Here is a 66451-nt window from a genome sequence, read left to right on the forward strand (position 1 = left end):
ATAGAGGGCCATCAGACACATGAAAAGATGCTCAACATCACTCATCATCAGGGAAATACAAATCAAAACTACAATGAGATATCACCTAACCCCTGTCAGAATGGCTAAAAACAACACAGGAAACAACAGATGTTAGTGAGGATACAGAGAAAGGTGAACCCTCCCACACTTGTTGGGAACACAAACTGGTTCAGCCAGTGTGAAGAATAGCATGGGTGAATACTAAATATAGACAATTAATGACATTTGATATAGCCTTTCTTATTTTTTTTAATTTTTTATTTAAATTCCAGTTAGTTAATATACAGTGTAATATTAGTTTCAAGTGTACCATACAGTGATTCAACACCTCTACACATCTGGTGACTTCACAAGTGCATTCCTTAATCTCCCTCACATATTTAACTCATCCCCCCACCCAACTCCCCTCTGGTAACCATTAGTTTGTTCTCTATAGTTAAGAGTCTAAAAAAAAAGAGAGAGAGAGAGAGAGTCTGTTTCTTGGTTTGCCTCTCACTTTTTTTCCCTTTGCTCATTTGTTTTGTTTCTTAAATTCCACATATGAGGGAAATAATACGGTATTTGTCTTTCTCTGACTGGCTTATTTCACATAGCATAATACTCTCTAGCTCCATCATATACTTGCAAATGGCAAGATTTCATTTTTTATGGCTGAATAATATTCCAATGAATATATATACCACATCTTTCTCATCCATTCATCGATCAATAGACACTTGGGCGGTTTCCATAAATTTTTTTGTTTACATAATTTGGCTCTTGTATATAATGCTGCTATAAACATCAAGGGGCATGTTTCCCTTTGAATTAGTATTTTTGCATCCCTTGGGCAAATACCTTTTAGTGAGATTACTGGATCATAGAGTATTTCTATTTTTCACTTTTTGAGGAACCTCCTCACTGTTCTCCACAGTGGCTAAAACAGTTTGCATTTCCACTGACAGAGCAAGAGGGTTCCCCATTCTCCACATCCTCACCAACATTTGTTGTTTCTTGTGTTCTTGATTTTAGCCATTCTGATAGGTGTGAAGTGATATTTCATTGTAATGGAATTTTGATTTGTATTTCCCTGTTGATAAGTGATGTTGAGCATCTTTTCATGTACCTGTTGGCCATGTGTATGTCTTCTTTGGAAAAACGTCTATTCATATCTTCTGCCCACTTGTTAATTGGATTATTCATTTTGGAGGTGTTGAGTTTTATTATCAGATATGTCATTTGCAAATATCTTCTCCCATTCCACACGTTGCCTTTTAGTTTTGTTGATTATATCCTTTGCTGTAAAGAAGATTTTTATTTTGTTGTAGTCCCAATAGTTTATTTGTGATTTTGCTTCCCTTGCCTGAGGAGACATATCTAGAAAGAAGGTATTATGGCCAATGTGAAAGAAGTTACTGCTTCTGTTACCTTCTAAGATTTTTATGATTTCAGATCTCACAGTTGGGCCTTTCATCCATTTTGAATTTATTTGTGTGTATGGTGTAAGAAAGTGGTCCAGTTGCATTCTTTTGTATATTCCTGTCCATTTTTCCCAACACCATTTGTTGAAGAGACTTTTTCCCATTGGGTATTTTTTGCTGCTTTCTCCAAGATTAATTGACCATATAATTGTGGGTTTACTTCTGGGTTTTCCATTCTGTTCTATTGACCTATTTGTCTATTTTTGTGCCAGTACCATACTGTTTTGATTGCTACAGCTTTGTAATATAACTTGAAGTCTGGAATTGTCATGCCTCTGGCTTTGCTTTTCTTTTTCAAGGTTGCTTTCACTATTTGGGGTCTTTTGTGGTTCCATACAGATTGTGGGAGTGTTTGTTCTAGTTCTATAAAAAATGCTACTGGCATTTTTTTAAAGATTTATTTATTTTAGAGAGAGCATGATCAGGGGGAGAGGGAGAGGGAGAGAATCTCAAGCAGACTCCCCACTGCGTGTGGAGCCCAGTGCCAGGCTTGATCCCACAACCTTGAGATCATGACCAGAGCCTAAATCAAGAGTCAGATGCTTAAGTAACTGAGCCACCCAGGCACCCCAGAAATGCTGTTGGTATTTTGATAAGAATTACATTAAATGTGTAGATTGCTTTGAGTAGTATAAACATTTTAACAATATTTCTTTTCCAATCCATGAGCATGAAATGTCTTCCATTTCTTTGTGTCATCTTCAATTTCTTTCATCAGTGTTTTGCAGTTTTCAGAGTACAGATCTTTCACCTCTTTGGTTAGGTTTATTCTTAGGTATCTTATAGTTTTTGGTGCAATCGTAAATGAAATTGATTCCTTAATTTCTCTTTTAGCTGTTTCATTATTGCTGTATAGAAATGAAACAGATTTCTGTACATTGATTTTGTATCCTGTGACTTTACTGAATTCATTTATGAGGTCTAGCAGTTTTTTGTTGAGTCTTTCAAATTTTCCATATCGAGTATCATGTCATCTGCAAATAGTGAAAGTTTTACTTCTTCCTTGCCAATTGCAATGCCTTTTATTTATTTTTGTTTTCTGATTGTGGCTAGGACTTCCATTACTATGTCAAATTAAAGTGGTGAAAGGGGACATCTCTGTCTTGTTCCTAACCTTAGAGGGAAAGTTCTCAGTTGTTCCCCATTGAAGATGATATTAGCTGAGGGTTTTTCATATATGGTTTTTATTATACTGAGGTATGTTCTTAATGTGATGTATCATGTTGATAGATGTGCAAATATTAAACCACCCTTACAACCCAGGAATATATCCCACTTTATCATGATGAATGATTTTTTTAATGTATTATTGGATTAAGTTTGCTGATATTTTATTGAGGATTTTTGTGTCTATGTTCATCATTTTAGTTCTATTCATTTAGTTCATTTAGTTCTCATCATTTAGTTCTCTTTTAAGTGGTGTCTTTATCTGGTTTTGGTATCAGGGTAATGCTGGCCTCATAGAATGAATTTGGAAGTTTTCTTTTATTCTCCATTTTTTGGAATAGTTTGAGAAGAATAGGTATTCACTCTTCTTTTCATGTTTGGTAGAATTCCCCTGTGAAGCCATCTTCTCCTAGAATTTTGTTTCTTGGGAGTTGATTACTGATTCAATTTCTTTGCTGATTTTCAGTCTTGAAGTTTTTCTATTTTTTCTGTGTCAGTGTTGGTGGTTTTTATGATTCTAGGAATTTGTTCATTTCTTCCAGTTTATCCCATTTGTTGGCATATAGTTTTCATAATATTCTGATTGTATTTCCGTGGTGTTGGCTATTTCTCTTCCTATTCTGATTTTATTTATTTGAGTCCTTTCTCTTTTTTTCTTGATAAGTCTGGGTAGACGTTTATCAATTTTATTAATTGTTTCAAAGAACCAGTTCCTGGTTTCACTGATCTGTTCTATTGTTCCTTTAGTTTCCATATCATTTATTTCTGCTCTAGTCTTTATTATTTCCTTCCTTCTGCTGTTTTAGGCTTTGTGTGTTGTTCTTTTTTCTAGCTGCTTTAGGTGTAAGGTTAGGTTGTTTGAGATTTTTCTTGCTTCTGTAGGTAAGCCTATATTGCTACAAACTTCCTGCTTAGAAATGCTTTTGCTGCATCCAAAAAGTTTTGGATTATTGTGCTTTCATTTTCATTTGTTTCCGTGTACTTTTAATTTCTTCTTTGATTTCCTGGTTTATCCATTCATCATTTAGTAACATGTTGTTTAACCTACATGTATTTGTGGTCTTTCCACACTTTTTCTTGTGGTTGACTTCTAGTTTCATAGCATTCTTGTCAGAAGAGATGTATGGTATGAGTTTGATATTTTTGAATTTGTTGAGGCTTGTGTTTTGACCTAATATGTGATGTATTGTGGGGAATGTTCTGTGTGTACTTGAAAAGAATGTGTATTCTGCACTTTTAGGATGGAATGTTCTGAATATATCTATTAAGTCCATCAGGTCCAATGTGTCATTTAAAGCCATTGTTTTCTTGTTGATTTTCTGCTTAGATGACCTGTCCATTGATGTAAATGGGTTGTTAGGGTCCAATACTATTATTATGTTATTATCAATGAGTTCCTTTGTGTTTGTTATTAATTGTTTTATATGTTTGGGAGCTCCCATACTGGGTGCATAAGTATTTACAATTGTTTTATCTTCTTGTTGGATTGTCCCCTTGATTATTATATAGTGCCCTTCATTGTGTCTTGTTACAGACACATATACAAATATCAAATATCTGTTGATATTTGTCCAATATAAATATTGCTACTCCTGCTTTCTTTTGACATCCATTTACATGATAATTTCTCCATTCCCTCACTTTCAATCTGCAAGTGTCTTTAGGTCTAAAATGAGTCTTTTGTTGGCAGCATATACTTGGGTCTTGTTTTTTATCCATTCTGACACCCTATCTCTTTTGATTGGCATGTTTAGTCTATTTACATTGAAGTAATTGTTGATAGGTATTTATTGCCATTTTATTACTTTTTTGTGCTTGTTTCTAGAGATTTTCTCTGATCATTTCTTGTCTTTCTCTCTTTCATGTTTCCTGATTTTCTTTGGTGATATATTTGGATTTCTTTCTCTTTATTCTTTGCATATTTACTAGTGGTTTTTGATATATGGTTACCATTATATGTGTATATAACCTCTTTTGCACATAGCAGTCCATATTAAGTTGATGGTCATTCAAGTTTGAACCCATTCCTTTTTCCTCTCCTCATCACATTTTTGGTGTGTGTTTTTATATTTTATATCCTTTTTGTGTGTGAGTTCCTTGACTGATTTTTACAGAAATGTTCATTTTTACTGCTTTTGTGTTTCCTGCCTTTATATTGTCACTTTTGGTCTCTCCTTTCCACCAAAGAGCCCCCTTTAATATTTCTTGTTGGTCTGGTTTAGTGGTCACAAACTTCTTTACATTTTGTTTGTCTGGGAAACTATTTCTCCTTCTATTCTGAATGATAGCCTTGGTGAATAGAGAATTCTTGGCTGCAGATTTTTCCCATTCAGCACTTTGAATATATCATGCCACCTCCTTCTGGATTGCCAAGTTTCTGTTGATAGATCTCCAGCTAGCTTTATGGGTCTTTCCTTATAAGTTAAGGAATTCTTTTGTCTTGCTGCTTTTAAGATTTTTTCTTTATCACTTTTCAAATTTAATTACAATATGTCTTGGTATTAACTTACTTTGTTGATTCTGATGGGAGTTCTCTGTGTCTCTTGGATCTGGATGTCTCTTTCTTTCCCCAGATTAGGAAAGTTTTTCAGTTGTTATTTCTTCAAATAAATTTTCTGCCCCCTTTTCTCTTTCTTCTTCTGGGACTCATAACACAAATGTTATTACATTTGATGGAGTCACTGAGTTCCCTAGGCTTATTTTCATTTTGCATAATTCTTCTTTCTCCTTTTTGTTCAGTTTTATTGCTTTTCATTACTTTGTCTAGGTCATTAATTTGTTTCTCTGCCTCCTCTAGCCTGCTGTTCATTCCATGAAGCTTGCTTTTAATCTCATTTGTTGCACTCTTCATCCCTCTGATTCTTTTTTAACTCTTTTATCTCTATGGTAAAGGTCTCCCTGATGTCTTCTATTCTTTTCTCAAGCCCAATGACTATCCTTATGATCATTTTTTTAAGTTCTTTATCAGACATGTTACTTATATTTGTTTCACTTAGATCTCTGGTACTGGCCTTATATTGTTCTTTCTTTTGGGACAAATTCCTCTGTCTTCACATTTTGTCTCAGTCTCTGCTTTCTTCTCTATGTTAGAAAAACCAGTTATATCTTCTGCTCCTGAAAATAATGGCCTTATGAAGAAGAGATCAGGTAGTCCCCAGGGCCTGGTGCTTCAGGATGTGCCTCCAGTGTGTGTTTCATGTTCTCTGCTGTTCTGTTCTGGCTTCTCTATCCTTCAAGCCTGTCATCTGCAGAGGTTTTCCTTGACTGCTGTGGGCAGGGTTTGGTCCCTGGCCTTTGTGGAAATTTTTAGCTAGGTGTGCTCTGGTCTGCTTGTGAAATGAGACTTGTCACCACCTCTACTGGAACTGAATCCTTGCAAAACTCTCTGGTCTGGGAAATGGTGTGGGCAGGGATTTGTGCCGGTCTTCTAGTGGAGGGGTCTGCCCCACTGGGACTGAGGAAATCATGACCAAGAAGGGCAGTTCCACCAGAGTGTAGGGGAGTAGGGCTTGGTGTAAGCAATTTAGGCAGCCAGTGTCGGTACTGATCTCCATGAATGCTGCCTCTCAGTGATGTGCTCTGAGAAAAGCAAATAATCTCCCCACTGTGTGCCCCAAGTGATCTTTGCACTCTATTTTTTTTAAAGCTTGTATTTATTCATTTGAGTGGGGGACAGAGAGCACACAAGCAGAAGGAGAGGCAGAGGGAAAGGGAGAATCGGGCTCCCCGCTGAGCTGGGATCCCTATGTGGGGCTCAATCCCAGGACCTGGAGACCATGACCTGAGCTGAAGACAGATGCTCAACCATCTGAGCCACCCAAGCACCCAGGTGCTCTTTGCACTCTTTAGATAGCTGTTCCCACCCTGTCTGCTGACCCCCACCCCCAGGTTGTTTGCCTGTCTTCTCTGCAGGAGCAGTGCAGTGCCTTCAGGGCTCTATCCCAGCCAAGCCTGGTAACCTTTTAAATTCTAGGCTTTAAGCCCTACTGGTTGTAAGGACTCATGAAATTCAGCTCCTCTTGTTTTCCACACCAGTGACTTTGGGAAAACATTTTCCTTGTGAATTTCCTTGTGTGCTCATCTCTCTCTTGCCCTTATCCAAGGACCATGGCTCCTTCTCCTCCACAACACCTGCAATCTGTTTCTTCCCTAAACCACGTCTCAGCACTTCCTGCCTTCTTCAATATGGTGTTTCCTCTCCCTTTTTTTGTGGGTTTTTTTCTGTCCTTCAGGTCAATTTCTGGAGTATTTAGGATGATTTGAGAGCTATCTAGTTGTGTTTGTGGGACAAGGCAAGCCTAGGGCCCCCCTACTCTGCTGCTATCTTCCTGCTCTTCTTTCAGTATTTACTAAAACTGATCTTGTATTTTTACCAATCTCTCATATATATATAATTTACCAATATTTATATAGAAGTTAAACTTAGAGATTCAGTTTCTAGCCCTATCCTTCAAAAATTTCTGTTTAACCTCAGTAAGCTTAGCTGAATATTTAATAGTTTGAGGTAATTTAGACATGATGCAGCAGACATTTCATTTTTTCATTAATCAAATAATTAAAACCAGAAGAATTTTGCTCAATTAAATTAAATTTAGTTAACTTTTCATCTACCATTTACTTACATAGTCATAGACCACTTCCAATTCACTTTATTCACTAAGAGTAGATACCTGGGGATGTACTTGCCGAAGTCTCAAAAATGTATATATTCCTGAGAAGAATGTAACTGCATTACTGTTCTGTAACATTTATGGAAATAAGGTATAGTCTGTTCCTCCACACTAAAGGCTACCCATTATTGAGCAACTGGATGATCTATTTCCCCATTGAGTACTTCTTTAATGGCATTTTGTGCCTTTTTAAAAGAGCTTCTTTCCATACTGAAAAATCTTGCCTTTATCTGGAAACCTTCAGTTGCATTCCTAGCTTTTCCTATAAGTTAGCCAGGAGACTTCACCTGGACTCGAGGCAAGATTTCTGATCATCTTTTCTGTTAGAGCATTTATATACAGACTACAACTGTTTCACTCCCACCTCGCCAGGAAAAAAATGTCTGAGATGAAATGAACACCCACTTGAAGAACTTTAACCAATCATCCTTGCATTTCTATGTATAAATCCACACTTCTAGGGCTGCCACTCTTCTGCAGATTTTTCTAGCTTGCCTTTGGACCATACTTTCCTCCCTAGAAAACCCCTCCTAGACATTTCGTCTTTGGTAGGTGGAATTTAAAGATGGCTCCAGGATTCTTTCTCCCTTGTGAACAAGCCCTATATAATCAACTCCCTTTGAGTGTGGATGGGACTATGAATATGAGAGAATTTAATTCATGTGTTAGTGTACCAATCAGTTGGTTTTCAGTTAATGAAACAAGAAGTTATCCTGGGTGGCACTACTTAATCAGGTGAGCCCTTTAAAAGAAGACCAGCCCCCCCCACCCCCACAAAAGACCTAAAGTTCATAGAAAGAATTCAGAAAGATCTGAAGAGAGAAATCACTCTCCTGATATCCTGGAAGCAAGCAAATCAAATAACCATGTTGTGAGAGAAGGGGCTTATGTGCCATGGGCCTGAGGGTAACCTCTAGGAGCTGAGAGTGGTTCCTGGCCAACACTCAGCAAGAAAACAGGGCCTCAATCATACAATAACAAGGAATGAATTCCGCCAACAACCAGTGATCTTGGAAAAGGATCCCTAGCCTCCAGTGAGGTCAGAGTCCTGGCTGACTTGATTGCAGCTGTGTGAGACCCTAAGCAGAGGACCCAGATAACTCATACCTGAACTCCTGAACCATGGTAACAGAGAAAATAAGTGAGTGCTGTTTTAAGTTTATGATAATTTGTTATACAACAATAGAAAACTAATATATCTTCTTTCATCCTTTTTCTCTTTTTATTGATGATGATTATCTAAATGAGACCAAAAAGTCCAATTAAAAGTTTTAACCCTTGTATTTTTGTTCTAAATTCAATATTTTATTGGAAATGTATTCTGTAATGTCACCACTGGCCTCCTAATTACCAAATCCAGTCACCATTTTATGAACTTCATTCTCTTTCGTCTTTTGGAAACATTTAAAATCAATGACCACATTCTTCCTTAAGATTGTTCTTAAATCTAAATATTTTCTATTTGGCCATTTTTTCAAATTCTAAACTTTTATTTTTAGATTTTATTTATTTATTTGACAGAGAGAGAGCATGAGCAGGGGGAGTGGCAGGCAGAGGGAGAGAGAGAAGCAGACTCCCCGCTGAGCAAGGAGCCCAATGCAGGGCTTGATCCCAGGACTCTGGAATCATGACTTGAGCTGAAGGCAGATGCTTAACCTACTGAGCCACCCAGGCACCCTTCAAATTCTAAACTTTAAAATAAAGTGAATTTATAACCTCATGGTGGAGTTTTGGGTATTTTAAACAACTGTAGTCCTCTTGCTTATCCATGATATAAACTGAAGAAATTTACTGCTACCCCCCAACACCATAACCTACCTACCTTTCTCAAAAACATACATTTTTTTAAAACCAACTTATCTTAAAATCAACCATGTTCCTTTTCCTCTAATTTTGAATTATTTCACTGTCTCCCTGTATTTTTGGAAAACAAAGTAGGCTCAGTGTAAATTTCCACATTTTCTTCTTGTTCCTTATAGAATGTATATCTCTCTCCTAATGCAGGCTATTCTGGTTCCTTGGGCACTTAATAACCCAAATAAATGAATCTTTTTCCCAAGTAAAAAGATTTATAATTTGCTTTATTCCAACAAAATGCAATCAGTAGTGTGAGGTCCCCAAATTTAGATTTATACAGCTATTCTTGTTTGTGTGTTTTCAAAAATTTTCTCACAGTGTTTTGGGAGCCAAATTTCAGAATTAAGGTCATCGCCTAAGATCATTTTAAAGTCCAAGCACCAGACTACAAACAAACTCCCACCTGTCATTCTCTTGATCAAAGTTGGGTCTGGCATCTCCCCTAATTAGGGTTATTAGAGACATCAAGTATACTTGACTACTTCCCAAGATATTACTTATAAGGAAAAAAATGTTTATGATTTGTTTAGATTGGATAAATAACAAGGTCAAAATAGATGTTTTATTCCTCAAAAGATGGTTCGAGTAGGGTGGGGCTGGAGGTGGGCCTGGAGGAAAGGATTTGGATAAAAACTACGGATACTTGTAAATGATGACAAGATAACAATAAAAACAAGTTAAACTTTGGTACTATAAGGCATAATCCCAGGGAGAAAAAAATCACTGATCTGAAGAGCAAGGATATTGGCTTACTTTGGTGGTCTCTATACTACACTCAAGGAATATGCCTGTCAAAACAATCAGAATCTTAAACCAGCATGTCAGGGTAACCTTGTCCCTAACTCAAGTTTTGCCAAAAGTCACTATTCCAATAATTAAGCTGTCACTTTCATGCTACAGCATATCTTAGTTTGAGAAAACTGTACATCCAAAAAGATGCCACAGATTATTTCAGGGCTCTCCTTAGTGTTTACTAGTGGATTTTTTCTTTCACCAACTAGTAATATTCCTTTAGCTTCTGTCATTGTTACCTTTCTCTGTAAGACAGAAAGTTGGATAGGAGACTAAGGTTATATTGTGGACGAGGTTGCCTGAAATATAGGGTTGGGATTTTATTATAGCCATTGTAAGATCTTGAGCAACCAAAAGACAAGTGCAACTGAAGGTTAAAGAATGACCAGTGTGAAAAATAATTTAAAAATTAAAAAAAAAAGAATGACCAGTGTGGCAGTAGTGTGTAAGATGATTCTGAGACAAAAGAGCCTGAAATTAATGGGATATGAGAATTATCTCCAGGAATTACAAACAGTTCAGCATGGCTAAAATACAAGGTGCATGTAAAAAGTAGGTAATAATGTCATCTATGTATGGGGTAATGAGAGGCAGAAGTGAAGAAGTAGTAGCAGTAATCAAAAGGAATGAAGAGAAAAAAGAGTAAAACTTAGTATCAGATAGGGACGCCTGGGTGGCTCAGTCAGTTAAGCATCTGCCTTTGGCTCAGATCATGTTCCCAGGGTCCCGGGATCAAACCCCACATCAGGCTCCCTGCTTAGTGGGAGAGTGTGCCTCTCCCTCTCCCTCTGCCTGCCATTCCCCCTGCTTGTACATTCTCTCTCTCTCTCTCTCTGACAAATAAATAAATAAAATCTTTAAAAAAACCTTATTATCAGATAAAGTCATTTTAACAGAAATTAAGGCTTGTTAGATTCTCTGTAGGATAGATTTCATGTATTAGCCAAGATATGGATGGATGTGTTGTTGGTCCTGGAACCCTAACACCATATGATCAAGCATGATGTGCATCTCATACAAAAGATGACAAAAAGGAAAAGACAAAGATGACTTCAGAAGTTTCTCTGTTAGAAGATCTAAAGAATAGTGATAATACTGCCAGAACAAGAGATGTTGTAACTTGTTATTGTATAACAAAAGGGGTAAGGCCAGTGAAAAAGATGCCCTAGAAAGTGGGACGACTTTACATCATAAGATTAGCACTTAGTTTAGAAACCACTGTCAAAGCTAGAACTTCTATGTTGCCTTTAGAGGGTCTGACCAAATTTGTATCCTGAGAAGAGCTAATATAATCAAAGAGGAATTGAATATTTCTCTCAGATGTTCACCTAAAACACAGTGAACACCTACTAGTCTTAAATCAAGCTTGCAAACATTATTTGCATTATTAAAAACATTATTAAAAAACCAAGCTTTTGTCCATGTTCCTCTTCACTAAAGCCATAGATCTCTCATCCTACGTGCTCTTTTTTTTCTAAGATTAAACTAAACCAAGGAACATGATACCCTGCCCTTCATAGATTTACAGAATGGCAAACTGAAAGGAAATTCAGAGATATATAATATAAACCTATTGAATTGTAGATAAATGAAGAGATCACAAGGAGGAAGTAATTTACTCAAGATCGCACAATTAATCATCCACCATAGCCTGAAGTATGATCCAGGTCTTGTGCCTATCAGTCCTACAAACTTTCCACCATGTTCATTGTCTTTCTCCATGCAAGGATTCCTTCTGATTTTGATAAGACATTACTGAAAGTATATAGAAAACTGATTATTTCAAATCAACCAATATTTAAATAACACTGAACTGTGTAAAGCATGAAATACAGAAAGAATAAGACTTGGTTATTGCTCTTTAAGTCTAGTGGAATTGGGGTGGGAATAATGAAGACATTTACATTGAAAACCCAGAGAGATGACTATGACACAAAACAATAAATGAAAATTATCAAGAAAAGTACAAACAAAAGACTGAAGGACTTCAATGGAGAAACGTACTAAACTGGATTGAGAGGAACAGGAATGGCTATTTGTTTGACTAGAAATAAAAGAAGAAGCACTATTACTATCTTCATTTAATAGAAGACACCAGACTGGGTAGGTAGATCACCAGCTCTACCCAGACCACAAAATGTATAAGTCATTCTTGTTCATAGGTGGTTCTAATGCAGCAACATTAGGGACCTTGTATTCTCAGATTATTTCTGGATCTCTTATTTCCCTCATTCACTGGAGCTTGACCAGGTTATAGGTTCAATGGAGGCTAAAAGCTGAAGGAAAGTATACACACACACATACTCATGGACTTAAGGTGACCCAAATAAAAGATCTAAGTAATTCCTGAATTAAATAATTAAAATCAAAAATCATATATCCACACTTTTACTTTTTTGCCTGATGTCTACCCACCCAATCACCCAGATAAGAATGGTAGAATCCAATTTTGGCAGAAGCTGCTGTCAGAGACAAGAGTCCTCTAGGAAATTGAGGAAAAAAAAAAAGGCAAAGAGTGAAAGTATTCAGTGCTTGCTATACGCAAAGCTCAGAATTTCTAAATAAATAAATAATAGAAGATACCTCAGAATCTCAAACTTGAGGAAACACTGCTGCTCAGACAACATGACATGTAATCACTTGTGCATGTACAGTGAACTAAACTATAATTGTACAGCTACCATGGATATGGATAACTAGTACATTAGCCTAGTAATATTACACTTCTCATAGATGGGTCTTAGAAATTCACAAACTTTCTTTCTCTTTCCACACTAGGAAAAAATATAAGCTTTGTTTAAACATAAAATTGTGACAGAGCAAAGTTAATTTTCTCCGTAGATGAGTGAAATCATTTAATTTTAGGCTCAGAGATTTTTTTTCATTCGATATTCAGTCAGTATACCTTTATTAATGATTACAAAGACCTAGGACAAGCTAAAAAAAAAAAAAAAAAGCTTACTGACTGAGTAAAAAAATATAAAAGCCAACTCAGTTTGACTAGTTCCCCACCTGCAGCCCATACTTCACCCAGACTGCTAGTAGTAAGTTACATATATCAATTCTTTACTGGGAGAAGGAGGGGAATTCAGAAAGGAAAAAGAAATTGGAGAAGATCTAAAAAATTATCTGAAAACAGAATGGACTCAAACAGCAATATTATAGCTGCAGGTTCATATTCCTACTTTTATTTATTATTTTTTTTAAAGATTTTATTTATTTGGGCACCTGGGTGGCTCAGATGGTTAAGCTTCTGCCTTCGGCTCAGGTCATGATCTCAGGGTCCTGGGATCAAGTCCCGCATCGGGCTCCCTGCTCCTTGGGAGCCTGCTTCTCCCTCTGCCTCTCTCTCTCTCTCTCTGTCTCTCATGAATAAATAAATTTTTAAAAAATCTAAAAAAAAAGATTTTATTTATTTATCAGAGAGCGAGAGAGAGAGAGCGCAAGCAGGGAAACGGCAAGCAGAGGGAGAGTCCCTATCCCTCTGGGGTCCCTATGTGGGACTCAATCCCAGGACCCTGGGATCATGACCTGAGCTGAAGGCAGCCGCTTAACTGACTGAGCCACCCAGGCACCCTCATATTCCTACTTTTAAAACTTGTCTACATTTTATATTTTTAAATTTCCTTTATTTTCCTTTTTATTTCCTTTTTTCTCAGCAGAGTTCCCTTAGAAAGGTCTGGTGTGTTTATACTTGCTAAGAATAAACTGGAAGGTATTTATTTTTGGGTACTTAGGCCACACATAAATGAAAAGTGGCCAACCTATGTGGTCCCTGCAGACAAGGATGAAAATTGCCATAGGGGAATACAAACTTGGCGGGGGGCAGGGGGAGTGTTCATGTTGCTACCATTTCACAAAAGCTCTTCTCTGTTCATTTCCTGGAGATTTGTTATACTTTGTTAGATTTTTCTGATATAGTTTAATTGAAGGTAAGAAGGATATACTCATGAAAAGTTAACAATACAAACTACAGAAGAGTTGATTACTGAAGGTATATAATATATGTCAAATTAGTGATATAAACAGTAACTGACATTATGAGATTTTAGGGAGAAGGGTCCGAGGTCTTCTAACCCATCATTCCTTCAAGGAAAACCAACCCTAAGCTATTCCAAACAGATATATTTGATATTTTTAATGTGCTAACTCTTCTTCCTAGCAAACTGGATCTCTTATTTCCCTCATTCACTGGAGCTAAATCCTTGGATATGAACTTCCAAATTATTTCCCCTTTGAACTTAATAACAAACAGTTTAGAAGAGAAAATAGGAAAAATATCATGGTTTCATAGAAAGAGGAGTATTTTTATAACACTGGGTTCATTGTTAGATACAGAAGCTTCCTGCACACAGCAACAAAAATCTGTAATCAGCCCTGGTCATTATTATAAGTTCCACCCCCATCTACGGGGGATGTAATAATGAATGTAGGAGAAAGAAGGAGGCATGGAAGTCGGGGAAAGATGGTGGAGGAGTAGGGGACCCTATTTCAACTGGTCCCCGGAATTTAGCTGGATATCTACCAGACCACTCTGAGCACCCAGGAAACCAGCCTGAGATGTAAGAAGATCTGGATCTCTACAAACAGAATATTGCAGGCAGTTGGTTTTGAGGTACGAAGCGGAGAGCCGTGATTCTGCGGGCAGATATCGGAGGATAAACGGCAGAGGGGGCTGCCTGGACGTGGGGATCCTACACCACCAGTGAGTGACAGCCTCGCGCGCTGCGGACGGGGCACAGATTAAAAGACCGGTAGCGTCGGGAAAGAACTTTAGGGCAGCCCCCGGGGTGGAAAACCAGACCGGCAGGGTCGCGCGCACGTGAACCGCAGCCCACCCGGGCAGAAACCAGAGCGACAGTCGCGCGCACGCAAACTGCAGCCTCTGAGATGGAAACCCGGTGCGCCGGGTCGCGCCAGTGAACTGCAACCCCCGGGGATGGAAACCCCAAGTGGCGGAGTCGCGCGCACGTGAACTGGGAGCGGCTGGCGGTTTTAGAAGCACAGAGGGCAAAGACGTACCCCGACGTGGAGGTAGGACTGGGGGCGCTGTGGAGGGGCACACAACCCAGGACGCTGCAGTTTATAGCAGCACGGACAGAAATGGAGACAGTGTGGCCTGGAGAGCTCACTGAAGAACAGACTGAGGTCTCTCTGCTCTGAGGCAGAGAGTTGGAAACGGTCTCTTCTGCTCTGACTCGTGGAAGAGACGTGGAAAGCCACCAGGGAAAGGAGCCAGAGAACAAAAGCCCCAAAGACTAATTCCCACTAAGCCCATCCCCCGCCACAGGGGCACAGGGCAACTCCGCCCAAACAGGGTTGCCTGAGTAACAGCGCGGCAGGCCCCTCCCGCAGAAGACAGGCTGGGAAAACAAGAGGCCAGCAACCCTAAGGTCCCAAGAAAACAGGTGCATCTTGCTTGGGTTCTGGTCAATAATTTTGACTCTATACATTCCCTCAAACACCCATCAACAGAATGACTAGGAGGAGGAGCCCCCAAAACAGAAAAGACTCAGAGATTATGACTTATGCTGCAGATTTACAAATGGATGAAGATATAACCAAGATGTCAGAGATGGAATTCAGGCTAGCAATTGTGAAGACAATGGCTAGAATGGAGAAATCAATTAATGGCAACATAGAGTCTCTAAGGGCAGAAATAAAAGGTGAATTGGCAGAACTTAAAAATGCTATCAATGAGATCCAATCCAATCTAGATAATGTAACAGCTAGGGTAACTGAGACAGAAGAGAGAATAAGCGACCTGGAAGACAATATAATAGATAAAAAGGGAAAACAGGAGGCCAGGGAAAAACAACTCAGAATCCATGAAAATAGAATCAGAGAAATAAGTGACACCATGAGGCGTTCCAATGTCAGAATAATTGGAATCCTGGAGGGAGTGGAGAGAGAGACAGGACTAGAAGATGTATTTGAGCAAATCGTAGCTGAGAACTTCCCTAATCTGGGGAATGAAACAAACATTCGAGTCCTAGAGGCAGAGAGGCCCCTCCTAAGATCAAGGAAAATGGGCCAACACCCCGGCACGTAATAGTAAAACTTGCAAATCTTAGAACCAAGGAAACCATCTTAAGGGCAGTTAGGGGGAAGAGATTCCTTACATACAGAGGGAGGAACATCAGAATAACGTCAGACCTATCCACAGAGACCTGGCAAGCCAGAAAGGGCTGGCAAGACATATTCAGGGTACTAAATGAGAAGAACATGCAGCCAAGAATACTTTATCCGGCAAGGCTTTCATTTAGAATGGATGGAGAGATGCAGAGCTTCCACGACTGGCAGAAACTGAAAGAATATGTGACCACTAAGCTGACCCTGCAAGAAATATAAAGGGGGGTTCTATAAAAGGAGAAAGACCCCAAGAGTGATCTACAAGAGAAATTTACAGGGACAATCTATAAAAACAAGGTCTTCACAGGCAACATGATGACAATTAATTCATATCTTTCAATAATCACTCTCAACGTGAATGGCCTAAACGCTCCCATAAAACGGCACAGGGTTGCAGATTGGATAAAAAGACAGGACCCATCCATATGCTGTCTACAAGAGACTCATTTGGAACCTAAAGATACATCCAGACTGAAAGTGAAGGGATGGAGATCCATCTTCCATGCCAGCGGACCTCAAAAGAAAGCTGGGGTAGCAATTCTTATATCAGACAAATTAGATTTTAAACTAAAGTCTGTAATAAGAGACACAGAAGGACACTATATCATTCTTAAAGGGTCTATCCAACAAGAAGATCTAACAACTGTAAATATCTATGCCCCCAATTTGGGAGCAGGCATCTACATAAGCCAACTGTTAACCAAAATAAAGAGTCATATTGATAACAATATGTTAATTGTAGGAGACCTCAATACTCCACTCTCAGCAATGGACAGATCATCTAAGCAGAAAATCACCAAAGACACAAGAGCTTTGAATGACACACTGGACCAGATGGACCTCATAGATATATGCAGAACATTCCACCTTAAAACAACAGAATACTCATTCTTCTCGAGCGCACATGGAACTTTCTCCAGAATAGACCATATACTGGGTCACAAATCAGGTATCAACTGATACCAAAAGATTGAGATTATTCCCTGCATATTCTCAGACCACAATGCTCTAAAACTGGAACTCAATCACAAGACAAAATTTGGCAGAAATTCAAACACTTGGAAGCTAAAGACCACTCTGCTCAAGAATGTTTGGGTCAACCAAGAAATCAAAGAAGAACTTAAACAATTCATGGAAATCAATAAGAACGAAAACACATTGGTCCAAAACCTATGGGATACTGCAAAGGCGGTCCTAAGGGGGAAATACATAGCCATCCAAGCCTCACTCAAAAAAATAGAAAAATCCCAAATTCACCAACTAACTCTACACCTTAAAGAACTAGAGAAAAAGCAACAAACGACGCCTAAGCCACGCATTAGAAGAGAAATAATTAAAATTAGAGCAGAAATCAATGAATTAGAAACCAGAAACACAGTAGATCAGATCAATGAAACTAGAAGTTGGTTCTTTGAAAGAATTAATAAGATTGATAAACCACTGGCCAGACTTATCCAAAAGAAGAGAGAAAGGACGCAAATTAATAAAATTATGAATGAAAGGGGAGAGATCACGACCAACACCAAGGAAATAGAAACAATTATTAGAAATTATTATCAACAACTATATGCCCATAAACTGAGCAATCTGGATGAAATGGAGGCCTTCCTGGAAACCTATAAGCTGCCAAGACTGAAACAGGAAGAAATTGACAACCTGAATAGGCCAATAACCAGTAATGAGATTGAAGCAGTGATCAAAAACCTCCCAGAAAACAAGAGTCCAGTGCCTGATGGAATTCCTGAGGAATTCTACCAAATATTCAAAGAAGAAATAATACCTATTCTACTGAAGGTGTTTCAAAAAAGAGAAACAGAAGGAAAACTTCCAAACTCATTCTATGAGGCCAGCATTACCTTAATCCCCAAACCAGGCAAAGACCCCATCAAAAAAGGAGAATTTCAGACCGATATCCCTGATGAATATGGATTCCAAAATCCTCAACAAAATCCTAGCTAGTAGAATCCAACAATACATTAAAAGGATCATCCACCACGACCAAGTGAGATTTATCGCTGGGATGCAAGGGTGGTTCAACATTCACAAATCAATCATTGTGAAAGAACACATTAATAAGAGGAGGGAGAAGAACCATATGGTCCTCTCAATTGATGCAGAAAAAGCATTTGACAAAATACAACATCCTTTCCTGATTAAAACTCTCCAGAGTATAGGGATAGAGGGAACATTCCTCAAGCTCATAAAATCCATCTATGAAAAACCCACAGCGAATATCATACTCAATGGGGAAAAGATGAGAGCCTTTCCCTTAAGATCAGAAACACGTCGGGTGCCTGGGTGGCTCAGTTGGTTAAGCGACTGCCTTCGGCTCAGGTCATGATCCTGGAGTCCCGGGATCGAGTCCCACGTTGGGCTCCCTGCTCAGCAGGGAGTCTGCCTCTCTCTCTGACCCTCCCCCCTCTCATGCTCTCTATCTCATTCTCTCTCTCAAATAAATAAATAAAATCTTTAAAAAAAAAAAAAGATCAGAAACACGTCAAGGGTTACCACTCTCACCACTTTTGTTCAACATAGTACTAGAAGTCCTAGCAACAGCAATCAGACAACAAAAATAAGTAAAATATATTCAAATTGGCAAAGAAGAAGTCAAACTCTCTCTTTTCACAGACGACATGATATTTTATATGGAAAACCCAAAAGACTCCATCCCAAAATTACTAGAACTCATCCAGCAATTCAGTAATGTGGCAGGATACAAAATCAATGCACAGAAATCAGTTGCTTTCTTATACACTAACAACGCAACTGTAGAAAGAGAAATTAAAGAAACGATTCCATTTACAATAGCACCAAAAACCATAAGATACCTCGGAATAAACCTAACCAAAGAGGTAAAGGATCTATACTCTAGGAACTACAAAACACTCATGAAAGAAATTGAAGAAGACACAAAAAGATGGAAAAATATTCCATGCTCATGGATCGGAAGAATAAACATTGTTCAAATGTCTATGCTACCCAGAGCAATCTATACCTGCAATGCCATCCCAATCAAAATTCCAATGACATTTTTCAAAGTGCTGGAACAAACAATCCTAAAATTTGTATGGAATCAGAAAAGACCCCGAATCACCAAGGAGATGTTGAAAAAGAAAAACAAAGCTGGGGGCATCACGTTGCCCGATTTCAAGCTATATTACAAAGCAGTGATCACCAAGACAGCATGGTACTGGAACAAAAACAGACATATAGACCAATGGAACAGAATAGAGAAGCCAGATATGGCCCTCAACTCTATGGTCAAATAATCTCTGACAAAGCAGGAAAAAACATGCAATGGAAAAAAGAAAGTCTCTTCAATAAATGGTGCTGGGACAATTGGACAGCCATATGCAGAAGAATGAAACTTGACCATTCTCTAACACCATTCACAAAGATAAACTCAAAGTGGATGAAAGACCTCAAAGTGAGACAGGAATCCATCAAAATCCTAGAGGAGAACATAGGCAGTAACCTCTTTGACATAGGCCACAGCAACTTCTTTCAAGATACATCTCCAAAAGCTAGTGAAACAAAAGCAAAAATGAACTTTTGGGACTTCATCAAGATAAAAAGCTTCTGCACAGCAAAGGAAACAGTCAACAAAACAAAGAGGCAACCCACAGAATGGGAGAAGATATTTGCAAATAACACTACAGATAAAGGGCTGGTATCCAAGATCTATAAAGAACTTCTCAAACTCAACACCCGAAAAACAAATAATCAAGTCAAAAAGTGGGCAGAAGAGATGAAAACACACTTCTCTGAAGAAGACATACAAATGGCTAACAGACACATGAAAAAATGTTCATCATCATTAGCCATCAGGGAAATCCAAATCAAAACCACACTGAGATACCACCTTACACCAGTTAGAATGGCCAAAATGGACAGGGAAAGAAATAACAAATGTTGGAGAGGTTGTGGAGAAAGGGGAACCCTCTTACACTGTTGGTGGGAATGCAAGTTGGTACAGCCACTTTGGAAAACAGTGTGGAGGTGCCTCAAAATTTTAAAAATAGAGCTACCCTATGACCCAGCAGTTGAACTCCTGGGCATTTACCCCAAAGACACAGATGTAGTGAAAAGAAGGGCCATATGCACCCCAATGTTCATAGCAGCAATGTCTGCAATAGCCAAACTGTGGAAAGAGCTGAGATGCCCTTCAACAGATGAATGGATAAAGAAGATGTGGTCCATATATACAATGGAATATTACTCAGCCATCAGAAAAGATGAATACCCAACTTTTACATCAACATGGATGGGACTGGAGGAGATTATGCTAAGTGAAATAAGTCAAGCAGAGAAAGTCAATTATCATATGGTTTCACTTTTTTGTGGAGCATAAGGAATAGCATGGAGGACATTAGGAGAAGGAAGGGAAAAATGGGGGAGGGGGGATTGGAGGGAGAGATGAACCATGAGAGACTATGGACCTAAGAAACAAACAGGGTTTTAGAGGGGAGGGGGGAGGGGGGATTGGTTAGCCCGGTGATGGGTATTAAGGAGGGCACGTACTACATGGAGCACTGGGTGTTATACGAAAACAATGGATTGTGGATCACTACATCAAAAACTAATGATATATTGTATGGTGACTAACATAACATAATAAAATTAAAAACTAAAAAAAAAAAAAAAAAAAGGAGGCATGGAATCCAATAACTAGCCCTAAATCTGTCAGTAAAGCTGTGATGTCCCAGGACACACCCTGGATTTGTACTTAAGGCCACTAAGTTCCCATGACCCTTCTGGGCTGCTTCTAAGTTTATTGACTTCCTTTTCAATCTTGTGATGTCATCTTAGGCTTCATCGGAAATTACATCATAAGAAGCACTGACCACTAACTAGGAACATTTGTGAAAAGCACTGCAGTGTCAGAAAGAGGTATGGTTCCATTTTCTAAATCAATCTTGTTTCTTCAACCGGCAAATTATCTAAACAAAGTAACTTCCTTTGTCATCTGCACAAAAAAATTCATTTTATGTGTTTATTGCTTGTTTATATTAACCAATTATTAGCCCATTTGCTTTGTTCTAAGATAGTTCTTACCATACTGTATTGTAACCTTTCCATATTTCTGAGTTATCACTCCTCTCCCCCACCAGACGATGAGGGGCTTGAAGGCAGGGCTATCTCTGAATCCATATATTGTGGGTCTCATTATTTGGGGATCACAGTAAATTCTATAAAAATAAATTAAATGCTGTTAAAGACAAGCAAAGCCATAATTTGTGAAATGAGTGGCTTAGACTAAATGATCTCTATCCCTCTAGGATTCATTACTTGATTGAAAGTTTTACAATTTTCTTTTTATGACCTAATATAAGTCATTGACTTGACTTAGTTATAAATAAACAATTGAACCTAAATACCAACATTACTAGGAAAGCTTATTTTGGTCTGTAGCACTGGAGAATTTATTAATGGGACTAATGACCATCTGTTTTCCATTAATTTATTTATCAGTTTTATTAGACACCTTTCATTCAAAGATCTCGGAATGTCAAATTTATAATATTTAACAGAATAACAAATAAATGATTATTCTGTGTCAAGATATGAATGTTTTTTAATCTTACAGTAAGCATTATGATTTAGTTCCTTCCTTAATACCTTAGGAAGTAACTTTACTTTAGGCCCAGAGGCTGGAAAGATTTTAAATGATACTGGAATACAAAGATAACTCTAAGTGGTTTTGAATGATAAATACTTTAAAATGACAAACTTGTTCATCATTCATTTATTCATTCACTCAATTAGCATTTATTGAGCACTTATGGTCAAAGTACATACGTCTTAGCCCTGTGTGACATGCCTTCTTATATATCAACCAGATGGTCTGTAAGGGAAGATAACATATGCGTACAAATCATTGATCTGAAAGAAAAATTTACAGTTCCTTAGAAAGGAAAATGATAGAAATTACTTTGGAAGGAGGATGAAGAAAGTCTTAAAGTCTTTACACCCAAAAAGGGTGTAATTTGAGCTAAAGGGTGCGTAGTTTTGCATATATCTAGATGGAGGAAAGAGTATTTCAGGAAAAAGAAATAGCATGAAAAAAGACAGGTGAGAAAACATGTAGCACATGTCCCTAGCATAGTAAAATAGTTGTTTCATTGAACTATAGGGTGTGCAAACGAGAAAAGTGAGAGAGAAGCTAGGAAAATTTAGTTGCAACTAGACTATAGAGAGCCTTAAATATCAGGCAAAGAAGTTTGGATTTTGTTCTGAAAGCCCTCAGGGACCATTGAAGGTTTTAGAACAGAATATGATATAATTGGAAGAAGTTCCAATATATGGAAAATTTTTCTAGAGTGTTTAGGAGGATGTAGTGAGGATTGATGGTGGTAGGAAAGACAGATGGTAATTATCTAATACCTTTCAAGTGTAGTTCTTAAAACAAAGCTTATAGCAAAAATCTCAACAGCGCCATCTAGTGCCTCATCATAACTGCCCAATTTGTGGAACCCTAGTAACAAGGCTAACAGAAGACTTGATTAAGTTTAGGCAGTTTCCCTCTTTTCCACAATTGCACTTGAGTTCAGGGAACCAATGGTGAAAGAGGCAAGTAACCGGAAAGCAAATTAAGAAATAATGCAGAAGTTGGGAATAGTTGATTCATTTTTCTCTTTGATCTTAGATATCCACCCTCAGAATGATTCAGCCTCAATTTTTTGTCAATATACCAACAGTTCTTGGTGCAAAATTATGACATTTTTTAATTAAAGGAAAAAATGAAGCAACTAGCCAAGTTGTTAGCAGTAGTAAACCTGGAAGTTATATCCCACCTACAACCACTACTATAACTCTTTGTTTCTGTATCTATAATTCAGAGACAAGATCAGTCCCTTCCATTGCTTGGAGTTCTTGCATGTTCAAGCAGTCTTTCCACCTTACAAACCCCAACTCTCTTTTACTAGGGAGAAACAGCTGTGTAAAAGGCCCAGAAATCAGACTTCAATCAAATATTATCCACCCCCAAAAAAAAGATTATCCACCATATTCTGTATTGATGAGTTGCTCCCACTTTCTTAAAGAATAAAAGAATCTGGAGGAACACTAGAAATCATTATTTCCACATTGTCTCATCCCTAGATCTGTCTGATCAGAGCTTGTTTACTGACTTAATTGACTGTCTTGATGTAGCTTAACTAAGCTAGACCAAGTAACAACCTCTTGGTATAAAAGAAATGACCACGTATGGTTGAATAGTATGGTTTTGAGAGTGAGTCTAGGAAGAGAACAAAAATAAACAGCTACAACAATATCCTTACCCAGAATGTATATTTTAACTAGTTATGCTGCATCTTTCCTCAGAGCCTTAACTTATGGTGCAGATTTTTCAAAATGTGTTTTACCTCTTTGGAACTGTTTTCTCTCATTAAAACAATTAGATGAACATCAACCAGCAGATGTTACCTAGAAGCCCTCTTCTTGAACGAACCAAGCATTTTCACCTAGACTTTATTCTCCAAGAGAATTCAATGCTCTTCCAATAGATAGATGATGATAGATAGATAGCTGTAGATAGATAGGTAGATGATAGATAGATGGATATTTATATTTATGAAAAACGACTATCCTTAAAGCTTTTATCTAATGGAAAAACTCAATTAAAAAGAAGATTTACAGAATAGTACTAGAGTAATATGACTTAAAGAAAAGCAGAGCTATTTTAGCTAGGTTTTAAAGATTAAGAGGAAGTCCATTAGGCAAACTTGGGTGGAAATGAGGGAAAAAGAGTTTTCTTGATGCCTATAGGATGCAAACTCTTCTCCTGGAGGCAAGGTGCAGCTGAATCCTTCTTTATTGCCCCACTACCTGTACTTCCTGCCATGGTCAAAAAGTATATATAATGACAATATAAAGTGAAATCTTAGTAATTCCTGTAATTTATTGTCTGATAAAAATTGACAAGAATTTATTTATATATATGTATGTATGTATGTATGTATTGTAGGCACCAAGCAGACATTCCTAGAGAAACATGGATGGAGTCGGGAATCTGACAGTATATTCTGCCAATAATAACACGTGCAATGACACTATTGATGACTTCCGCAATCAAGTGTATTCCACCTTGTACTCTATGATCTCTGTTGTGGGCTTCCTTGGCAATAGCTTTGTGCTCTATGTCCTCATAAAAACGTATCATGAGAAGTCAGCTTTCCAAGTATACATGATTAATTTAGCAGTAGCAGATCTACTGTGTGTGTGTACACTGCCTCTCCGTGTAGTTTATTATGTTCACAAAGGCATTTGGCCTTTTGGTGACATTTTGTGCCGCCTCAGCACTTATGCCTTGTATGTCAACCTCTATTGTAGTATCTTCTTTATGACAGCCATGAGCTTTTTCCGATGTATTGCAATTGTTTTTCCAGTCCAGAACATTAATTTGGTTACACAGAAGAAAGCCAGGCTTGTGTGTGTTAGCATTTGGATTTTTGTGATTTTGACCAGTTCTCCATTTTTAATGTCCACATCTTACAAAGATGAGAAAAACAATACCAAGTGCTTTGAGCCTCCACAGGACAATCAGGCTAAAAATCATGTTTTGGTCTTGCATTATGTGTCATTGTTTATCGGATTTATCATTCCTTTTGTTATTATAATTGTCTGTTACACAATGATCATTTTAACCTTACTTAAAAATTCAATGAAGAAAAATCTATCAAGCCGTAAAAAAGCTATAGGAATGATCATAGTTGTGACAGCTGCTTTTTTGATCAGCTTCATGCCATATCATATTCAACGCACAATCCACCTTCATTTTTTACACAATGAAACTAAACCCTGTGATTCTGTTCTTAGAATGCAGAAGTCAGTGGTCATAACCTTGTCTCTGGCTGCATCAAATTGTTGCTTTGACCCTCTCCTATATTTCTTTTCAGGGGGAAACTTTAGGAGACGACTGTCTACATTTAGAAAGCATTCCTTGTCCAGTGTGACTTATGTATCCAAGAAAAAGGCCTCTTTGCCAGAAAAAGGAGAAGAAACATGTAAAGAATAATTTAAACCCATTTCCAATGAAAATTAATAGTTTCCCAAACAAGTATTACCTCAAATTATCTACAATAAAAATGAGTATTTCCATTAATAATTTACAAATACTTAACGTATGCCTATAAATAGATCTCATTTATGAATCCACACTGTTACAGGTCCTAAAGATATTTTAAGTGTTAAAAATTCAGTCCACAACTATTAACTAAATTATAAGTGGTTTTTTGATCATTCACTGAAAGGTGAAGAATATTTTTGTCTTGGCATTGTAAAAAAATGGATCTGAGACCAAATAAAAGCTTCAGAAAGGATAAGAACTAGCCCTTTAAGATACAATCATCCTAACATATTCCTTTGCATGCATGCCATCAGATGAGAACTGGAATGACCCAGGAGCTACATAAAATGTCCTGTCACCCTCGTCCTTTGAAGTATTGACTGACTAGGCAAAGTAAGGCCATTTCTTCCAAAACAGAATATGCAAGTGCTAGAACACCTTAGTATCCAGCCAAATGGCCCTAAAGACTCCATGCAATGTGCAATTGGAAACTGAGGAATATGAACTTGGTCAAAAGCCAGTTTGTGTCCAATTTTCTTCTGCTCCTGACCCAGACCCTCAAAAGAGAATGGTGGAGTTTTTGTTGCTTACTGAAGTTCTTACAGGGAATTCTCTCCCTACATGACATACAATCTTCCTTAAGAACCAGACAACTAACACTCCCGTATATGAATAGAAGTAATTTAAACTTTATCTAAAGCAGAGGGAAAGGGTTCTACTTTTCTACATGCTTATTATTGGGATCAAAACTAGCTACAGTGGGTTTCTGAATAAAATTTGAATGTTGCTATTACAAGTTGTTTTAATAAGTATTTATATTTATATAACTATGTCAGAGATTTTGTTCCATGATATGCATTTATGAATGGAAGTTAATTACAAGTTTTATTATTATTTTATACTTTTTCTTCTCTATTGGCATGTTGACAGGAATATCAAGATGTTTACAGTGGGTTTTATATTACAGTGGAAACTTTGTTCTTAAAACACAACAACTTGATTATGGCTGAAATATAATATTCATGGGCAAGCTTTTGCTGAAGTGTGGTCTGTTCCTTTATTCTGTGTTTCAAAAGGCACATTACCTCAGAGGAAATAAATGATAATGGTGAAGAAAAAAACTAAGAAAGGATTCTATCTGAATCTGCCATGTGTATGTTATTTCTATTTCACTTCTAATGTTGCAACCCCTTAGGAAAACACTCAAAACAAAAAGAAAGAGGACCTCTAAGGCATAGTATAACTAACTAGTGCCCATTTATTTTTAACATACCTGAGATTTGGCAGTATCTACACTTTTATCCTATACCATTTTTTCCTTGTTTGAGGTGAAGATCAAACATAATATCTATCAAAACATTCAGTCATTTCTCGTGTTCTAAGCTTTCTGCTACTCAGTAAGTATAGTGTGATAGAAAAGCACTAAATTGAAAGCTAGAAGACCTGGTTGCTAATCGGGTCTCTATTACTTACTAGTGGTGTAACTTTAAGCAAGTGACATAAATTCTGATCCTCAGCTTCCTCATTTGTAAAATGGTAATAATAATACTTGTCTTGCCTTTTTTTACCGGGCATTTTTGAAACTCAAATGTGATCATAACATACACACATATATTAACATATATGTTAAAGTTTTACCCTTAAATAATTTTAAAGTACTTATAGATGGTTTTGTTACTTAAATATACTGATTCATATTTACAACATGGATTCTAAATTTTTAAAGATTTAAACAAAATATGGGCATAGTTAAATTCTAATGCACATAAAAGAACCTTTTGTCTTACTTATTCACACTTCGAGGTGTTTTCCTATGTTCTCACTTCTGCTAGCAGTCCCACTTTCTCCCACACAGAAGCATACTGACAAGCTAACCACAAATTTGTTGTTATCCTTTACATCATTTATGTTTATATCTTATATGAAACTGTTTAATACTTAATTATTTTCCAGTTTTTTCATATGTGTAAGTATTTTCTCCCAAAGTGGAATCATCACTTTATGGAATTATCAATTCCTTCAGGTTAAAAACTATGCCTTTAAATTATGGTACCTAATGATTAATGAGCTTTTATTCTGTTTTAAGTGTTTTATCTGTATCACCTCATTTAATACTTATAATTGCTCTGTAATATATATACCATTCTTATTCCTATTTTGCTGATTTAAAAACTGAGGCACAAAGAAATTAAGTACCTTGCCCATTGTCAGACAGCTAGTAAGGATCAGAACTAGGATTCAAATCTAGGCAGTCTGACTCCAGAACTCAATTTCTTAATTTGCTATGCTATCCTGCTGGACCATTTTCTACCTTCAAAATAAGAAGTAGAAGTGAGGGGTTTTTTTTCAATGATTTGTTTATTTTACAAAACAGGTTTAAATAAACTATATGCTTAATTTTTTAAATACATGAACACAGGAACCATGAACTAAAGCTTATGATTTTATTTGGAAAAACATCTTAAGAATATTGTATACTATCCTAGAATATTGACATTAGAAGGACTTTAATGTTTATAATTTCTAATGTCTATATAATACCCTGTGGCATTCCCATGCCACAGTCTTCACACACATTCCTTTGGTTTCTAACAGTCCTTTGAAAACTCATCAGCTATTCAAGCTCATTTTCATTATACACTTGGCTTCTTTATTTTGTTCAGCCAATATAGGTTCAGTACCTCAAAAAATAATTTCAAATATTAAGGCAATACTTTGTATTTTATTCTACAGAATAAACATAAATGGTTTTGTATACTCATCTCAAACTGTAAACTTTGGTTTTTTTTGTTTTCAAAATCTCCTGGCTTTCACTCTAATAATATGATTTTTCATTTTTAATTGACTTTTAATGGTCTTTTGAGATAATTAAATATATACCTCAATATCTAACTTTACTAATGCTTTAGAAACTCCAACAGTGAAAAATTCAGAAGCTTGAAAGGTGAGATTGGATTTCAGAGCAATGTAAATTTGTGGGCCCTTTTTAGTAAGCACCACTGCACTAGAGGTATGAAAAGAAGCTCACTTATTCTATTCTTCTTCATGTGCATAACCTGGGTTAGATTGCCTTTTTCTGATACTAAAGGAGCTAAATGGGAGAGAGCTTGGGAAGATGGCAGAGTAGGAGGATCCTAAGTTCACCTCATCCCATGAATACAAGTAAATAACAGCCACATCAGTGCAACCAACCCAGAAAATGACCCAAAACTGACAGAACAGACTTTTCACAGCTAACTGTAGAGAGGAAGTCACATCAAAAATGGTAGGAGAAGCAGAAACACAGTTGGGAACCAAACTTCTGGTGATACTAACCACAAATGGGAGGGATACCATAATTTCAAAGAAGGGAGAGGAACAGACCCCAAACTAGGCACCCCAGACATGAGGGACCTTCAATGGGAAGACAAGCCCACATAACATTTGGCTTTGTAAACGAATGGGACTTAACTTCATGAGTTGTTATGATAAGTGGGGCTTGACTTCAGGTACTTTAAAAATCAGCAGGCTCAGCTCTGGGAAAGCTGGAAGGTGATAGGAAAATGAATCCCTACCCTTAAAGAAACAACATTATAAACAGCTCTGGCAAGATACAGCATAGAAGCAGCAGATTGAAAAACACCTGGGTATAGGAAAAGGAGATTTATTTACTAATCTGAGAACTTGCACTGGAGGGTCAAGGATCTTTAAGAGATTTATCCAAGAACAAACAAGCTTACAGGTGCCATTTCTGTAACCCACCCTCCAACCTAGAAAAACAGATACCTGCAGACACCAGCATAAACACTTGCCACATAACTTGCTAACACCAAGCTCACCACACCCATGGTCCCCTACAGATTTGCCTCTTCCAACCCAACCCACTTGGAAGGAGTTCCTCCAAAGTGGCTCTGGCCAGTTCTCATTCTATAAGCCCCAGTAGTAACTAGCACCACTCCAAAGTGATACTTGCCCTCCCTGGAAAGAGGGGAAGATAACATCCCACACCAGTATAACTGCAGCCCCAGTAGTGGTCTGGGAGAAGACATCTTAACTGACTGTTGGCCCTGCCCACCAAAAAAAACTCAGAGAAGGAAACATAAGGAGAGAACCCTGTAGTTCGAGATCATTGAAAACTCAGCAGATGGACTGGGGCAGACAACTTGTCTGACAGCAGGACCTGCCCACCAAGAAAAGCCTCTCAGGAGATGACACAGCAATAGTACCCTGCAGTTCAATGCAATCCAAGCCTCAGCAAATGAGCTGAGGGCAAACTTCTGGTCTGATACAAATATAAGCCCAAGGTGCCCCAGACTGGTCCCTTAAAAGCACAGGGAAAAACCATGTTTGTAACAGCAAAGAGGACCATTGCAGCTGACTGAACTGAAGGCAAACACAACCAAACAGTAGGGCACATGCAACACACATAGGAGACACCACTGAAGCACCTGTTTCTGGTGCACAGGGAGCATGGCACTACAGGGCACTATAGGACCTCTTCTTCCCAAGGCCAATAGTTTCAATATCTGGAGACATGGTTGATTTTTTAAATACATAGAAACAAACAGAAAGTTAGACAAAATAAGGAGATAGAAGAATATGTCCCAAATGAAAGAAAAGGGGAAAAAATAGAGCCAAAAACCTAAATGAAACAGAGATAAGCAATATACCTGACAGACAATTCAAAATAATGGTCATAAAGATACTCACTGGACTTGAGAAAAGAGTAGAGGATCTCAGTGAGACATTCAACAGAGATAGAAAATATAAAAAAGAAGCAGAGATGAAGAATAACAGAAATTAACAATGTATTAGAGGAAATAAATAATAGACTAGAAAATGCACAAGATTGGATCAGTGAGAAGGAAGACAAAATAATGGAAAGCAATCAAACTGAACAGCAAAAAATAATAATAATAAATTAAAATAGGTTAAGGGAAGTCAGTGACATCAAGTGTAATAACATTTGCATTATAGAGATACCAGAAAAGGAAGAAAGAGAAAAAGGGGCAGATAATTTATTTGAAGAAATGATAGCTGAAAAATTCCTTAATGTGGGAAGGAAAACAGACATCCAGATGCAGGAGGCACAGAGAACCCCCAACAAAATCAACCCAAGGAGGACCACACGAAGATACATAGTAATTAAAATGGCAAAAAGTAGTGATAAAGAGAGAATTTTAAAAGCAGCAAGAGAAAACAGTTACATACAAAGGAAATCCCATAAGACTATCAGCTGGTTTTATAGCAGAAAATTTGCAGGCCAGAAGGGAGTAGCATGATATAGTCAAAGCACTGAAAGGAAAAAAAAAACCTGCAACCAAGAATACTTTATCCAGCAAAGCTATCATTCAGAATAGAGGGAGAGATAAAGATTTTCCCAAACAAAAGTTAGAGGAGTTTATCACCACTAAACTAACCTTACAAAAAACTCTAAAGATAATTCTTTAAGTGGAAAATAAAGGCCATAATCAAAAGTAAGGAAATTGGGAAAATAAAAAATTTCACAGATACATACCAACATAATAAAAATAGTAGATTAATCAATTATAAAACCAGAATAAACATTAAAGCACACAAAAGTGGTAAAATAAATCATATCTACAAAAATAACTCAAGAGAGGGGTGCCTGGGTGGCTCAGATGGTTAAGCGTCTGCCTTCAGCTCAGGTCATGATCCTGGAGTCCTGGGATCGAGTCCCGCATCGGGCTCCCTGCTCCACGGGGAGTCTGCTTCTCCTCCCTCTGACCCTCCTCCCTCTCCTGCTCTCTGTCTCTCGTTCTCTCTCTCAAATAAATAAATAAAATCTTTAAAAAAAATAACTCAAGAGATTCACAATATAAAAGGATGTAAAGTATGACATCATATACATAAAACATGGTGGGAGGCAGTAAAAAAATTTAGTGCTTTTAGAATGGGTTCAAACTTAATTGACCATCAAACTAATATAGACTGTTATATGCATAAGATGTTACATAACAACCTAATGGTAACCACAAATCGAAAACATGTAATAGAAATGCAAAAAAAAAAATTAAAATAAAAAGGGAAAGAAATCATATCACTAAAGAAAGCCATTAAACCACAAGGGAAGAGAGCAAGACAAGAGTGGAACAGAGAAGAACTACAAACCAATCATAAAACAAGTAACAAAATGGCAATAACTACTTTGAATGTAAATGACTTAAATGTTCCAATCAAAAGTCATAGGGTGACTGAATGGATAAAAGAAAATATAGGCAATAATCACTTTGACATCAGCCATAGAAACATTTTTTCTAGATATGTCTCCTCTGTCAGGGGAAACAAATTCAAGATTAAACTATTGGGACTATGCCAAAATAAAAGCTTTTCCACAACAAAGGAAACCATTAACTAAACAAAAACACAATCTGCTGAATAGAAGATGATATATATAAATAATGTATCCAATAACAGGTTACTATTGAAAATATAAAAAGAACTTATAGAACTCAACACCAAAAAAAAAAGAAAAGATAAGAATCCAATTTAAAAATGCGCATAAGAATTTGCAATGACATGGATGGAGCTAGAGTGTATTATGCTAAGCAAAACAGATCAGTCAGAAAAAAAGACAAATAACATGATTTCACTCATATGTGGAATTTAAGAAACAAAACAGATGAACATAGGGGAAGGGGGGAAAAAAGAGAGGGAGGCAAACCATAAGAGACTCTTAACTATAAAGAACAAACTAAGGGTTGATGGAGGGGAGGTGGGTGGGGAAGGAGCTAAATAGGTGATGGGTATTAAGGAGGGCATTTTTTTTTTTGAGGAAAAACAAAATTCTTTTATTATGTTATGTTAGTCACCATACAGTACATCAAAGAAGGGCACTTTTGATGAGCACTGGGTGTTATATGTAAGTGATGAATCACTAAATTCTACTCCTGAAACCAATATTACACTATATGTTAACTAGAATTAAAAAAAAAAAAAAAACTTGAAACAAACAACAAAAAAAAAAATAGAAGGCCTCTCCACTACTTGTCTGAATTATACTTATGCAGAAACTTGGAGAATAAAGAGAATTTAAAACATAAATAAATAAATTTTAAATAAATTAATGTTATTTTATTAAAATAGGAAGAACTTAAGAAGACATTTTTCTTTTTTAAGGATTTATTTATTCATTTTAGAGAGTGTGTGCACACAAGTGGCAGGAAGGGCAGAGGGAAAGAATATCAAGCAGACTCCCTCTGAGCATGGAGCCCATGAAGTACTCGATCCCACAACCCCAAGATCATGAACTGAGCTTAAATCAAGCTCAACTGACTGAGCCACCCACATGCCCATAAAAAGACATTTTTCTCAAGAGGACTTACAGGTTGCCAACAGACATGAAAAGATGCTTAACATCACTAACTGTCAGGGAAATGCAAATCAAAACCACAATGAGATATCACCTCACACCTTTCAGAATGGGTAAAATCAAAACCACAAGAAATAACAACTGTTGGTGAGGATGTGGAGAAAAAGGAACTCTCATGCACTATTGGTGGCAATGTAAACTGGTGCAGTCACTATGGAAAATAGTATGGAGGTTCCTCAAAAAATTAAAAATAGAATAACCATATGATCCAGTAATTCCACTATTGGGAATTTACCCAAAGAAAACAAAAACACTTATTCAAAAAGATGAATGCACACCTATGTTTATGGCAAAATCATTTACAATAGCCAAGATACAGAAGAAATCCAAGTGTCCATCCATAAATGAATGGATAAAGAATATTGTACAATATAGTGATTCAACAGTTGTATGCATTACTCAGTGCTCATCAAGAAAAGTGTACTCTTGGGGCACCTGGGTGGCTCAGTCATTAGGCGTCTGCCTTCAGCTCAGGTTCCTGGGTCCTGGGATCAAGCCCTGTTTTGGGCTCCCTGCTCAGCAGGAAGCATGCTTCTCCCTCTCTCACTCCCCCTGCTTGTGTTGCCTCTCTCGCTGTCTCTCTCTCTCTCTGTCAAATAAATAAATAAATAAAATCTTTAAAGAAAAAAAAAAGAAAAGGGTACTCTTAAGCCCCATCACCTGTTTCACCCATCGCCCCACCCAACTCCCCTCTGGTAACCCTCTGTTTGTTCTCTATAGTTAAGAGTCTGTTTCTTGACTTGACTCTTTTTTTCCCTTTGTTCATTTGTTTTGTTTTCATTCTTTATTGTAGATGACTGATATTCCATTGAAAATACAGATGGTATTTTCTTTATCCATCCATCTATTGATAGATATGGGCTGCTTCCATAATTTGGCTATTGTAAACAATGCTGCAATAAATATAGGGGAGCATGTATACTTTCAAATTAATGCTTTGTATTCTTTGGGTAAATACCCAGTAGTGTGATTACTAGATCATACAGTAATTCTATTTTTAAATTTTTGAGGAATCTTCATACCATTTTGCACAGTAGCTACACCAGTGTGCATTCCCACCAACAGTACACAAGTGTTCCTTTTTCTCCACATCCTCACCAACAGTTGTTGTTTCTTGTGTTGTTGATTTTACCCATTCTGATATGTATGAGGTGATATCTCATTGTAGTTTTGATTTGAATTTCCCTAATAATCAGTAATGTTGAGCATCTTTTCATGTGTCTGTTGACCATCTGCATGCCTTCTTTAGAGAAATGTCTATTCATGTCTTCTGCCCATTTTTTAATTTGATTATTTTTGTGTGTTGAGTTGTATAAGTTCTTTATGTATTTTGGATACCAACCCCTTATTGGATATATAATTTGAAAATAACTTCTCCCATTCAGTAGGTTGTTTTTTAGTTTTAGTGATTGTTTCTTTTGCTCTCCCAAAGCTTTCTATTTTGATGTAATCCCAATAGTTTATTTTTGCTTTTGTTTCCCTTGCCTCCAGGAAACATATCTAAAAAATTGTTGCTACAACCAATGTCAGAGAAATTACTCCCTGTGTTCTCTTCTAGGATTCTCATGGTTTCAGGTCTTATATTTTATACAATGGAATATTAATCAGCCATAACAAAGAATGAAATCTTGTCATTTGCAACAACTTGGATGGATTTAGAGGGTATAATGCTAAGTGAAATAAGCCAGTCAGAGAAAGACAAATACCATATGATGTCACTCATCTGTGGAATTTAAGAAACAAAACAAACAAAAGTGACAAAAAAGATTCTTAAATATAGAAAACTGTTGGTGGTTGCCAGAAAGGAGTTGGGTGGAAAGAGGAGTGAAATAGGGGAATGAGACTAAGAGTGCACTTATGGTGATGAGCACTGAGTAATATATAGAATTGCTGAGTTATTACATGGTACACCAAAACCAATATAACATTGTGTTGATTATACATGAATAAAAATTTTAAAAATTAATTTAAAAAAATAGCAAAATGTTTCTGAGAGGCCAAATCCAAAATATTTTCTTTGATTCATCCTAGAACTCTGCTACCCCAAATAAATTAGAAGACAAATTCTAACTCCTCATTCATCTGTTTATTTCTACTCTTTTCTCTGAACTATATAAATCCCTTCATATAATCTCTTCCATGATAACTCCACCAAATCACAAGTACATATTTCTACTCTAAATTACAAAAGCACAATTAAATTTTATCAAACATATTTACATAAAACACTTCTTCAATTGACATTTAAATTTGTATCCCCAAGCACCTGATCTTTACTGTTTTTCTTATGAAGCTAGTCACTTGACCTAAGAAATGTTTTACATGTCACTAGCACCAAATTTGAAATTTAACACAACTAAATTACCCAATGGAAAATCGTCCTTTTGGCAAAGAAAGTTATATTATTAGCTAACCAAAGCAGAAAAATAAATGTTTTCTATTGCCAGTGTCATTGCATTATAGGTAGACAAAAATTACAATTTTAATTCTTCCTGAATACTCACAATACTTTTATTTTGGTGTGCTGGGGTTTTTTTTTTCTGGTCCTAACTTGAAAGATTAATGGTCTCTTACAATCACAGACAGCATTAAAATTAAAGATCAGGGGGAACAGATAAGATGGCAGAGGAGTAGGAGGATGCTGAGCTTGTTTCACCTCTCAAAGACAGCTAGTTATCAAATTATTCTGAACACCCAATAAGTCAATCAGAGGTCTGAGAGAACAAAAACTGCAAGTCTACAAGTAGAAAAGCAACCACCTTATGGAAGGTAGGAGGTGCAAAATTCACTTGGGGGAGACATAGCTGTGGATGTGGCAGTGGGGAGGGACCCTGCTTATGTAGGCTACTGTAAAGTATCAGAAGTGGTGGAGCGCAAAATCTGAACTTTTAAGTTCACTACCATGGGGGAATGGGCCTGGTTGCGAGGTGTTCAGGTGGCAAAAAGGGGCAGAATCCCAGTAGTGAAACCATTGTCTAAGGATCCTCCGGGTCACAATAAGAACAGGTGGTGCCAAAGTGCTGTGCTATTCCCACACATAGGAGCCGGGAATCCAGCAGAAAGCAGTTGGTCTTGGTGCTGGCTTTCTGCTATAAACTGCAAACTGACAGGCAGTCATGAGACCACTTTCCCGGGATGGATCCACAAACAAGGCAAGATTCACCTGGAGAACAGTGCCGGACCCCACAACAGGCATCCCTGAGATTTGCAGTTTTGAAATTCAGTCATATGTCTGAGATAAAAAGGCTCAGACATGGGTAGGATTCAGATGGAAACTGGGAACACAAATAGGGTGATTGGTTTCTTTTCTGTGAAGGCTCACTGAAGAGCAGGGGGTGCCAACATTCGCCTCCCAGGCTAGTGAGCCATTTTCATCCCTTCCATCAGTGCTGAAAGACTTCAAGGAGCAAAACAGCGCCACCTAGTGAAGGCCAAGATGAACACACCAAGACCCACGCACCTGCTGCCTGGAGAAGCATTTCCACTGAAACAAGTCGGCCTGAAAATCAGCTCAGCAGGCTCCTCCCCCAGAAGACCAGCACAAACAACTGGCTCACGCCAAGTTTATTGATTATAGAGTGCTGCAAAGCTTCAGCTCTAAGGGAAATAGGCTCAAGCTTCCTGTTTACTTTTATTTTATTTATTTTATTTTTATTATTTATTCATTTATTGTCTTATATTTTCCAATTCCTTTTTTGAATTTTTTATTCTTCATTTTTTTAAAAATTACATATATATATACTTTTCATGTATCTTTTTCTCTACATTCATTTTACTATATTTCATTGTATTTTTTTTATTTTGGAATCTACATTCTTTTAATAAGCACACCAAAACACACTCAGGATCTAGTTGGGTTTTTTTTCTTGTTTTGTGTTTTCGTTTTCCTTGTTTTTTCTATTTTTCTTCATTTTCTTTGTTTTTTGTGTTGTTTTTGTTTTTTGTTTGTTTTTTGGATTTTTTCATTTGTTTTTTGGTGGGCTTTTTTTTTCTCTTTCTTCTTTTCTTTTCTGAACAAAATGACAAGATGGAGGAATTCAACCTCAAGAAACAACACAAGATAGAACTCATGGGCAGGGATTCAATCAATACAGATATACTTAAGATGTCTGAACTAGAATTTAAAACAAAGATTGTAAGGATATTAGCTGGCTTCAGAAAAGCATAGAAGACACTAGAAAATCCCTTATTACAGAGATAAAAGAACTAAAATCTAGTCAGGTCAAAATTAAAAATGCTGTATCAAGATGTAGTCCCAAGTCAGGTCAAAATTAAAAATGATGTATCAAGATGTAGTCCCAAGTAGAGGCCATAAAAATGAGGATGCATGAATCAAAGGAGCAAATCAGTGATGTAGAATTTAAAAATATGTAAAATAATGAAGCTGGAAAGAAAGGTAATGGACCACAAAGGTAGACTTAGGGAGTGCAGAGACTTATTAAAATGTACTAACATCTGTATCCATGGGAGTCTCAGAAGATGAAAAGAGAGATAAAGGGATAGAAGGTTTATTTGAACAAATTATAGCTGACAATTTCCCAAATTTGGGGAAGGACACAGACATCAAAATCCAAGAAGCACAGAGAACTCCCATTAAATTCAACAAAAGTGGACCATTGTCAAGGCATATCATAGTCAAATTCACAAAAACACAGACAAGGAATTAATCCTGAAAACAGCAAAGGAAAAAAAGGTCCTTAACCTACAAGGGAAGACAGAATAGACTCACAGCAGATCTGCCCACAGAGACATGGCAGGCCAGAGATGGTGGAAGGAAATATTCAATGTTCTGAATGAGGAAAATATGCAGCCAAGAATTCTTTATCCAACAGGCTATCATTCAGAATAGAAGGAGAGATAAAGAGTTTCCCAGACAAATAAAAACTAAAGGAGTTTGTGACCACTAAACCAGCCCCGCAAGAAATTTTAAAGGGGATACTTTGAGGGGAGAGAAAAAGACCAATAGCAACAAAGACTAGAAAGGATGAGAGGATGTCACCAGAAACACCAACTCTACAGGTAACAAAATGACACTAAGTTAATATTTTTCAATAATCACTTTGAATGTAAATGGACTAAATGTGCCAATCAAAAGACATAGGGTATCAGAATGCATTAAAAAAATGAGATCCATCTTTATGCTGCTTACAAGAGACTCATTTTAGACTTAAAGACACCTGCAGATTGAAAGTGAGGTGACGGAGAACTATCTATCATGCTAATGAACATCAAAAGATGCCAGGGTAGCCATACTTACATCAGACAACCTAGATTTAAAACAAAGATTGTAACAAGAGATGAAGAAGGACACTATATCATAATTAAGGGGTCTATCTATCAAGATCTAACAATTGTAAATATTTAAAGAAGAGTTAATATTTATCCTTCTCAAACTGTTCCAAAAAATAGAAATGGAAGGGAAACTTCGAAACTCATTCTACAAAACCAGCATTACCTTAATTCCAAAACTAGACAAAGACCCCACCAAAAAAGAGAATTACTGGCTAATATCCCTGATGAACATGGAGGCATAAATTCTCAATAAAATACTAGCAAATCAAATTCAACAGTACATTAAAAGAACTATTCACCACAAGCAAGTGGGATTTTCCTAGGCTGCAGGGGTGGTTCAGTATTTGGAAATCAATCATTGTGATATACCATATTAATAAAAGAAAGGATAAGAACCATATTATCCTGTCAATAGATGCAGAAAAAGAATTTGACAAATATAGCATCCTTTCCTGATAAAAATCCTCAACAAAGTAGGCCAGAGAGGATGGAAGCAAATATTATAATGTACTAATGTACTAACATACAGCGTAGGGATAGATGGAACATACCTCAATATCATAAAGGCCATATATGAAAGACCCACAGCTAATATCATCACCAGTGGGGAAAAAACTCCTGGTCAGGAACAAGATAAGGATGTCCACTCTCACCATTACTATTTAACATAGTACTAGAAGTCTTAGCCTCAGCAATCAGACAAGAAAAATAAATAAAATGCATCCAAATTGCCAAGGAATCTGCCAATTTGCAGATGACCTGATACACTATGTGGAAAACCCAAAGACTCCACCAAAAAATTGTTAGAACTCATATATGAATTCAGCAAAATCACAGGATATAAAATCAATGTGCAGAAATCTGTTGCATTCCTATACACAAATAAAGAAGCAGCAGAAAAAGAAATCAAGGAATCAATCCCATTTGCAATTGTACAAAAAACAATAAGATATCTAGAAGTAAATCTAACAAAGTAAAAGATCTGTATTCTGCAAACTATAGTACACTTATGAAAGAAATCGAAGAGGACACAAAGAAATGGAAAAGTATTCCACGTTCATGGATTGGAAGAACATTGTTAAAATGTCTATACTACCCAAAGCAGTCTACATATTTAAAGCAATCCCCATCAAACACCACCGGCATTTTTCACATAGCTAGAACAAACAATCCTAAAATTTGTATGGAACCACAAAAGACCCCAAATAGCCAAAGCAATTCTGAGAAAGCAAAACAAAACTGGAGGCATCACAATTCCAGATTTCAAGCTATATTACAAAACTGTAGTCATCAAGACAGTATGGTAATGGCACAAATACAGACACACAGATCAATAGAATGGAATAGAGAACCCAGAAATGGACCCACAACTATATGGTCAACTAATCTTTGGCAAGGCAGAAAAGAATATCCAATGGAAAAAAGACAGTCTCCTTAGCAAATGGTGTTGGGAAAACTGGATTGCAACATGCAGAAGAATAAAACTGGACCACTTTCTTACACCATATACAAATACAAATTCAAAATGGATGAAAGACCTAAATGTGAGAAAGGAAACCAACAAAATCTTAGAAGAGAACACAAGCAGCAACCTCTCTGACCTTGGCCATAGCAACTTCTTACTAGACATGTTGCTAGAGGCAAGAGAAATAAAAGCAAACATGGACAATTGGGACTTCATCAAGATAAAAAGCTTCTGCACAGTGAAGTAAACAATCAACAAAGCTAAAGGGTAGGTATCCAAAATCTATAAATAACTTATTAAACCCTCCCCCCCAAAAAAATAATCCAGTTAAGAAATGGACAGAAGACATGAATAGACACTTTTCCAAAGAAGAACTCCAGATGGCTAATAGACATATGAAAAGATGCTCAACATCACCATCATCAGTGAAATACAAATCAAAACCACAATTAGATACCACCTCACACCTGTCAGGATGGCTAAAATTAACAACACAGGAAACAACAGGTGTTGGCGAGGATGTGGAGAACAGGAAACACTTTTACACCGTTGGTGGAAATGCAAACTGGTGCAGCCACTCTGGAAAATACTATGGGCTTCCTGAAAAAGTTATAAATAGAACTAAGCTATGACAGATCAATTGCACTACTAGGTATTTACCCAAGGGATACAAAAATACAGATTCAAAGGGGTGCATGCACCCTGATGTTTATAACAATATTATCAATAATAACCAAACTATGGAAAGAGCATAAAGTGTCCATCAAATGATGAATGGATAAAGAAAACATGGTGCATATATACAATGGAATATTGCCTAGCCATCAAAAAGAATGAAACCTTGCCATTTTCAATGATGTGGATGGAGCTAAAGAGTATAATGTTAAGCAAAATAAGCAGTTAGAGGAAGACAAATACCATATGATTTCACTCATACAGGGATTTTATTAAACAAATCAGATGAATATATGGGAAGGGAAAAAAGAGAGATGGAAGCAAACTCTAAGAGACTCAATGATACAGAACAAACTAAGGGTTGATGGATGGAGGTTGTGGAGGGATGGGCTAAATGGGTGATAGGTATTAAGGAGGGCACTTGTTGGGATGACCACTGGATGTTATATGTAAGTGGTGAATCGCCGAATTCTACTCATGAAACCAATATTACACTATATGTTAACTAACTAAAATTTAATTAAAAATTTGGAAAACAAATAAATAAAAGTGAATTGATATGAATAGGTGTCAGACTCTTCAGGATTGTTTTAAGGGAATACACTGTGGATAATTATTAAGTAACCAAAGCCAAAAAGGAGTAATACTCTGAATGATCTGAAAAGGAAAGAAAAGAGCTTTAGTATTCAGACTATTTCCTTGTAATGGTATTGCACCTAGATATTGGATTTCTGGGTTTTAGAATTTATGATAGCAAAATTCAAAGGTTATTTGAATAATTTTCTATACTGGTCAACACCTTAATTGAGTTAGGCATCTTGTAAATAAGGCTAATCTAATTGCCAAATTTATTGTAAATAATAATTAATAATTTCTCAAATGAGTAATTAATATCAAGTTTTTCTCATGTGCCATTTTATTTAATTTTCAAATTAAACTGTAATTGAGATATAATTATTATCTTCTAGGTAAAGAAAATGATACTTTAATTATTAACCTTGCAAAGCCAATACCACCAGTAAATGGCAAAGCCAGAATCAAATTTGAACCCATGTCCCTATTACTAATACCAATGCCTCTGCTCTCTTCTATGGGCTTTTGCCTTCAGAGAACGCTGCTGCTACCTGAAAACTTAATAGTGTCAAGGTGATAATCTTGAGAAATAATGAAATAAGGTGAGAAAACTAGATAAAGACTAGAAGAAAAATAGGATTACTAAGCACTTTTATCAGGAGCTACTTAGCATTTTTAAAAGTTATTCCACAACTGAAATAGGAGCTAGAAATACATAAACAATCTAGATGTAAGTGAACCTTGAGTGAAGCAGGTAAGAAGTCCTGAGTCACTCTTCTCACTGGTAATCCAAGAAAATCAATTAAAGGAAGTGGATATGATAGCAGCAACTAATTTAAAGCATTAGTTTTTATGTCTCTTTGAGATGATATTTCAGTAGAGGTTTGTTTCAAATTCATTTTATGTGTTGGAGTGAAAGTCTCTTTAAGAAGATGTAACATAAAATCCGTTCATCCAACAAAGGCTTATTGATCACAGCTGTGTATGATACTCTGTGCTTGGTGATACTGGATATGCAAAGATGAAAAAAATATAGTCCTTGCCCTCTAGAAAGGAATGTAGAAAAATATACAAATTGAAGAATTATAGCATGTAAAAAGTAGTTTATGATATTTACAACAAAGTGGAATGTAACTGATGCTAGGAGAGTAAGAAAAATTCAATACTACAGTAATAATCTTGAAATTTTATTTTTGTTATCTGAGATATTTTTTTATTATGTTCAATTAGTCAACATATAGTACATCATTAGTTTTTGATGTAGTGTTCAACAATTCATTAGTTCCATATAACACTCATATCCTGAGTATTTTAAAGTATTTTTTGTAATCTAGTTCAACACCAGTGGAAATATGTAAAAGAGTAAGTCCAAAAAAAAAAAAACCCTCAAGTTTAAACTTGAGCATTAATGGTAAAAGTTTGAATTAGAGTGACATCACTGAATATGGCAGAGTAGGGAACTCCAGGGCTCTGTCCCCTCCAAAAAAATAAATAAGTAAACTGGAAAAAAACTGCAAGAATCACATTTTGTAGAATTGTAGAATCTATTCAAAAACTGAGAACAACCAGGGGAAATTTTAATGATGAAAGAAGCTACTGTATTCTGCAGGAAGCAGGCACTCAAAATTTTTGCTTACCATCCACCACTCCCAAGTCTGGCATGGTCTGAAGACAGCAGCCCACAGTCTCGCAGAGGTTGCTACTGATAGAGGGATAAACACAGGCTTTATATTTTTTTAATTGTGGTTGTGTGTCTTGAACTATCTGGTGGCTTCTTAATGACCATTGGAAATTCTTGGCTCTGTTTTCACTGACTTGGAGCATTATCAGTACTGGATGGCTTCCTGGTCATCTTTTGTCAAAAGGATTTTAAGGCAAAAATATTGGACACAACAGCCTGGGCCAAGAAAAAACAGTTGGGACAACAATAGACAGATCAGAAAGCCTGGCAATGAAGATGATGGAAAGGCAAATTGGGGAGGAAAAGAGGCTTTTTAAAGCTTTAGTGTATACTGGTATATGGGGGTATCAAGAATGTCACATCCATAAATGAAGTGAAAAGAAAACTCATGGACTAGGGAAAAAAAATATTTGTAGAGTATATATCATATAAGGGGTTAATATCCAAAACATATAAAGAACTCATACAACTGAATAGCAACAAAACAAATAACCCAATTTAAATATGGGCAAAGGACCTGAATAGACATTTCTCCAAAGAAAATATATGAAGGCCAACAGGAAGATGAAAAGATGCTCAACATCACTAGTCATTAGGAAAATGCAAATCAAAACCACAATGAGATATGACCTCATTCCTGTTAGAATACCCATCACCAAAAAGACAAGAGATAAATGTGGATGTGGAGGAAAGGGAACACTTGTACACTTTTAGTGTGACTGTAAATTGGTATAGCCACTATGAAAAATAGCATGGATCATCCTCAAAAAATTAAAAATAGAACTACCATATGATCCAGCAATTCAACTTCTGAGAATATATTCAAAAGTAATGAAAACACTAACTCAAAAAAGATATCTGTACCCCATGTTCATAGCAGCATTTTTTATAATAACCAAGACATGGAAACACCTAAGTGTCCATCAATGGATGAATGGATAAAGTAGCTGTGGTATATATAAAATGGAATATTATTTAGCCATAAAAATACAAGGAATTCCTATCATTTGTGACAACACGGATGGCCCTTAAAAGCATTATGCTTAGAGAAATAAGTCAGACAGAGAAAGACAAATACTATACTATCTTACTTATATGTGGAATCTAAAAAAAAAAAAAAAAAAAAACCTTATAGGAAAAGAGATCAGACTTGTGTTATCAGAGACAGGGAGCAAAAATCGGAGGAAGGTGATTAAAAGGTACAAAATTCCAGTTATAAGATAAATAAGTACTAGGGATGTAACTTACAACCAGATGACTGTAGATAACACTGTTGTATGCTTTCTGGTTAACACTTGAACAATGTGGGGGTTAGGAGTGCCACCCTCTGTGCAGTCAAAAAGCTGCATATAACATTTGACTCCCCAAAATTTTAACTATTAACAGCCTAATGTTGACTGGAAGCCTTACCAATAACATAAATAGTAGATTAACACATATTTTGTATATGTATTACATACTGTACTCTTACATTAAAGTAAACTAGATGATCTTTAGCTAGTGAGTGTCAATAATAAACAGGCAGCTCAAAAAAGATAAGCATAGGACAATAAGCATAGGAACACGTGCTAAATATTATTTTGCAGGGAAATTAAAATAAAACTTTAGAACGAGAATACTTAAAATTTAAAAACCTAACAATATGTTGGAGAGGATGTGGAGTAGCTGTTAATCTACCATATCATTGATATAAGTGAAATATTATATATGTTTTTATTTTAACAGGTTTTTTTGAGGAAATTAACATACAATAACTGCATTTATATAAAATAGATAATTTGATAATTTTGACACATGCACACACATCTGTGAAATCATTCCAAAATCAAAATAATGAACATTTCCATCCTCCCAAACTTTCCTCATGCTCTTTTGTTTCTCTTCCCTTCCTCTCTTCCCTGCTCCTTGGACCTTAAAAATCATTGTTACACTTTGCAATACTATACGTTAGTTTGAATTTACTTAAATTTTATAAAAATTGAATAATATGTATGTTTTTGGTTCCAGTTTATTTTATCAGTTAGCACTATTTTGAGATTCATCAATATTGTTGGGTATATTAATAGCTCATCACTTTTCATTGCTGAATAGTATTCTATTATATGGATACCTCACAGTTAATTTAACCATTCACATGTTAATTGGCATTTGGGCTGTTTCTGATTTTTTTATTATTACAAATAAAGTTGTTATTAACATTTAAAAAAGTAAACTAGAGAAAATAAGATAGTATTTAAGAAAAACATAAGGAAAAGAAAACACATTTATAGAAGTCTACTGTATTTATCAAAAGAAAAATCCACATGCAAGTGGACCTATGCTGTTCAAACCCATGTTGTTCAAGGGTCAACTGTACAGGAAAGTGTTAAGAGAGTAAGTCCTAAGAATTCTCATCACAAGTAAAACATTTTTTCTTTTTTTTATTCTTTCTTTTCTTTTTATTGTATCTATATGAAAAGATGGATGTTAGCCGAAACTACTGTGGTACTAATTTCACAATATATGTAAATCAAACCGTCATGTTGTATGCCTTAAAATTATACAATGAAGTATGTCGTTATTTCTCACTAAAGCTGAAGTGGAGGAGAATGTGACATTCATACCTAGGGCTGAATACCTGTTCAGAAAAGACCTGAGAAGAGCCTAAGTTTTCAGCTATGGCTCACCTTTAGATTTGGTGCAAATAGGAAATAAATGCTAAAGTAGAGTTGTAAATATCCTGGCTAAGCACTGAAAGAGTATTCCAATACAGAACCAATCTTCAAAGAATAGCAAAGTATTTTTTTTTCATTTTCTCTTTTTTTTCTTGGCTCCAAACATTAAAAAAAAAATTTTTTTTTAAGATTTCACCCATTTATTTGACAGAGAGAGATAGTGAGAGCAGGAACACAAGCAGGGGGGATGGGAGAGGGAGAAGCAGGCTTCCCACCGAGCAGGGAGCCCGATGCGGGACTTGATCCCAGAACCCTGGGATCATGACCTGAGCCTAAGGCAGATGCTTAATGACTGAGCCACCCAGGCACCCCCTAAAAAAAATTTTTTTAGAAAAGAGTTGACCACTGGGACACCTCAGTGGCTCAGTTGGTTAAGTGGCTGACTCTTCATTTCAGCTCAGGTTGTGATCTCAAGGTCCTGAGATCAAGCCTCGCTTTGGGCTCTGCACTCAGCAGGAGTCTGCTTGAGGATTTTCTCTCTCCCTCTCCCTCTGCTTGTCCCCCCACTCACTCTCTCTCGTGCTTTCTCTAAAATAAATAAATAAATCTTTAAAAAAAAATAGTTGTCCACTAAGATAATGGAATACTAACTTCAGTGCCTAAACACCACAAAGAATACAGACTTTAAACAAAGAGCTTACAAAAAACCACTAAATAAACAACACACAACGAGTAGCAACAATAAACCCCAGCGAGAGAGGAGAATCCGAATTCCATAATATGATTTTCAGAGTTGCCATATTATAATATTTGAACTGTCCATCTTTTAACAACAAAAAAAATTATATGGAACACAGAGAAACAAGAAGGTACGAACCAGTCAGGAAAAAAAATAAATGAATAAAAATTATCTCTAAGGAAGCCCAGACATTGGTCTCACATGAAAAAGTTTTTAAATCAACTGTCTTCAATATATTCAAAGAACCAAATGAAACAGGGAGAATGATGTCTCACCAAATAGAAAATATCAATGAAAAGATTCAAAAAGGAGCCAAATAGAAATTCTGGAACTAAGAAGTGTAACTGAAATAAAAAATTTACTATAGGGGTTCAACAGCAGATTTGAGCAGGCTGAAGAAAGAATCAGAGAACTTAATGATAGGTCAATTGAGATTATCCAATCTGAGGAACAAAAGAGAAAATACAGAAAAATAAACAGAACCTGTGGGATACCCTAAAATATATCAATATACACATAATAGGAGTCCCAGAAGAAGAGAGAGAAAAGGGATTTTTAAAAATCTAAAAAAATAATGGCCAAAATATCACAAATCTGATTAAAGATATTAATAAACACATCCAAGAAGCTCAACAAACTTCAAGTAGGACAAACACAAAGAGATCTATATCTAGACACATTAGTCATTTTGTCAAAAGACAAAGACAAAGAAACAATCATAAAAGAAGTGAAAGAAGAAATTTAATTTGTACAAGGGATGCTCAATAAGATTATCAGCAAATTTCCTTCCAGGAACTATGGAAGCTACAAGGCAGTGACAGGACATATATAATGTACTGAAAGAAAAAAAAACTGTCAACCAAGAAATTTCTATCTAGCAATCCATCCTTTAAAAATGATGGAGAAATGAAGATATTTCCAGATAAACAAAAAGTGAGAGAACTTATTGCTAGCATACCTTCCCTACAACAAATATGAAAGGAACTCTTGCAGATAGAAATAAAACAATACTAGACAATAACTCAGTCATCTGACAAAATAAAGAACAGTAAGGTAACAACATAGATAAATACAAAAACTGGTATTGTTGCAATTTTGGTTTGTGAATCCTCTTTATTTCCAATAATATTTAAATAATGAATGCATTAAAAATAATTACAAATCTATGTTAATGAACACACAATGTATAAAGATATAATTTGTGACAATAGTGAGTGGGAATTAGAGGATGGCAGTGAAAAGGAGGACCCTAGACTCACCTTGTCCCACAAATACAACTAGGTAACTATCAAATCACCCTAAATACTCAAGAAATTGACCTAAAGATTGGCAGAACAAACTCCACGGCTAAAGGTAAGGAAGAGGCCATGTTGAAGAAGATAGTAAGTGTGGAGACTCACTCTCTATCACTAATGAAAGTCAGAAGAGAGAAATGGAATCACTACAGTGGGGAGGAAGTCACAGTTATGGAGAAGGGTGAGAGACAAACTAATACACAGAGGAGCATAGGGAGAAAACAAATTCCCTGACAATTTTCTTGGAAATCAAGAGGGGCTGGATTTCGTGAATTCTTGCAACCATCAGGGTTTAAAGCCTGGAGATTTAAAGGTCAGTATGTTTGGCTCTGGGAGAGCTCAGAGGACATTGGGGCTGCTCTTGGAGAGAAAGCAGGGCAAAGAGCCAGGGAACATACAGTGTGGAAACAGTGATCAGAAGAACACCTTGGGCACAGAGTAGAGAGGTTATTACCTCATCTCAGAGCACATCCCAGTGCTAAAATGTTCACAAAGAGACCCCTCCAGGAACAAGGGAACTGGTCAGTACCATTTCCCCTCCCTTCAGCATGAACACAGAGCCACCTGTGGGAACCAGGGCAGTGCCAACACTTGCTACCTAACTTGCTCACACCAAGCCCTACTCCCCCAGCACACCATAGAACCACCCTCCCAGTCACGTTGCCTCAGTCCCAGCATAGTACACCCCCAGAAGACTAGCCCAAACCACTGCCAATACCATACCTCCTTACCTGGGAGTTTTGCAAGACCTCAGTTCCAGGGACAGCAGTGACAGGTCTTATTTCACAAGCAGACCAGAACACATCTAGTTACAACATACTACATTGAAGCCAGTGACCAAACACTGGCCACAACAGGCAAGGAGAGCTTCTGCAGACTATTGGCCTGAAGGATAAAGCAGCAAAAACAAAACATCAGAGCACACACAGCACACACTGAAAGACACTTCCTGAAGTGCCAGGCCCTGTGGAATAGGAAACAGCACACAAGGAACTACAGAACCTCTTATACATAAGGCCATTACATGCAAGAACAGGAGACATAGCTGACTTTCCTAACAAACGAAAATGGACACAGAAACGTAGACAAAATGAGAAAACAGAGAACTTTATCCCAAATGAAAGAACAGGGCAAGGCAATGGTTAGAGATCTAAGCAAAACAGATACAAGTAACATGCCTCATGGGGTATTCAAAGTAATGATCATAAAGATACTCACTGGACTTGAGAAAAGAGTGGAAGACATGAGTGAGACACTTAACACATAGATAAGAAAAACACAGCAGAGATAAAGGGCTCAGTAAATGAAATGAGAAACACACTTGATGGAATGAACAGCAGGCAAGAAGAAGCAGAGGAATGAAATATGAAATAGTGACCTAGAAGATGAGTAATGGAATTAATCAAGCTGAACAAAAAAGAAAGAAAAAAATTATGTAAAATGAGAATAGATGTAGGGAATTCAGTGACTCCATCAAGTGAAATAACATTAGTATTATAGGACTCAGAGAAGAATAAGAGAGAGAAGAGGGGGTAGAAAATTTATTTGAAGAAATAATAGCTCAAAACTTCCTTAATCTGGGGAAAGAAACACACATCCAGATCCAGTAAGATCAACAAAAACAAATGCACACCAAGACATATACTGATTAGATTGTCAAAATATAGTGATAAAGAAATAATTTTAAATGCAGGAAGACAAAAGAAGACAGTAAGTTACAAAAGAAAACCCATAAGGGAAGGGGGAGAATTCTCAGCAGAAAGTTTCCAAGCCCGAATGAAGTAACATGATATATTCAAAATGCTGAGTGGGAAAAAATTGCTGCCAAAAATATTCTATCCAGTAAGGCTAACATTCAGAATAGAAAGAGAGATAAAGTTTCTCAGACAAACAAAAACTAAAGGAGTTCATGACCACTAAACCACCCCTGCAAGAAATATTAAAGGAGACTATTTGAGTAGAAAGGAGAGAACAAAATTGACAGTACAAATGTAGGAAACACAAAAACAGTAAAAATGAGTATTTCTGTAAAAAAAACACTTAAGGAACTCACAAAATAAAAGGATGTATTATATAATAACATATACCTAAAATTTGGGGAGGAGAGGACTAAAGAAATGGTTCCAACTTAAACAACCATCAATTTAATATAAAGAGCTATATGCAGAAGAGGTTATATACAAACCTAATGGTAACCATATATCAAAAGCCACTAATAAATATGCAAAGGATAAAGAGAAAAATCCAAATATATCACTAAAGAAAGTCAAAAGAAAGAAAGACAAGAAAGGCTCAGAGAAAACCTTCAGAAACAATCACAAAGCTAATAATAAAATGACAATAAATCATATCAATCAAAAATTACTTTGAATGTAAATGGACTAAACACTCTAATGAAAAGACATAGGGTGACAAAATTGATTTAAAAAAAAAAACTCACCTATATGCTGCCTAAAACAGACTTATTTTAGACATACAGTCACCTGCTGTTTGGAAGTGAGGGTATGGAGAAACATCGATCATATAAATGGATGTCAAAAGAAAGCTGGAGTAGCAATATTTACATCACACAAGATAAACCTTAAAACAAAGACAGTAATAAGAGACAAAAAGGACAATATATAATAACAACAGGGACAATCCAACAAGATACAACATTGGCAAATATTTATGCACCCAACATAGGAATACCCAAATACATAAACAGTAAATAAAAATCATAAAGGAACTAATTGATAATATTACAGTGTTAATAGAAACTTTAACACTCTGCTTACATCAATTGACAGATCATCTAAACAGAAAATAAACAAGGAAATAATGGCTTTGAATGATAGACTGGAACAGTGGATTTAACAGATACATTAAAAACAATCCATCCGAAAACAGCAGAATACACATTCATTTCAAGTGCACATGGAACATTCTCCAGAATGCATCACATAGTAGGCCAGAAAATAAATCTCAACAGACTCAAGAAAATCAAAGACATATCATAAACTTTTTCAGACCATAATGTTACGAAACTGAAGTCAATCACATCACAGGGAAAAAAATCTGGAAAGACCAAAAATACATGGAAATTAAATAACATGCTACCTGGGGCACCTGGGTCCCCAGTCCTTAAGCATCTGCCTTTGGCTCAGGTCATGATCCCAGGGTCCTGGGATCAAGCCCCGCATCGGGCTCCCTGCTCAGCGGGAAGCCTGCTTCTCCCTCACCCACTCCCCCTGCTGGTGTTCCTGCTCTCGCTATCTCTCTGTCAAATAAATAAATAAAACCTTACAAAAATGACTATAAAAATTACTTTATTAAATAAATAAATAATAACATGCTACCAAACAATGAATAAGTCAACAGGATAAAAGAAGAAATTTTTTTAAATATTTTATTTATTTATTTGACAGAGAGAGAAAGAGACAGCGAGACAGGGAACACAAGCAGGGGGAGTGGGAGAGGGAGAAGCAGGCTTCCCGCCGAGCAGGGAGCCCGATGCAGGGCTCGATCCCAGGACCCTGGGATCATGACCTGAGCCGAAGGCAGACGCTCAACCGATTGAGCCACCCAGGCACCCCAAAAAAAGAGATTTTAAAAGTACATGGACACAAATGAAAATGAAAATAAAACCATCCAAAACTATTGGGATAAAGCAAAAGCTGATCTATGAAGGAAGTTCAAAATAATACAGGCCTAACTCCCAAAGCAAGAAAAATCTAAAATAAACAACCTAACATTTCACCTAAAAGAGCTAGAAAAAGAACAACAAACAAAACGTATAACAAGCAAAAGGAAGGAAATAATAAGGATTAAAGCAGAAATAATTGATATAGAAACTAAAAAACAATAAAACAGATCAATGAAACCAGGAGCTGGTTCTTTGAAAAAAATCAATAAAATCAATGAACGTTTAGCTAGAATTATCAAGAAAAAAAGAAAAGACTCAAATAAATAAAATCAAAAATGTGAAGAGAAATAACAACCAACACCACAGAAATACAAACAATTATAAGAGAATATTATGCAAAACTCTAGGTCAACAAATTGGACAACCATGAAGAAATGGATAAATTCTGAAATGCATACAAACTACCAAAACCAAAACAGGAAAAAATAGAAAACTTGAATAGACCAATTGAATCAGTAATCAAAAAAGAAATTGAATCAGTAATCAAAAAACTCCCAACAAGTAAAAGTCCAGGGCCAGATGGTTTCACAGGTGAATTCTAACAAACATTTAAAGAGGAGTTATTATCTATCCTTTTTTTTAAGGATTTTATTTATTTATTTATTTGACAGAGAGAGACACAGCAAGAGAGGGAACACAAGCAGGGGGAGTGGGAGAGGGAGAAGCAGGCTTCCTGCTGAGCAGAGAGCCCGATGTGGGGCTCGATCCCAGGACCCTGGGGTCACAACCCGAGCCAAAGGCAGATGCTTAACGACTGAGCCACCCAGGCACCCCTATTCTTATAAAACTATTCCAAAAAATAGAACAGGAAGGAAAACTTTGAAATTCACTATATTAGGCCAGCATTACCCTGATACTGAAACCAGACAAAGGTTCCACTATAAAAGAGAACTACAGGTCAATATCCCTCAGGAACATGGATGCAAATGTTCTCAATAAAATACTAGAAAAACAGAATCCAACTTCATATTAAAGAAGCATTCACCATAATCAAGTAGGATTTATTCCTGGGTTGCCAGGGTGGGTCCAATATTCGCAAATCAACCAACATGATACATCACAACAATAAGAGAAAGGATAAAAAAACATGGTCATTTCAATAGATGAACAAAAAGGATTTGACAAATTACATCTATTCATGATAAAAACTCTTAACAATGTAGGTTGAGATGGAACATACCTCAGCATAATAAAGGTCACATATAAAAACCCACAACTAATATCATCCACAATAGGGAAAACTGAGAGCTTTTCTTCTATGATCAGGAACAAGACAGGGATATCCACACTCACCACTGTTATTTAACATAGTAATGGAAGATTGAAAGTGAGGGGGTGGAGAACCATTTATCATGCAAATGGACATCAAAAGAAAGCTGGAGTAGCAATCGTCATGTCAAACAAACTGGATTTTAAACCAAAGACTGTAATAAGAGATGAAGAAGGACACTATATCATAAAAGGGTCTATCCAACAAGATGATCTAACAATTGTAAATATTTATACCCCTAACTTGGGAACAGCCAATTATATAAACCACTTAATAATGATATTAAAGACTCATTGATAATAATACAATAATAGTAGGCGACTTTAACACCCTACTCACAGCAGTGGACAGATCATCTAAGCAGATCAAAAAGGAAATGATGGCATTGAATGACACACTGGACTAGATGGACTTAACAGATATATTCAGAGTATTTCATCCTAAAGCATAAGAATACACATTCCTTTGGAGTGCACATGGAACATTCTCCAGAATAGATCACATACTAGGTCACAAATCTGCCCTCAACTGGTAAAAAAAGTTTGATATTATTCCCGCATATTTTCAGACCAAAATGCTTTAAAATTTGAAGTCAGCTACAAAAAAAATTGGGAAGGACCACAAATACATGGAGGTTAAAGAACATTCTACTAAAGAATGAATGGGTCAACTAGAAAATTAAAGAACTTAAAAAATACATGTAAGCAAATGAAAATGAAAACACGACAGTCCAAAATCTCTGGGATGCAGCAAAGGCAGTCCTAAGAGGGGAGTATATAGCAATACAAGCCTTTCTAAAGAAACAAGAAAAGTCTCAAATACACAACCTAACATTAAACCTAAAGGAGCTGGAAAAGGAACAGCAAATAAAGCCTAAATCCAGCAGGAGAATAGAAATAATAAATATTAAGCAGAAACCAATGATATAGAAAAAAAAAAAAAACAGTAGAACAGATCAATGAAACTAGGAGCTGGTTCTTTGAAAGAATTAATAAGATTGATAAACCCCTAGCCAGACTGACCAAAAAGAAAAGAGAAAGGACCGGGGCGCCTGGGTGTCTCAGATGGTTAAATGTCTGCCTTCAGCTCAGGTCATGATCCCAGGGTCCTGGGATTGAGTCCCACATCGGGCTTCCTGCTTGGCGGGGAACCTGCTTCTCCCTCTCCCTCAACTGTTCCCCCTGCTTGTGTTCTCTCGCTCTCTCTGTCAAATAAATAAATAAAATCTTAAAAAAAAAAAAAAGAAAAAGAAAAAAGAAAGGACCCAAATAAATAAAATCATAAATGAAAGAGGAGAGATCACAACCAACACCAAAGAGATACAAACAATTATATGAGCAACTATGTGCCAACAAATTAGGCAATCTGGAAGAAATGGATGCATTCCTAGAAACATATAAACTGCCAAAACAGGAAAAAATAGAAAACCTGAACAGGTCCCATGACCAGCAAAGAAATTGAATCAGTAATCAAAAATTTTCCACCAAAAAAAGTCCAGGGTCAGATGGCTTCCCAGCAGAATTCTACCAAACATTCAAAGAATTAATACCTATTCTTCTGAAACTGTTTCAGAAAATAGAAATGGAAGGAAAACTTCCAAACTCATTCTATGAGGCCAGCATTACCTTGATCCCAAAACCAGACAAAGGCCCACTAAAAAGGAGAATGACAGACCAATATGCCCGATGAACATGAATGCAAAAATTCTCACCAAGACACTAGCTAATCGGATCCAAGAGTACATTAAAAGGATCATCCACCACAACAAAGTGGGATTTATTTCTGGACTTCAATGGTGGTTCAACATCTGCAAATCAATCAAAGTCATACACCACATTAATAAAAGAAAGGACAAGAACCATAGGATCCTCTCAATTGATGCAGAAAAAGCCTTTGACAAAATACAGTATCTTTTCCTGATTACAACTTTTCAGAGTGTAGAGATAGAGGGAACATTCCTCAATATCAAAAAACCATCTATGGAAAGCCCACAGTGAATATCATTCTCGATGTGGAACAACTGAGAGCTTTTCTCCTAAGGGCAGGAACACAACAGGGATGTCCACTTCTACCACTATTGTTCAACATAGTACTAGAAGTCCTAGTCTCAGCAATCAGACAACAAAAAGAAATAAAAGGCATTCAAATCAGCATATAAGAAGTAAAACTTTCACTCTTCACAAATAACATGATACTCTATGTAGAAAACCCAAAAGACTCCACCAAAAATTTGCTACAACTGACACAGGAATTCAGCAAAGTCACAGGATATAAAATCAATGCGTAGAAGTCTGTTGCATTTCTATTCACTAACAATGAGGGAGAAGAAAGAGAAATCAAAAATTGATCCCATTTACAATTACACCAAAAACCATAAGATACCTTGGAATAAATCTAACCAAAGAGGCAAAGGATCTGTACTCAGGAAACTACAGAATACTCATGAAAGAAATTGAGGAAGACACAAAGAAATGGAAAAACATTCCAATCTCATGGATCAGAAGAACAAATATTGTTAAAATGTCTATGCTACCCAAAGCAATCTACACATTCAGTGCAATCCTTATCAAAATACCATCAAGATTTTTCACAGAGCTGGAATAAACAAGCCTAAAATTTGTATGGAATAAGAAAAGACCCCAAATACCAAAGGAATGTTAAAAAAAAAAAAAACTGGTGGCATCACAATTCTGGATTTCAACCTCTATTACAAAGCTGTAATCAAGACAGTATGGTACTGGCATAAAAACAGACACATAGATCAATGGAACAGAAATGGACCCTCAACTCTATTGTCAACTAATCTCCAACAAAGCAGGAAAGAATATCGAATGGAAAAAAGACAATCTCATCAACAAATGGTCTTGGGAAAATTAGACAGCCATGTGCAGAAGAATGAAACTGACCACTTTCTTCAACCATACACAAAAATAAACTCAAAATGGATGAAAAACCTAAATGTGAGACAGGAATCCATCAAAATTCTAGAGGGGAATGCAGGAAGCAACCTCTTTGACCTTGGCCACAGCAACTTGTTGCTACACATGCCTCCAAAGGCAAGAGAAACAAAAGCAAAAATGAACTTTTGAGGCTTCACCAAGTTAAAAAGCTCCAAAGCATGTACGTTGGATAAACTGACCAGTGTGTTTATCCCTAATCCATTTACTGGTTCCCATAAGCTGAGAGAACGTCTCTCTCTCATCATTTTTCCTAAGGAACAGACTTAAGTATGCCCTAACAGAAGATGAAATAAAGATCTGTTTGCAGTATTTTATCAAGAGATTAATGGCAGGGTCAGAATATAACCCACACTGGTGGTTTTATGAATGTCACCAGCATTGACAAGACTATGGAGAATTCTCACCTCATTTTTACACCAAAGGTCACTTTGATGCTCATCATATTACACCTGAGGAGGCAAAGTATAAGTTGTGCAAAGTGAGAAAGACCTTTCTGGGGACAAAAGAAATCCCTTATCTGATGACCCATGATGTTCATACCATCTGCTATCCTGATCCCCTCATCAAGGTTAATGACACCATTCAGATTGATTTTAAGAGTGTAAAGATTACTGACTTGATCAATTTTGACACTGGTAATCTCTGTATGGTGACTAGAGGTGCTAATCTGGGAAGAATTGGTGTGATCACCAACAGAGACACTCTCTGGTTCTTTTGATGTAGTTCATGTGAAAGATGCCAATGGCAACAGCTTTGCCACCTGGCTCTCCAACATTTTTGTTACTGGCAAAGGCAAAAAATCATGGATTTCTCATCTCCATGGAAAGGATATCCACCTCATCATTGCTGAAGAGAGAGCCAAGAAACTTATGGCCAAACAGAGCAGTGGGTAAAATGGTCTGTAGGTGACATGATTGGAAGTCCTTCTACTTAATTAAAGATAATGCAGCTAACTGAAAATAATAATAATAATAATAATAATAATAAGATAATGCAGCACACAACACAAAAATAAAGATGTTAGTTGTAATCCCTAGGGTAACCATGAAGAAAAAAAGTTTAAAGATATACAGAAAAAGAAAGAAGGCAGTAATAAAAATGCTACACAAGAAAAAAAAATCATAAAACAAGGTTTTAATGAAAAATTTAAAAACGTAAAAGGTATGGCATTATAGAAAACAAATTACAAATGGCAGATGTAAATCCTTACTTATCAGTAATTACTTTAAATTTAAATGATTAAAGACTCCAGTTAAAAGTCAGAGCTTGGTAGAATGGATTTTAAAAAAGGATTCAACTATATGATGTCTCTAAGAGTTTCACCTTAGATCCAAAGATACAAATAGTTTGAAAAAGAAAGGATGGAAAAGAGATATCCATGCAAATAGTATCAAAAAGAGATCTGGTGCTGCTATACTAATATCAGACAAAATAAACTTTAAGTTAAAAATTGTTATGAGATGAAGAAGGATATTATAGATTGATAACAGGGTCAATATATCAAGGAAATGCATCAATTATAAATATATTTACATCTAAAAACAGAACCATAAAATATATGAAGCAAAAACTGACAGAATTGGAGAAACAGTTCTATAACAGTAGGAGACTTTGATACCCCACTTTCAATAATGAATAGAACAGCTCAACAGAAGATAAATAATGAAACAGATGACTTGAACAACGCTATAAACCAATTGGGCCTAACAGACATATACAGAACACTCCTCCTACCAACACTGAAATACATGTTTTCCTCGAATACACATGGAACATTCTCCAGAATAGACCATTTAAGACTGCAAAAACAAGTCTCAATGCATTTTAAAATACTGAAATCATACCAAGTATCTTCTCCTACCACAATGGAATGAAACTAGAAATCAATAGCAGTAGGAACACTGGAATATTTGCAAATATGTGTAAATTAAATAACACACTCTTAAATAACCAAAGGGTCTAAGAAGAAATTACAAGCAAAATCAGAAAATAATTTGAGATGAATGAAAATGAAAACACAACATACCAAAATGATAATTGTGTTTGCAGGAATTTTTAACAGTGATACCTATATCAAAAATGAAGATCCCTTGGGCGCCTGGGTGGCTCAGTTGGTTAAGCGACTGCCTTCGGCTCAGGTCATGATCCTGGAGTCCCAGGATCGAGTCCCGCATCGGGCTCCCTGCTCAGCGGGGGGTCTGCTTCTCCCTCTGACCCTCTTCCCTCCCGTGCTCTCTGTCTCTCATTCTCTCAAATAAATAAATAAAATCTTTAAAAAAAAAAAAAAATGAAGATCCCAGGGCGCCTGGGTGGCTCAGTCATTAAGCGTCTGCCTTTGGCTCAGGTCATGATCCCAGGGCCCTAGGATCAAGCCCCGCATCAGGCTCCCTGCTCAGCGGAAAGCCTGCTTCTCCCTCTCCTACTCCTCCTTCTTGTGTTCCCTCTCCTGCTGTGTCTCTCTCTGTCAAATAAATAAATAAAATCTTAAAAAAAAATAAAGATCCCAAGTCAGTAACCTAACCTTATACCTTAAGTAGGTAAAAAAAAAAAGAGAAAGCGACATCCAAAGCCAGCAGAAAGAAGGAAATAATAGAAATTAGAGCAAAGGAACAGAAAAGCGACCACTTTCTGGAAGGTACGACGTGCGGAGAAGTGAATCCAAGGTGATATTCAGGAGGATAGATGGCAGGGGAGGGGTCTGCATAGGCCGCTTCTGGCAAGTGATAGAGCCAAGGAGCACAAAATCAGAACTTTTAGCAGTCCGCTCCGCTGAGGGACCTCACTCCAGTGGCTAAGTGGGGGGTGGAACCCTCGTGGGACAGTGTGGTCTCAGGACCCTCAGGGTCACAGAAAGACCGGGGATGCCTGAGTGCAGCAGAGCTCCCAGGTATCAGAGCAGGGAAGCCAGCTGCAGAGACGGAGCCGAGGTGCAGGCTCTCAGCTCGGGCTTGTCATAAACTATGATCCGGGGCACAGTCAGGCCACTGCTCCTCCAGCAGGGACTCAACAAGCAGCAGATCCGGGGAGACTCACCTTCCTTCCCCAGGAGGAGAGGCACAAGAGTGCACCACAGGGATCTGCTGGGTTTGGAGACTCCACACGGGGTTGGGCGCCAGAGATAGAAACGCGCGGTCACAGGCCAGGTGAGAACGGAGTGGGGCTGGAGACCGGGGAGACGGGAGTGACTGACTGCTTTTCTCTGGGGGCACACTGAGGAGCAGGTCCCCGAGGTCTCGGCTCCTCTGGGAGGAGATTGGGAGGCTGCCATTTTCACTCTCTGCCTCCAAAGCTGTACGGAAAGCTTGCAGGGAACAAAAGCTCCCAAGAGCAAGCCCGAATAGATTATTTAGCCCGGATGGGGCAAGGGTGGGGCAATTCAGACTCCGGCAAAGACATTTGGGAACCACGGCAACAGGCCCCTCCCCCAGAAGATCAGCGAGAACAGCCAGCCAAGACCAAATTTACCCATCAATGAGAACTGCAGAACTCCAGCGCGAGGGGAATACTGCACATAGAATCCATGGCTTTTTTACCATGATTCTGTAGTCTTTCAAAGTTAATTTTTTTTTAACTGTCTTTTTTTAACTGTCTTTTTTTTTTCAATTTTTCATTTTCCCTTTTTCAACCAACATCTTATCAATCCCTTTTTTAAAAAACATTTTTATTTTTCATTTTTAGAGTCATATTCTATCCCTTCATAGTAGTTACCCTTATTATTGGCATATATATATATAAGTTGTTCTCTCTTTAAAATTTTGAGATAGTTTCTTCTAACAGATCAAAATATACCCTAAATCTCTAGTGTATGGTTTTTTTCTACTCCCCTTCCTGATCACATTCTCTCCCTTTTTTTCTTTTTTTTTTAATCCTCTTCTTTCTTTTTTTCAAACAACTTCTTAGAAATTCCTTTTATAAAATTTTTTATAATTTTCATCTTTACAGTCATATTCCATCCATTCATCATATCAACCCTTATTTTTGTACATATATAAGTTTTTCTTTCTTTAAAATTTTGGGAGGCACCTTCTTCTAACAGACCAAAATACACCCCAAATCTAGTGTGTGGCACTGATCTATGTACCAGCCTGATCATATTTGATCATAATTTTTTTGTTTGTTTTGTTCTGTCTTTGTTTCTTTTTATCTTTATCTCTTTCTTTTTCTTTTTTTCTTTTTCTTTTTTCTCTCTTTCCCTTTCTTTTCCCCCTGCTTCAGGTCTTTTCTGATTTGTTTAGAATATACTTTCTGGGGACGTTGTTACCCTGTTAGCATATTGTTCTTTCATTAATCTGCTCTCCTCTGGACAAAATGAAATGACAGAAAAAATCACCTCAACAAAAAGAACAAGAGGTAGTGCCAACTGCCAGGGAACTACTCAATATGGACATCAGTACAATGTCAGATGTGGAGTTCAGAATCATCAATTTAAAGATACTAGCTGGGCTTGAAAAAAGCATGGAAGTTATTAGAGAAACACTTTCTGGAGAAGTAAAAGAACTAAAATCTAACCAAGTCAAAATCAAAAAGGGGCGCCTGGGTGGCTCAGTTGGTTAAGCAACTGCCTTCGGCTCAGGTCATGATCCTGGAGTCCCTGGATCGAGTCTCGCATCGGGCTCTCTGCTCGGCAGGGAGCCTGCTTCTCCCTCTGACCCTCCCCCCTCTCATGTGTTCTCCCTCTCTCTCTCATTCTCTCTGTCTCAAATAAATAAATAAGATCTTTAAAAAAAATCAAAAAAGCTATTAATGAGGTGCAATCAAATATGGGGGCGCTAACTGGTAGGATAAATGAAGCAGAAGAGAGAATTAGTGATATAGAAGTCCAAATGATAGAAAATAAAGAAGCTGAGAAAAAAGAGAGCTAAACAACTACTGGATCACGAGGGCAGAATTCGAGAGATAAGCTATACCATAAGACAAAACAACAATAGAATAATTGGGATCCCAGAAGAAGAAGAAAGAGAGAGAGGGGCAGAAGGTATAATGGAGCAAATTATAGCAGAGAACTTCCCTAATTTGGGGAAGGAAACAAACATCAAAATCCAGGAAGCACAGAGAACCCCTCTCAAAATCAATAAAAATAGGTCAACACCTCGATATATAATAGTAAAATTAATGTGTCTCAGAGACAAAGAGAAAATCCTGAAAGCAGCTCGGGAGAAGAGATCTGTAACCTATAATGGTAGAAACATTAGACTGGCAACAGACCTATCCACAGAGACCTGGCAGGCCAGAAAGGACTGGCAGGATATATTCAGAGCACTAAATGAGAAAAATATGCAGCCAAGAATACTATATCCAGCTAGGCTGTCATTGAAAATTGAAGGAGAGATAAAAAGCTTCCAGGACAAACAAAAACTAAAGGAATTTGCAAACACAAAACCAGCCCTACAGGAAATCTTGAAAGGGCTCCTCTAAGCAAAGAGAGAGCCTAAAAGAAACATAGACCAGAAAGGAAAACAGACAATATACAGGAACACTCACCTTACAGACAATACAATGCCACTAAATTCCTATCTTTCAATAGTTACCCTGAATGTAAATGGGCTCAATGCCCCAATCAAAAGACACAGGCTATCAGATTGGATTAAAAAAAAAGACCCATCGATATGCTGTCTGCAAGAGACTCATTTTAGACCCAAAGACACCCCCAGATTGAAAGTGAGGGATGGAAAACAATTTACCATGCTAACGGACACCAAAAGAAAGCTGGGGTGGCAATCCTAATATCAGACATATTAGATTTTAAACCAAAGACTGTAATAACAGATGAAGAAGGACACTATATCCTACTTAAAGGGTCTATCCAACAACAAGATCTAACAATTGTAAATATCTATGCCCCTAACATGGGAGCAGCCAATTATATAAGGCAATTAATAACAAAAGCAGAGAAACACATTGACAACAATACAATAATAGTGGGGGACTTTAACACCCCCCTCACTGAAATGGAGAGATCATCTAAGCAAAAGATCAACAAGGAAATAAAGACTTTAAATGACACACTGGACCAAACGGACTTCACAGACATACTCATAACATTCCACCCCAAAGCAATGGAATACACATTCTTCTCTAGTGCCCATAGAACATTCTCCAAAATCGATCACATCCTAGGTCATAAATCAGGTCTCAACTGGTACCAAAAGATTGGGATCACTCCCTGCATGTTTTCAGACTGCAATGCCTTGAAACTAGAACTCAATCACAAGAGGAAAGCTGGAAAGAACTCAAATACATAGAGGCTAAAGAGCATCCTACTAAAGAATGAATGGGTCAACCAGGAAATTAAAGAAGAATTTTTAAAATTTATGGAAACCAATGAAAATGAAAACACAACTATTCAAAATCTTTGGGATGCAGCAAAGGCAGTCCTAAGAGGAAAGTATATAGCAATACAAGCCTTTCTCAAGAAACAAGAAAGGTCTCAAGTACACAACCTAACGCTACACCTAAAGGAACTGGAGAAAGAACAGCAAATAAAGCCTAAACCCAGCAGGAGAAGAGAAATAATAAAGATCAGAGCAGAAAACAATGAAATAGAAACTAAAAGAACAGTAAAACAGATCAACGAAACTAGGATCTAGTTCTTTGAAAGAATTAACAAGATTGATAAACCCCCGGCCAGACTTATCAAAAAGAAAAGAGAAATGACCCAAATCAACAAAATCATGAATGAAAGAGAAGAGATCACAACCAACACCAAGAAATTCAAACAATTATAAGAACATATTATGAGCAACTATATGCCAGCAAATTAGATAACCTGGAAGAAATGGATGCATTCCTAGAGATGTATCAACTACCAAAACTGAACCAGGAAGAAATAGAAAACCTGAACAGACCTATAACCACTAAGGAAATGGAAGCAGTCATCAAAAATCTCCCAACAAACAAAAGCCCAGGGCCAGATGGCTTCCCAGGGAATTCTACCAAACATTTCAAGAAGAATTAACACCTATTCTTCTGAACTGTTCCAAAAAAAAGAAATGGAAGGAAAACTTCCAAACTCATTTTCTGAGGCCACCATTACCTTGATCCCAAAACCGGACAAAGACCCCATCAAAAAGGAGAATTACAGGCCAATATCCCTGATGAACATAGATGCAAAAATTCTCAGCAAATTACTAGCCAATAGGATCCAACAGTACATTAAAAGGATTATTCACCACGACCAAGTGGGATTTATCCCTGGGCTGCAAGGTTGGTTCAACATCTGCAAATCAATCAATGTGATACAATACATTAACAAAAGAAAGAACAAGAATCATATGATCCTCTCAACAGATACAGAAAAAGCATTTGACAAAGTACAGCATCCTTTCTTGATCAAAACTCTTCAAAGTATAGGCATAGAGGGTACATACCTCAATATCATAAAAGCCGTCTATGAAAAACCCAGAGCGAATATCATTCTCAATGGGAAAAAACTGAGAGCTTTCCCCCTAAGGTCAGGAACGCGGCAGGGATGTCCACTATCACCACTGCTATTCAACATAGTATTGGAAGTCCTAGCCACAGCAATCAGACAACAAAAAGAAATAAAAGGCATCCAAATCGGCAAAGAAGAAGTCAAACTCTCACTCTTTGCAGATGATATGATACTTTATGTGGAAAACCCCAAAGACTCCACCCCAAAACTGCTAGAACTCATACAGGAATTCAGTCAAGTGGCAGGATATAAAATCAATGCACAAAAGTCAGTGGCATTCCTATACACCAACAACAAGACAGAAGAAAGAGAAATTAAGGAGTCGATCCCATTTACAATTGCACCCAAAACCATAAGATACCTAGGAATAAACCTAACCAAAGAGGCAAAGGATCTGTACTCAGAAAACTATAAAATACTCATGAAAGAAATTGAGGAAGACACAAAGAAATGGAAAAATGTTCCATGCTCATGGATTGGAAGAACAAATATTGTGAAGATGTCAATGCTACCTAGAGCAATCTACACATTCAATGCAATCCGTATCAAAATACCATCCACTTTTTCCAAAGAAATGGAACAAATAAACCTAAAATTTGTATGGAACCAGAAAAGATCCCGAATAGCCAGAGGAATGTTGAAAAAGAAAAGCAAAGCTGGTGGCATCACAATGCTGGACTTCCAGCTCTATTAAAAAGCTGTCATCATCAAGACAGTATGATAGTGGCACAAAAACAGATACATACATCAATGGAACAGAATAGAGAGCCCAGAAATGGACCCTCAACTCTATGGTCAACTCATCTTTGACAAAGCAGGAAAGAATGTCCAATGGAAAAAAGACAGTCTCTTCAACAAATGGTGTTGGGAAAATTGGATAGCCACATGCAGAAAAATGAAACTGGACCATTTCCTTACCCCACACACAAAAAGAGTCAAAATGGTTGAAAGACCTCAGTGTGAGACAGGAGTCCATCCAAATCCTAAAGGAGAACACAGGCAGCAACCTCTTCGACCTCAGCTGCAGCAACTTCTTCCTAGAAACTTCGCCAAAAGCAAGGGAAGCAAGGGCAGAAATGAACTATTGGGACTTCATCAAGATAAAAAGCTTTTGCAAAGCAAAGGAAACAGTCAACAAAACCAAAAGACAACCGACAGAATGGGAGAAGATATTTGCAAATGACATATCAGATAAAGGGCTAGTATCCAAAATCTATAAAGAACTCATCAAACTCAACACCCAAAGAACAAAGAATCCAATCAAGAAATGGGCAGAAGACATGAACAGACATTTTTCCAAAGAAGACATCCAAATGGCCACAGACACATGAAAAAGTGCTCAACATCGCTCAGCATCAGGGAAATCCCAGTCAAAACCTCAATGAGATACCACCTCACACCAGTCAGAATGGCTAAAATTAACAAGTCAGGAAACGACAGATGTTGGCGGGGATGCGGAGAAAGGGGAACCCTCCTACACTGTTGGTGGGAATGAAAGCTGGTGCAGCCACTCTGGAAAACTGTATGGAGGTTCCTCAAAAAGTTGAAAATAGAGCTACCATATGATCCAGCAATTGCACTACTGGGTATTTACCCCAAAGATACAAAAGTAGGGATCCGAAGGGGTACGAGCACCCCGATGTTTATAGCAGCAATGTCCACAATAGCCAAACTGTGGAAAGAGCCAAGATGTCCATCGACAGATGAATGGATAAAGAAAATGTGGTATATATATACAATGGAATATTATGCAGCCATCAAAACGAATGAGATCTTGCCATTTGCAACAACGTGGATGGACCTGGAGGGTATTATGTTGAGTGAAATAAGTCAAACACAGAAAGACATGTATCATATGATCTCACTGATATGAGGAATTCTTAGTCTCAGGAACAAACTGAGGGTTGCTGGAGTGGGGGGTGGGGTGGAAGGGATGGGGTGACTGGGTGATAGACACTGGGGAGGGTATGTGCTCTGGTAAGCGCTGTGAATTGTGCAAGACTGTTGAATCTCAGATCTGTACCTCTGAAACAAATAATGCAATATATGTTAAGAAAAAAAAAAAGAAGAAGAAGAAGGTAGCGGGAGGGGAAGAATGAAGCGGGGGAAATCGGAGGCATAGACGAACCATGAGAGACGATGGACTCTGAAAAACAAACAGGGTTCTAGAGGGGAGGGGGGTGGGAGGATGGGTTAGCCTGGTGGTGGGTATTGAGGAGGGCACATTCTGCATGGAGCAGTGGGTGTTATGCACCAACAATGAATCATGGAACACTTCATCTAAAACTAATGATGTAATGTATGGGGATTAAGATAAGAATAATAAATAAATAAATAAATAAAAGAAAAACTTCCAAACTCATTCTATGAGGCCAGCATTACCTTAATCCCCAAACCAGGCAAAGACCCCATCAAAAAGGAGAATTTCAGACCGATATCCCTGATGAATATGGATTCCAAAATCCTCAACAAAATCCTAGCTAATAGCATCCAACAATACATTAAAAAGATCATCCACCAGGTGGTATTTATCCCCGGGAAGCAAGGGTGGTTCAACATTCACAAATCAATCAATGTGATAGAACACATTAATAAAAGGAGGGAGAAGAACCATATGGTCCTCTCAACTGATGCAGAAAAAGCATTTGACAAAATACAACATCGTTTCCTGATTAAAACTGTCCAGAGTATACGGATAGAGGGAACATTCCTCAAGCTCATAAAATCCATCTATGAAAAACCCACAGCGAATATCATACTCAATGCGGAAAAGCTGAGAGCCTTTCCCTTAAAATCAGGAACACGTCAAGGATGCCCACTCTCGCTACTATTGTTCAACATAGTACTAGAAGTCCTAGCAACAGCAATCAGACAACAAAAAGAAATGAAAGGTATTCAAATTGACAAAGAAGAAGTCAAACTCTCTCTTTTTGCAGACGACATGATACTTGATGTGGAAAACCCAAAAGACTCCACCCCCAAATTACTAGAACTCATCCAGCAATTCAGTAATGTGGCAGGATACAAAATCAATGCACAGAAATCAGTTGCTTTCTTATACACAAGCAACGCAACTGTAGAAAGAGAAATTAGAGAAACGATTCCATTTACAATAGCACCAAAAACCATAAGATACCTCGGAATAAACCTAACCAAAGAGGTAAAGGATCTATACTCTAGGAACTACAAAACACTCATGAAAGAAATTGAAGAAGACACAAAAAGATGGAAAAATATTCCATGCTCATGGATCGGAAGAATAAACATTGTTAAAAGGTCTATGCTACCAAGAGTAATCTATACCTTCAATGCCATCCCAATCAAAATTCCAATGACATTTTGCAAAGTGCTGGAACAAACAATCCTAAAATTTGTATGGAATCAGAAAAGACCCCGAATCGCCAAGGAGATGTTGAAAAAGAAAAACAAAGCTGGGGGCATCACGTTGCCCGATTTCAAGCTATATTACAAAGCTGTGATCACCAAGACAGCATGGTACTGGCACAGAAATAGACATGTAGACAAATGGACCAGAATCGAGAACCCAAGTATGGACCCTCAACTCTATGGTCAAATAATCCTTGACAAAGCAGGAAAAAACAGGCAATGGAAAAAAGACAGTCTCTACAAAAAATGGTGCTGGGAAAATTGGACAGCCACGTGCAGAAGAATGAAACTCGACCATTCTCTAACACCATTCACAAAGATAAACTCAAAGGGGATGAAAGACCTCAATGTTAGACAGGAATCCATCAAAATCCTAGAGGAGAACATAGGCAGTAACCTCTTTGACATCGGCCACAGCAGCTTCTTTCAAGATATATCTCCGAAGGCCAGTGAAACAAAAGCAAAAATGAACTTTTGGGACTTCATCAAGATAAAAAGCTTCTGGGGGGGCGGAGCAAGATGGTGGAGGAGTAGGAGACCTGGATTTCGTCTGGTCTCAGGAATTCAGCTTGATAGGGATCAAACCATTCTGAACACCTACAAACTCAACAGGAGATCGAAGAATAGAAGAGCAACAACTCTCTCATCAGAAAAGCGACCACTTTCTGGAAGGTAGGACGTGCAGAGAAGTGAATCCGAGCTGATATTCGGGAGGATAGACTGCGGGGGAGGGGCCTCCGGCGGCCGCTTCTGGCAAGTGATAGAGCCGCGGAGCACAAAATCGGAACTTTTAAAAGTCTGCTCC

General features: G+C 37.1%; 1 protein-coding gene and 1 pseudogene across 1 annotated transcript; both read left to right on the forward strand.

Moving 5' to 3' along the window:
- The first annotated feature begins 24077 nt into the window (after positions 1–24077).
- On the forward strand, positions 24078–25160 carry CYSLTR1 (cysteinyl leukotriene receptor 1). Its single transcript, XM_021688502.1, has one exon. The coding sequence runs from the start codon at positions 24093–24095 to the stop codon at positions 25113–25115; it is 1023 nt and encodes a 340-aa protein (XP_021544177.1). The 5' UTR covers positions 24078–24092; the 3' UTR covers positions 25116–25160.
- A 14654-nt stretch (positions 25161–39814) lies between these two features.
- On the forward strand, positions 39815–55720 carry LOC110573052 (annotated as a pseudogene).
- The last annotated feature ends 10731 nt before the right edge of the window (positions 55721–66451 follow it).

Source organism: Neomonachus schauinslandi, chromosome X, assembly GCF_002201575.2.
Source record: "Neomonachus schauinslandi chromosome X, ASM220157v2, whole genome shotgun sequence".
NCBI lineage: Eukaryota > Metazoa > Chordata > Mammalia > Carnivora > Phocidae > Neomonachus > Neomonachus schauinslandi.

Coding starts and splice junctions, on each gene's coding strand:
- CYSLTR1 (XM_021688502.1), top strand. CDS start 24,093: ATGGATGGAGTCGGGAATCTGACAGTATATTCTGCCAATAATAACACG.